Source organism: Botryllus schlosseri, chromosome 3, assembly GCF_051294905.1.
Source record: "Botryllus schlosseri isolate E-star chromosome 3, Bs_hap1, whole genome shotgun sequence".
NCBI lineage: Eukaryota > Metazoa > Chordata > Ascidiacea > Stolidobranchia > Styelidae > Botryllus > Botryllus schlosseri.
The window spans coordinates 5,763,439-5,835,527 of NC_137238.1; the positions used below are offsets into that span (position 1 = coordinate 5,763,439).

Consider the following 72,089-nt stretch of genomic DNA (forward strand, 5'->3'; position numbering starts at 1 on the left):
CGCGCTTCGCACTGGCTCACTAAGTAGTACAACTAATTACGTGGCAAAAGCGAACAACGCGATGGGGGTAGGTTTGTCACCCTATGGGAGCCCAAGACCCAAGTTTTTTTGGGTGGCCTAACGAAGTGCTGCTTCGTCCCTGCAAACGAGTATACGCCCGAATGTGTTTAATTTTTATTGAGGGGTCCTACCTATTCTAACACAACTCACTCAGCTCAATCTATAAATCTGATTACGTGAGCCGAGAGAGGATAAAAATAGATGGCAATATGTATGCAATTCCTGATCATATTGACCGATTCAATCATGAATCATAGAATTTTTTCGCGACTAGCGCGTGCAGACAAGGAATGCTGATTCAGCTCACGGCCCCAATGTAGATGATAAGTACCGATAAACAATGTATAATCTGATGGAGGTCTGGGGAGCGACGCCGCTCCGAAGTTTCGTTTATCATCATATGGAAGGCCCAAGCCCAACGTTGTGGGGGGGGGCTGACGAAGTGCTGCTACGGCCCTGCATACAATAAACAATCAAATCAAGATCGATCCCGTACACCTGTTAGTTTTTTGCATTAATCACCGATGCATTCTCTCTATACCATCCTTTATTCGCTGACTATCTATATGTATAGTGTAATTCGTCATTGCTGTTGTGCGATTGCTGGAAAGCTCACAGCAGACAGTCACTAAATATTTACAAATGTAAAACGAATCATTTCGCGCCATGCTGACAGTGGTATGAAATTGAAATGCAAAGAATTGCAGAAAAGATGTAATGATGACGTGCAAAGTGCTATATATAAAGATATGTTCATAGTGCAGAACCTATCAAGGTTCGTTTGCCACCTCAAACCTCCGAAATTTTGAGTTACACACACCGAACGCGAACGTGTGGCTCACGTTCACACCATCCCTACAAACTATCATACCCTAATTGTTTACCACATCTTTTAACATTACATCTTCCTAGTGAAAATTATTGCAATTACATTTATGATCGGTGCATGTTTGTACGACACATATCGTTTCAGTCTATACAATTACCATCTTGGGATTGAGATCGACCTAAGACATGACGCATTCGCGAGCATGGCGTTCGCGGATACAGATGATGTCCTCATTAACTATTCGTGTGCTGCCAATCTTCAATAGTAATTCAGAACATAAGCTTAAAGACAAAACTCGGGCAATATTTTTGTAATAAACGTTGATGAATTATTCTCCGACGGCTCAAATTGGCGGGTTAAAAGATTTGATAAGCCTTCATTACAAACAGAGGGCTGTATGCGGAAGTAACTGATCCGCGGTATAATAATACTAAAACATACCATTGCCAATTCACTGGAATCCAAAACCAAAATTTACCTGACAGTATATTGCAATTGCGATTATAGAAGTGATGAAAACTTACTATATCCAGTGTTTTTCTGCTTTGAATACCGCGTCAGGTCAAAATAAAAATATTGTCGCAAATGTTTACCCAGAAATATTGCAATTGAATAGTATATTCATATTAAAATGAACCCGAGTATTTTCGGCTGACACTCGTCAGGGATAATCGTCAGCAACTATAGTACAGATTTGAAAAGCACATTGTGTATGTGGAAATATTGCAATACAAAACATCAAAGTGCGTGCTTACCTTTAGCGAAGATAAACAATACGGCGAATATATAAATCATGGTTGTTGTCGTGGCCACCATCTCAGTCTGTCTAGTCAAAATTATGCTAATGCAAAGTTTGAGTCGCAGACTACTAATTTACTGTTCCGTGTATAAACGGAATAATGTATAAAACGAATGCTACGTATCCTTTCAATGCCAAAGCCCTAAATAGACTGCCACAAATTACGTTACTGGCCTGGATCGTACCGTAACGTGAGTCATGTCACCACGGCGCGTTTCCTCGGTTGTTACCTACAGTCCAAATATTCGTCAACGATACATAAATGACAGGATTTCAGATGATTGCGTTGGTCGGGTGACTCTCACGCGGTGCGCGACAAGCGTAGGTTCTAATGTTCGTTTTATGCCAGAAAAAGAATTGTGACTGCATATAGCGAATCTACATTGACACGGTTCCCGCGCATTTAATTGTTCTGATCAAATACGTTGGATGTGTCAAACTCGTGGCCCGTGAAGCTATTTTATCTATCCCGCGACAGTGATTTAAAATTAAAATAATCGAAAACTTGTGTCACTAAAAAATACATTTGCACCATAGAGTCCTATATGCGCCTCGAAATATCAAATCTTGAAATCGGAAACGCGCAGTATGGGCCTGAGCAGTTAGCTTTAGCACAGGGGTTCTCAACCTGGGGGGCGCGCCCCCCTTGGGGGGCGCGGGAGGCTCTCAGGGGGGGCGCGAGAAATTGACGAAGTCACTATAGGGGGGCGCGAGAAATTGACAAAGTCAGTATAAATTGTACGTGTCCAAACATGTGTTTCACACCCATTATGAGAAGACGATTAATGAAGATGAAATTTATTACATATTCAAGAAAGCTTGCAAAATACAAACTCTAGCAACCGCGCTCAGCGGAGTATAGTCTGATTTCAACTTGATTTGAGCAAATTTTTGAAATTCTTTGGAGATATAGAGAGCAATTCCCATGTGTAAGTCATTCATTGCTTGATAGCTTTGACAGTAGCCTAGAGCTTGGCGCGCTGGGCAGCTCTTGTTAGTAGCTTGCGAACTGCACTGCCTAAGACAGACTTAGATGCAACATAGGTTGCCCGGTTTCGCCCTCAATTAGGCTATAAATCAACACAATTTAATTAATTTCCAAAACTGATCAAATTTGGCTTGGCAGGACAGAACGACGCCTTGCTCTCTGTACTCACGACCAGCATCAGGATTAGTCTCAGGGTGACCTACCTTGAAATTAATTAATGGATGTCTGTTCAATGTTTTTTGTTATTTTCAAACAAGTTTGGAGAAATTTGTCATGTAAAAGACTCAACAACTGGAATGCCGATTCAAAATTGGCGTAAGATATACCTTATATATACTATTAGATCAGGGGTGGGCAGCCTGCGGCCGTAGAAGGGAATTTGAGCGGCGGTCGACGCCTAATTCAATTAGTAGGCTATATGTTGGCGGCCGTAGACATGCAAATTGCAATTACGAATTCACTCCCGCATTTTCGAGAGATTTTAATTCATCTTGAAATTTTCTTCGCCCTCCGCGCAATTCAACAAGACTTCATTTTTCGATTTTAATGCAGTAGCGCCCGTCTTAATCTGAGCCGGAATGGGAATTGGCAAGAAATAACAATTCGTTCGCAGCCCTGAAAAATTTTCGCGCTCCGCGCGACAATATGCACCTCCCGGCAACTATTCATAACATTGCCACTCGTGATTTCGTTGCGTACAATAGGCCATTGTGAAAAGTAGAATAGTCCGGAGTTCACCGGGAATGGATATGGACAGTTTACCATAGGAATTTTGTGTCCAGATCGTTCATTGCGGCTATGCCCTGGAATGCGGGCTTACGCTACCCCGTACATAAGTAATCGAAATGCGGCCATGATTATCAAAAACGTTGCCCACCTCTGTATTAGATGATGTGCTCTTTTCGACATGACGATAAATGCAAGGAGGGTCAGGGGGGCGCGATTTTTTTGACCATCTCTAAGGGGGGCGCGAGTCAAAAAAGGTTGAGAACCACTGCTTTAGCACATGGTTTTCGGGTTCGATTCAAACCGAGCTCGATCCGCGCCCACATTTCCTCCCGAAGTGTTGGAGGCTTATCTACATCGGCTCCCCTCGTCCGTCCGTGTAAGTGGTGTCTTCAAAAGACTAGATGTGAGTCGTGCTATATGATAATCAAAATCAGCCGGCTGTGAATGACTATTGTAGTGAAGAAAAAAAAACAGTAAAAACCACAAAAAACAGCGCATAAACAATGATAATAATCGAGCATATTAGAAGAGCAATAAACGTTTCAAATCCACGCGTGCAATCAACTTAGCATTATTAGGAAACATGACAATTGGCAGATTAATAAATAGTGTCATTTTCGCCCCAGTTGAAGCATACCTCGATGCTACAGAATGTTATCATTGTCAGAGATTTGACTACATAAACTGATACCGTCGAAGATACTACCTCCGTAGCATATATATTATGTGAATTCCATCTGGGATCACCATTTCATATTTAGATTTGTTACTCTATGTTCTGACTTTGTGGTGAAAATAAATATATGTTGTTCATTTATTTATTTAACACATACAACCAGAGATGGTCAGTAACGGAGTACTGCTACTTTTTGAAGTACTTGAAGTAGATTATTCCTACTCACACTACTTTTTAAGTAGTTATGATTCTACACTACATCTACTTCTACTTGACAGTTTTCAGTTTTGTGGCTAAAAATGAGCGTAGAATACTTACTTACATGCTTACTTGTGAACCAACACTCCTACTTCTACTTGAGTAGAAATTCCGGCGTTACTTCTACTTCCACTTGAGTAGCGACGGTGACTACTTTGACCACCTCTGCATGCAACAGCGGTGTTTATCGCCTATTACGGTAATGTACACCACGACAATGATATTTGTAAGATTAAGGATTTTTGCTTCCGTATTCTTTCTGAACTACTTCCACACTCGCGCGCTCCCAACTTCAGTCTCTCTCTTTTCCATGAATCCGGATTTGTTCTTTGCTGCCGACTTCGTCCTGGCGCGGCTCACCATCATACTGGGCTTTTTGAGACACTCCTATAGCAGTGAGGTTGGCGATGAGGAGCCAAGATAAACCTCCGACACATAGAATTTGATTCGAACCGGGACTCGTACCACATAAATCTATGTTACTGACCGACTCACCGAAGTTAAGCTTTAATGCCCTACCATGGTTTCTCATTATCGAAAAGACACGTGTAATCATTCGTGGATGGATAGAAATCGTGTCGCCACCATGATGTCTACATAAAAGCGTTTCTAAGCACACCGTGTATTGTTTTGATGAGCTTTAAATCATCAATAGACCTCGACTATAGAGCTGACACAAATAAGGGAAATACCAGCGATGCGTGAATGCAACGGCAGCGTTGCTGATGTTGTTTTGGTATGCATGATTATCGACTACTTGGATCACTTGACACGTGGCCGATGTTCTTTATTATGAATCAGATCTGTTCCATAGTAACTGGGTCAACATTCGTTCTATAGGATATTGTATAAATCTGCTTACGTTTAATTCAGATGTCGCGGAGGAGCCGAGATGGACCTCTGATACTTTTGGTAGGAGGTTCTTATCATCAGCAGCAACGTTCGCTATATAGATACGCGGAAGTTGATTACGCGAGAAATAATTGCAGTCGCTATCACCACACGCCGCGTACTTCCCGAAACGATTTCACATAGATCAAAACGTCCCGCCGTAGTTCCAATATAACCAAACAGCGCACCAAAATGTTATTAGGTTACTATCGTGCAGCTTCCACGGCTCTGGCACCAGGCAGTTGTTTCCGTATACCGCACATTAAATCCCGTAAATGTTGGTCGAAATCATTCATTGTATCGTGTCCATAACGCAATTGAGACCAGATTGAAATTGGGTATGATCGTAAGTGTGTCGAAGCTCGAGGAGGCGGCTCAGCGGTTCGGGATTGAGCCCTGGGGTTATGCTAAGAATTACTAAAGACACCTGACCTGCCTATCCTGGGTTTTTTGCTTTGTAAAAGTGAGCGGAATCACTTATTTAAGATAGTTACAATTCATTATTATAATCATATTGAACGGAATCCGAATATATCCGGTTAGCACCCCTCAGGGGTAATAGTCAGCAACTATAGTGAAGAATTGGAAAGAACATTGCATATCAACAATCGTATGAAAAATATAACGTCACCAGCATGAAATTCCGAATAGCAGAGCTTTCAATCTACTTCTTGTAAATGGTACACGAACTCCTTTTGTTGGCACAGGTTTGGCTAGTGAATTTTCATAAAAGTCGACTCCAAAGTACACAAATGAAAGTGTAAACGGTCCCTCCAAACGACGTGAAATCTGTCGTTTCGATAAATTTTCGCGCAGCGGGACTATCCAACAGATGTGTGCCAATGGCAGAATTTATGACCTTGTCATTGCTCAGCATCATGGTTGAGCGGATGAGTCAAGGGAGGGCTTTTCAATGACGGTGATGCGAGTGGTCTAATCTCTAATGAATCTAGGGACAGTGGGATACACTGTTTTAGTTGTTCCTGCAAACGCTTTGACGCTCTTCCCACGTACTAGGGCTTGGCAAAATCGAGTAACTGAGTGATTTGATTTTGAATCACGCAATATGCTTCGAGTCGAGTCGAGTAATCGAGTATTACTCATTATGACGTCAACACAGAATGTAATACGTCAAAGCTCAGATATGTACCGTTTATGCCACCACAAAGAATACAATGCCTGTTATCGATCTCATAAAAGCTCCTTGGGTATTTTATCGACCACACCGATTTCATTCCACTTGGTGACAATTTTGTGGGATAATCATGACTTCGGGAATGTGCTACGTCCAGTAACCTTGGTAGCTTTGTACTATATGTTTCGCTATGCTACGATACCGCTAATCAAGGTTTCAAGGCTTCAACGGTGAAAATTAGTATCGAAACTATAATCCTAGTTGATAAATTGACTTTCAGTGGTTAGAAGCGTATAATTTGAGTACTCGAAAAAATCGTCTTTTAGTACTCGACTCAATCGAATCATTAAAATTAATACTCGATTTAATCGAGTACTCGAATCATTGTGACCAGCCGTAGTAGCCACAATCGCGGTGGCACTTATGTTCTTCCTGCACTTAAATAATGTAATGTAGCGTACCAACAGCGAGTGCATAAAGCAGACAACAATTTGATCCAGAGAAGAAGAACGTGAATTTGCTCGTCTGGTGGAGAGAGGAGATGTTGTTGTTTGTAGTATTTCATGGTTTTTGACTGTTTATCGACTGCTATGGTTATTTAAACCTGGCCAATTTTCTTCATATTTATTTTTCAGTGTATTTGGTTTATTGGCTGGTACCCAATTAAGGGAACATTGATCACGATCACATTTATTTTGCTTCCTTAAAATTGAGTTTCTAACGCATATTCAAAGTCAATAAAATAATTGCAATGAAACCACCTAATTATTCAGTACACTCCACTAGTATACGAATCATCGACAAGCATAAAGTCAATCATTCAAATTCAAAGCCGCAAATGCGTTCAATTAAAATAAGCAAAAATTCTAATCACGTTGAAAAGCAATGAATTAGAGTGTTTACATATAAGGACGGAGTTGTTGGTATGAAATGGATAGTGACACCTGATCTTTGCACCCCAGCGACTATCTTATTGAACAGGATTGTCAATATAAGTCACCAGGTTCGGAGTCATAAGTCAATATTACTTTTATAGTTTTTAACCAAGTTTAATACAGTGAAGTCCTAGTACAAGTCAGGGAACAAATGGTGGAGTCATAGTCATAGTGTTTAATGTTCATCGTCGAGCTTAAGTCGGATTCCACTTGCTTTTTCGAAACTCTTGAATCATATATCTAGCGATCAACACGGCAACGGCTGCGAGGATAATGAATATAATTGGTTCTGTCACGTGAATGTGAGTCCCAGCGTTTTATAAGAGCTACTGAAAACTGTTCGGCGGAAGTTCTTTAAAGATCACAGTATGCATGTTCGAATTACTTCGAAGAATGAGGAGATCTCGTCAACGTTTTGATCCTCGCATGTAGTCACTCACTGCTTCGCAGGATTTTGAATCAATCATCTCTCCTAGCCACAATCAGACGCATTCAGTATATTCTCTTAAAATTCATCTACGCGACCATTGAATTGAACATTGAATTTCAAGTAGGCGTAGGCATATTACATTAACAAAGACGGCCGACGTGGTCATTCTGAGATGACTTAAAATCCACGGGATAACATACATATTCCATAGATTTTGGTCAAGTCTACATATGTAGAGTGAGTAGCTATCAAATTAGAAATTCGATGGCCCGGTTGGTGTTGGGAACAAATCGATGAAATTGGCAGCAAATTCCTTGTCGGGAAATGCGCGCACGCCAAGTCGCAGTCTTGTGGAAGATGGGACCTGATGTAGATATTCACGGAAGCGACAACGCCAACACGAAAACATCATTGCAGGTTGCATCGACAATATAACGGCGCACAAAGAAACCGTGGTCGCACTGCCGTTTAATTTCTGACTCAGAAGACCCCATGCCTCCAGTAAACCCGATTTACGATTTAATTAAAACGACGCAAATCCCAACGACCTGGTTTACAGTAAGATCTATTGCATTCCTCACAAATCGTACGCACGGCTAACGCCACCTTGCGACTAATACAAAGAGGGAGCATACAAATATGCCAATTGGTACCGTCGTTAGAGCCACTGTTTTAGCGGATTAAAATGTAGGGCAGACCGAGGAAGATTGTCACACCATAGTGTCCTATATGGTGTCGACACAAGCAAATCTCACGGCTCAGTGAAATTGTAACACGTCACAATTTCCATTTGGCTACAGGCAATTTGACGGTCATTTTTGCGTTACTGCAAGAAAGAAAATTGTTCGCTCGTGTCAAGGCTGCTGCTCGAGAACGCATGGGTATAAATCAGGGACGGGCAACTTCTCCAGTCGGCGGGCCAGATCTGTGAAAATTAAGTACTTGGCAGGCCGGATTGCTGAATCGATACATTAAACGACGATTTATTCACATATACAACGAATAAATCGTATTTAATGAATACAAGCAATAAATCGTATTTAATGAATGCATTTTAACGACAGAAATGTCACGTCAAAGACATTTCTCGCCGATAATGGCGAAGACAATGTGGATTTGAGAACAGCCATTGTCATACAGTTTCCAAGCGTTCGATAAGCCCGGTAGGCTACCCCATATGCACCAAGATGTCAATTGATCGGGGTTGAGTATACATCGTAAATGCCGATAATGCAAGTCTTCTCGCTTCGAAGAACTTAGCGTAAGCTCCACTCTCGCATGCTGCGCACACATGTAGGCCTATATAACCACATACTGTCACTAATATTCAGAGGTGGTCAGTAAGAAGTACTTCTACTTTTTGAAGTACTTGAAGTAGATTTTGCCTACTCACACTACTTTTCAAGTAGTTATGATTTTAGACTACTTCTACTTCTACTTGACAGTTTTCAGTTTTGTAGGCAAACATAGGCGTAGAATACCTACTTACTTACTTACTTGTGAACCACCACTCCTACTTCTACTTGAGTAGAAATTCCGGCGTTACTTCTACTTCTACTTGAGTAGCGACGGTGACTACCTTGACCACCTCTGCTAATATTTGACGTTTAACCAAGTAAGTGGGAGATGTCAGCAGACTGGGCCGCAAACCACATTATCATGGACGATGGGAAACTGTCCGCGGGCCGTATGTTGCCCGCCCCTGGTATAAATGCAACATCAGCCCCATCGGAAAGAGTTTTCAGCCATGCAGGAGAATAGTTTAGTTCGAAACGAAACGAAACAAGCTGAGTTTACAGACGTTACCATTCTCATTATTTTGAGAGTGAACCATGATATGATACGAACCGAACTTGAATTCTCTCTAATTCGGTTTTTCCGAATTCAGTAATTCTAATTATAATCCAATTTGGAATAAATTGTGCAGCTCTAATTCTCCATGTAGTTTTTACTTAAAATTATCTAGTTGGCCAAGTCTGTCCTCAACTAATATGTTACAAAATAAAGAATTATGATTCGATCGGCTATTTCATCGACGGTGTATATGGTGTTTAAAAGTCAATCATTTCGTGGAATGTTTGTATCTTTTTGTAAGCAATACGTTTCAGGCTATCGACGGATGTTTTTTCACTGAGTTAATAATAATCCTCTTACACGCGATTAAAGTCAAATAACGTCGGAAGATTGAGACATAATAAATGAGGATAAAAATGATCGAGCTCACACGTAATTATACGTCATGAATGAAAATAGAGGATTGCATAGTAGAACTTGACATGTATTTATTCAATTATGTATTTTACCTTGACATATTCCAGTAGAGAAATTTAACATAGAACTTATGATTCGTGGAGATTCGCTACGACAATTATAATATAGCTGCACCGTCACATGCACATATATTTAGTGATTTCTTAAGATTTAGAATGTTAGACTTTTGTAGCTGAAATAAATGCATATTTCCTAACATTTTAAGTCTCATGAAATTGCCGTAACTCCGGTAGCGAGACGAAAATACTTAGCAGATAGATATATATTTAGTGATTTCGCAAGATTTAGAAAGTCAGACTCTTGTAGCCGAAACAATTGCCTATTTCCAAACAGTCTGAGTCTCTTGAAATTAGCTCCGGTAACCAGCACAACTGCACAGAGAGTACATATGTATGTTCAAAAGTCCCATGTTGTCATGCAGGGGACTATACGTTATGACCGTCAATTACCGTTTGCTTCTATTCATTTGATCGTCATTGGACATGTTACATTCCACTGAGCTGACACATTTCCTTTGATCACCGAATTTCGCTCATCAAAATTTGCAATAGAATCGCCCTCGCAACTGCATCCGCCTGTTTCAAATAAATCATCAATTTCCCGTTCGTCGAGAGCTTTGTTCCAGAGTTGAACTTCTTTCATTTCGCCGACGAATCCACTAATCGGATATCCACTTTTTTCAGGTTCTTGCAAATTCCCTAAAATTAATGCTCCACCTTCTGCAATAGGTTTGCTGTTCTGCCTCGTATATGTAGATGTAGAACTTGACGAGCCCTTGATGAAATACTGCAATGCTTTTTCTGACATAACAATGCATGCATAGGTCCATTGTCTGAGGGTGAGTGAAGCGGAAACAGATACTGAATGGGGTGATCCTTCAGTGATGGAAACGTTTAGGACTATATTCTTGTACTGATCTAGATTTGTGCGAAGAGTTACACAATCCTTTGATTTTCGCGGACAGTAGCTTATAACGGCTCTTATTTCTGATTCGTCCATTTGTTCTGGTCGCAACCACAAGCATAGTGTAAAATTCTGCAACTCCGGTAAGCTACCATTGTATTGAACGTGGCCCTTGTGTTGCTTCATTGGGAAAATGAAGTGCGATGAGTTACATACTGAAATGCAAAAGGAGAAGTCGCTCGGATATGATTTGAAAATCACGAGTAAGGGCACTGTTGAATTACATTTTATAACTACGTGAGTCGGGCGGCTGATCCTATTATGCAATTTTTTTCTGTAGGTTAGCTTGCGCGACCTTGCGGGACTGTTGGTAAATTCGCACGGTTTACTAAGGCACTCCAAATAGTGGTAATAACTAGGGCTGGGCACAATGATTCGAGTACTCGAATCTCAATCAAGTATTAATTTCAATGTTTCGAGTCGAGTAGCAAAAGACGATTTTTCTCCAGTACGCTTCTAACCACTGAAAGTTGATTTATCAACGAGATTTGTGGTTTCAATACTGATTTTCACTCTTGAAGCCTTGAAATCTTGAACAGCAGTATCGTAGCATACGAAATCTATGGTACAAAGCTACGAAGGTTACTGGACGTAACACATTTCCGAAATCATGATTATCCCACAAAATTGTCACCCATTGGAATGAAATCGATATGGTCGAAAAAATACCAAAGTATCTTATATGAGATGGATACCTGGCATTATATTATTTGTGGTGGCAAAAATGGTACATATTTGAACTCTGACGTAATGCATTCTGTTATGACTTCATAATGAGTGATACTCGATTACTCGATTCGACTCGAAGCATACTACGTGATTCAGAATCGATTCACTCAGGTACTCGATTTTGCCCAACCCTAGTAAAAACTTCAGGCACGGAGAGCATTTTGAACTGGTCAAAATACTCAATTCTCAAATTCTTCGGAGGTAGTATATCAAAGCATCGGTAATGTTAATGGCAATGTTCGTAATCTACATTTGTAATTGGGTATGTCATTTGCTAGATGGCGCATATCTAGGCTTACCGTACGTCCTCTTTTAAGAGGATTTGTCCTCTTTTTTGACTTTTTTGAAATTGTCCTCGGAGGACGCCCTTTTCTCCTCTTTTTTGAGATTTTGTCCTCTTTTTTGAAAATATTGGTCAGATTTAGAGGAAATTGCGAGTGATATGCCGCAAATTAGCGCAGAAGTGAAGCTCCGGCGGGTATTTCGGAGGGAAAAGCGGTGATTTTAGCTCTGAGCGAAAAGAAGACTTTTTTTAGTGGAAAACGTTATTTTGAGCTCTGAGCGGAAGTGATGACCTTTTTTATTTATTTTTTTTTAGTCAACCGATCACGAAGTGGGAAAAATTTACCAGATTTTGAGTATTCTTCTCCAGTTTTGCATGTCTGAGATTTCTGAAAAAGTGTCCTCATTTTACATTTCCAAAATATGGTAAGCCTACTTATATCTCGCGGATGAACATGACGACACTGTGGATTCGAAAACTGCGTTGTCGTGCATACGTAGCGCAATATTAGTTCTTCAGTCACCAGTTTTATCAGCGGAATTCAGATCCACCGAATCTGTTAACAACGTTCTGATTTACGCATCTCGCCGATTATATGGAGGCTAGACATTATATTTTATAATGCACTGACTAATTGATCGCTGGTGCGGACTATGAACAACAACCATTCTGGTATAAAATGGATTTTATGCATTTTTTCAATTTATCAGGCGTACCAGCAGTCAAATGTTAATATTAGTCTAGGATTTCAAAATTCTTCCTTGTAGAAAACGAAATTAAAGTATCCTACATCGAATGAGAGCAGGAAATGGTAACATTTCTGCAGTGCGTTATTTTTCATAGTCATTGTAGTGAAGATATATCAATGATTTAGTAAACATGAACATAGAAATTGCAATCATTCACATTCAGATGACAGCATTCAAACAGCTCGACAGTTAGATTGGGAACATAAATTTTTCACCAATAAGCATTTTCATATTTGAATTGAAATCAATAATTATGATTTCAATATCACCTCGTTGCCGATGGAAACGGAGTTGCAACAAACCATAGGTAGGATATTATAAGTCAAAATGGAGTATACAATAACCTGAGTACCAGGTAAAAACAATTACCTCTGGGCTTGGAAGATGTAAGTTCGGCTTTAGTCTCGGTCGTGATAGGTTCCACGTGAGCAGTCGTTTCTAGATTTCAACATTATTGTCAACAAAACGTAATGTGGAATTTTCCGTTAGTCGCATAATTCCCAGTTATGGGCGAGCGTCGTTTCTTAGTTTGAGTAGCCTATATGTTGTCATCTTTGGTCAGAGTGTAAGTTCAAACAAATGGAGTAGCCTAATATTCACCTGAAATCAGATTCTTGTGAATTTACGAATCAACTTACGACTTCCTTGAAGTGGAATATCTGTCGGTATCCTTTCAGTTGTTGTTGTTGTCGTGGTGGTTGGTTTTGTGAAAGTCTGTCCATCTCCCCTATGGACAGTTGTGGTTATTGAGACTATCCTATTGTGTTGGTCCTGGATAAATTTTTCTAAACTCCGTTGACCTTCCTTTTCTGGGAAGGAAAGCAAATTAAAACATTAAAATCGTTCGTTTGAAACTCGTCTATAGAAAAATTGTTGTCGGTACGGCGAATAAGCGATGGACTATGGGTGCAATTAGCCGAAATATGTATAAATTCGTTACATTCAGGCGCTACTTAAATATCTTTATTCCAACTACGACACCATCCAAACGCGGACAGGAATTAAACTACTCATTCTATGGTATTATCATCACACAATTATAATTGTTGTCGATATGTAGCATTATGTTTAGCTTTCTTCACAACACGATCACCACCCAAAACTAGCCGCAAATGCTATCATTTTGGGTCGCAATGGCACCAGAACGGTATTTTAATATACATGTAATATTTATTGAATTTCTTGCAACAATTATTTATTCGCGCAATTCTCTGTAGACGTAGTTTGTACACTGTGTTGGGTATAACCAACAAACCGTAAAATGTCGGTATGAAGATATGGCTTGATCATCACAATGTGCCGTCCTTTATATTTTACAAATTGGATTGAACTCATGATAAGATTTCTCTGGCATTGGAATGTATGGAAAATACAGTCGGATACCGTTGCGATACTTTAGTGTAGGGGTGCACAGCGGACAAGTGCGGGAAGATAGTACACAGGTATTTCGACTCTAATCTATTCCTCGCTGGGACACGCGAAGAAATGAAGTTTTGGCTAACATACGGTCGGGAAAAGTGCGTTGCTAAACAGACCGACATCGATAAATGTTTGGTCAAAATTAACTGTCGCTCGTTAGCAAAAGCCTTAGATATTGAGTTCTCTGGTCGCTGAAATGGCCGACACCTAATTGTCCCGTCCTTGCAATTTGATTGGACACTATAGTACGAATCTGATGCAAATTTGACCCATGGACAAGAATATTGCGCCACAATGCCAAATACCATGCGCCAGATATGTTTCATAAAGCTGCGTTGCGTATAACCATTGTCTGCGCGTTCGGTTTGTCATTCATGCCCGTACAAACGAAGCATGAGGATCAAAATATGTATTCTTTTGGATGTGTGTGGGCTTGAGTCGCGAGATGCCATTTAAACTCAGATTTAGGTCGCAGTATAAAAAGTTTGAGAACCATTGGTTTACAAAAATATCTGTAGTCATCATCTTGTTTGCGTATCGTTATGTTACATTTAACGGTTTGGCTAGGGTTGCATTTAAAACAAACATGATTAAAACAAAGCCTTTGTTTAATACATGTTTTAATTGTATTTTTTAAGCCATGACGCAAGGAATATTCATTTTTGACGCCATAGTCAATTCACATTACCAAATAAAAATTTAGGGTAAATTAGGATCCTTTGATGAAATATCTACGTACTATAGCTGTAAAACAAACTATTTTTAGGGCTCCAACCATCCCATGTCGTATACGTCGGCTATATCGGTTGGCAATCGTCCGTAGGCATATACAAGATGTGTTTGGAACGTATTCACACAATTATGGCATAAATATACAACTTGAAAAAAACAACATTTTTTCAGAAGACCTTTATTCAAAACATTGTTTAAACAACCATTTGTTTTAAATTCAACCCAAGGTTGAGCCACTTTTCTGGCGTCAAATCTATTCCGTCAATACATCATAATAACTATGAAGCAACTTGCTGGCTCCTATAATACGATAACGACACGGTGACGCTGACAGAGATTCTTCACACGATAATATGGTCAGAAGTTAGGTTATCTAACCACTTGGATAAATTTAGATGTAACAGATCATTGCGTTCGATCGGTACAGACTATTGACTAGCGCTCCTATTCTGAACATAGCGCGGGCCGCTGAGACTGCTCGGAATTCTCTTCCCACGTATTAGCAATTGCAATATCCATAGATCTCATGGTATCCGAATCATTGAAAATGTTGGCTCACGTGTGATATCCTGTCGAAAACAAAATCATAAGAATTCATATTACTTTATTGGTGTAGCGATATGCACACAGTGCAGTACACACATCTTTCAGCGAATCTATTAGTGGTGCTCACTGATCATGGTCAATTGAAAGTATTGCGAATTAAATGATATACAGACTATATAGCAGGGGTCACCAACTCAAAAGTGAGTATGGGCCAATTTCCGAGTTTGCTTGAATACGCGGGCCGTAGTATTACGATAGTTTGTACAATCTGTAACAAAGATATGGTGATATTGAACCCTCGTATTGAAAGTAAGACAATCTTCGCCAATTGAAAACTAATGTAGCACCATTTCTAGAATAACCTCGGTCATTGGTTCTCGACCGCCGCTCTGCGCACCAGAGTTGGAGTTGGATATTTTAAGTCAATTACAATTACAATTAAAATTACTTCCTTGCATGTTTCAATTACATTACAAATAGAATTACTCAATGCTAAAAATATCAAATTACAATTAAAGTTACAATTATAATTACAATTACTTTTAAACAGGTAATTGATTCAGTAAAGAGGTGTTCTTTGACAACCGTAGCGACGTAATTAGCAACAATCTCAAGCTATTCATGTTTCATTCCTGACATGTAGAATACCCTTTAATTAAAAAAATTAGAACCTATTCGAACTATTCCTAATCATGAGTACTGAAAACTTCAAGCATAGAAATTTTTTTCGAGCGACTGTTAAGAACCAAAGTTTTGAGCGACTAACAGCGAATAGGCTACAGGACAGTCAATGAAATGTAATCAAACGATTAGGCTACTCAGAGCTGAGTCAGTATAATGAAACGCAATTGGTAAGGCGTCAGCGATAAGGATGATGCTGATAAGGTTCGTAAAATTAAAATAAATGCAAAAGGAACGAACCCCTGATAATTAAGAATTACAATATTTAGGTTCACATTTACATTTTCACTTGCTTGGAAACTGTTAGATTACATTTGATGAACATTATGGTGCGAAAAGTTTCTGGCCTCAGTAAATTTGACCAAGATTGGAGGTAAGATTGCGCTAACATCTCATCTCTACAAATGCATGATCAAGTTTGATGAAGCCTTGGTTGGAAACTTGAATTTTTTTTGCTATTGTTGCAACAACCCTCGGTACTGGTCAGAGATTTAAAAAAAACTTTGACCGTGATGCAGGAAATGGTTCAGCACAGGTTTCAGAAGAGTTTATTTGCTGTTCATCCATTTTTGAAATATTAATATTTAGTTTAGCCCACTGGTTCCCTAACTTTTTTAGACACGCCCCCCTTTATGACAGTGAATATTTCGTGCCCGCCTTATCGTCATAGCACACAATGAAACCAGAAAGTTAGCAATTCTTACAATGTATGGAAGGTTATGACTGTTGATGAGAGAATTCTCCAATACGAAATTCAGACTATATACACCGAGCAACAAGCATAAAACGGAGGTAAATCGGGCCAGGCGCGGAAATGATTTCAGTTCACTGGAGCGTCACGCCCCGTTCATATGCTTTCACGCCATTCAAAGGGGCACGCCCCCAGTTTGAGAACCACTGGCTTAGCCTATATTGTAATTCACAAAATTTTCTGTTGCTACTGAAGTATGGGAAACAGTTTTGCGTGACTGAATTATCTAGTTATAACGCAGCACGCATAGAACACCAATATATGTAGGCTAATTATGACATGTGGTGACTGTTTACTAAGGCCTTAAGGCTCATCATCTTAATCCTGGTTCGTACCGGATTTACACTGGTGCGACGAATAAATGATTGATTTAAATGAATATTTTATGTTGTGATTGTCAGGTTTCCATGAAAATGTAATTGAGATTGTTATTGAGCAAAATTTTGATCAAATTACAATTACAATTACACAAAATAGAAATGCTTCAATTACAATTACAATAACAATTAGATGAAAAAATTTAATTCATTACATTCAGCTCTATTACAAATTACAATTGATCGAGCTATGGTGCGCACCGGTGCCGGTCAATGGCAAGTTGCCTGTTGGTCGGCCAAATACATTAGACTTTTATATGTCAGTTCCAAAATACACGGAGTTGGACTCTGGTTCATTACTTGGAGAAAAAACAACGATTTTTGAATTCCTTTAGAAGTGCGGAGGGGAATGTTTGTATGGTGTCGCAATAGAGATTTCGTAATCTACTTTGACCGTGCGTCACAATGGGGCAAGCATTCTAAGAAACCATTCAAAAGTAGACATCCACTCGTTTCGGTCATGTAGTATGTGGAAACCAGTGGCATACCAGCCACTTAGCGGTCATGGTTCGGCGCCAGGGGCGGAAGGCTGCAAGGGGGCGGCAAAATATGATGTGATGATCTTTTTTAGTCAACACAACAACATTTCCAGTGAATATAATTGAAAAGACTGAAATCATTTCAGAATTTGGGCGGCATGTTTAACGAAAGCCAGGGGCGGCAGAATATGCACCTGCGCCACTGGAGAAAACTACGGAGCACATAAGGTAAACATAAGCACTGATCTGACTGATTTGCCTGTTTTCCAATTGATTTATATTACCTTCATAGTATTGGCAAAGCAATTAAAAAAAGTGGCGTGCGGGAAAATCAATAAAACACGGGATTAGAATAAAGACTTTAGAAATAGTCCAACAATATGTCAGCATTTGAACTGTATATTATGAGTCAGTGTATATGCCGCAAAAAACAACTAGGACAGTGGTTCCCGACCTTTTTCGACTCATCGCCCCCTTTTCAAGCTCAACACCGATCATCTCCCACCAAATTTAAAAATGGGTATACAAACTGTAATCACCGGCGGGTTGACTAAAAAAAGGTCCGACTAGACTCCAATATAGCCGTTTTAACGCTTCATCGCCTCCCTATCGCCCCTTCGCTCTTTTCACCCCCTGTCGCCTCCTTTGTCCATTTTTGCACCTATCGCCCCTTCGTCATTTTCGCCCTCCTAGATCGCCGAATCGCCCCCTGGGGGGCGATATCACCCACGTTGGGAACCACTGATCTAGGACAAAACTAAACTACGTGTTTTCCTTTCCTGAACTATGTTGCGAATTCTTGTGGCGCGCCGCACTAAAAAATTCGTCAAGATGATGACCCCTGCGTTTATAGAGATGCATAGGCTATATAGTCCATATATATACTTACTATTATGTCGCATTCTTCGAATACATCGCCTTTTCCTGTAGTATATGATAAGAATCGAATGTGATTGGCATGAAATATTTGTATAAGTTTAATCGAAACACAAACATCAGTCAGCTGATGTAACAAAACTGAACGAAATGGTTTTTCGGGTAAGGCACTATACAAAACTGGGACATATCTCACACGAATTCATCGCCAGACAAGAAATGGACAGACCCCCTATCACCCCGAAGCATTACAAGATAGTACACGTATTGGACTGTCTAAAACAGTGGTCCTCAAAGTGGGAGCGTGCTTTTTTCATTCACTGACTACCTACATTTAGTGTGTTTCTCTGTCGATTTTGTGTGATTGCGGGCAAAGCTCACAGCAGAGAGTCACTAAATATTTCGAGCTAACTTTTCTATCAAAGCAAATAGTTTTTGAAATTATGGCAAGATGCAAGTTCGCTTAGTACTGAATTTCTTTTCATGTTGTTAGCGCCATGTGGAGAGTGATGCGAAGTTGAAACGCGAATAATTTCAACAAAGATGTCTTATTGACGTGAAAAATGTAATATATATGAACAAAATTCACATTGCAGAACCTACGAGGTTCATTTACGAAGGCGAAGCCCAAAATTTCCGAGTTCTACCCACCGAACGCGAGCGTGAACCTCAAGTTCACACCATCTCTACTAACTGTTACAATAAATAGTGAATTTCATGTACGATCGGTGCATGTTTATATGATATGCCTACGTATTTTGGAATCATGGGACTGAAATCGACCTGAAAAGAATGTGCCTCCGCGAGGATAGCGTTCGAAGAAACGGATGATGTCCTCAATGACTATTCGTGTGCTGGAAATCTTCGATAGTAATTCACATCATAGGCCTAAACCCAAAAATTACGCGACATTTTTATTGTAAACGTTCATCAATTACCTGCCACCCGCTCAAATTTGGCAGGGTTAAAGATTTGATAAGCCTTCATCACGAGAATGACTATGCGGAAGAAACTACTCCGCGACATAGATTAATACGAAAATATACCATTGTTAAATGACTAGAGCGCATAACCAAAGTCTGTTTGAAACTATATTGCAATCGCGATTATAAAATCAATGAAAACTTACTATGACCGGCGTTTTTGTCTGCTTTGCATTACGCATCGCGTCACAGTGAAAGTATTGCCCCAGTTGCTATCTCACAAATATTGCAATACGAAACATGAAAATTGCTTGCTTACCTCTAGCTAAGATAAAAAACGCGGTGAATGTATAAATTATCGAAGTTGTTGTCGTCATCTCAAACTGTCTCCTGTAAATTATAGTAATACCATCAACTTTAAATCGCAAACTACTAATTTAATGATGCATGTATCAACCGAATAATGTATGAAACGACTGCAAAGCATCCTCTCAAAGTCACAGCCTTAATGGACTGCCACAACGTCAGATCGCAACGGTACTGGTATGGATCGCACCATAACGTGAGTCATGTCAGCACTGCGCTTTTACCTGGGTGTCACCTACAGTTCTGATATTCGTCAACGAGATACCCATGACCGGATTTTAGATGACTGCGTTAGTCGATTGACTGTCACGCGGTGTGCGACAAACATAGGTTTCAATTGTCGTCTGATGTCAGCAAAAGGAATACGTTCACATAATAGCAAACCTACATTGACAATGATCCAGCGCATTTCATTGTGCTGATTATATACGTCCGATGTGTCAAACTCGTGGCCCGTGAAGCTATTTTAGGCAGCCCGCAAAAGTGATTCAAAATTGAAATAATCGAAAACGCGCGTGACTAAAAACTACATTTTCCACACTAGATCCTATATACGCCTCGAAATATCAAGTCTTGAAATCGGAAAGGTACAGTATGAGAACATAGGTTCCGGGTTCGAGTCGAACTGAGATCGACTCCACATTCCCTCCCAAATGTTGGAGGTTTATCTATATTGGCTCCTCATTCCCATCTGATTCGCGTAAGCGGGGTCTTAAAAAGCGTATAGACGTGAGTGCCACAACAAGTCGGTAGGTACAGAATCATAATAAGGGTTATCAGCCTGGTGTGAGTGACCATTGTAGCAGACAAACACAATGAATAACACATTGAACAGCGCACCAGCAATGTCAGTCAAGCATGTAAGAAGAGGAATGAACTTTCAAAACCACATTATTGGGAAAGATTACAACTGGCAAATGAATAGGTACTGCGATTTTCGCCCCAATTTACGCATACCCCGCAATGCTGCGGTATTTACCGGCCCTAAATGTTACCACTGTCACAGATTTCACTAGCATACACTTACACCGTCAAATATACTACCTAAGTGGTATTATATATATTCTATAAATTGCATCAGTGATCACCATTTCATTTTATGGTGTAAATAAATCCATGTTAGTGACCCACTCGCCGAAGTTCAGCTTGAATCCCAAACCATGGTTTCTCATCATCGAAACGGTACATGAAATCATTCGTGAATGATTATTGATTGCATATCGTATCGCAACCATGATGTCTACAGACGTGCGTCTCTAGGCGCACCGTGTGTTGTTTTGATTAGCTTCCAATCATAATAGACCAGGACTAGAGCTGACACAAATAACGGAAATTACAGTGATACATGAGTGCAACAGCAGCGTTCGCTATATATACGCGGAAGTATAGATAACGCGAGTATAAAGTGCTATCGAAATCACCACGCACCGCCTATACTTTCCGAAATGTTTTCAAAAAGAAGTTGAAACACCTCGCTGTAGTTCCAAGTTCCAACATAGCCAAACGGCGCACCAAAATGTTTAAAGTCTTCTGTCGTGTAGGGTTGAATTTAACGGTCAACTTTATCGAACAAAACAACTTTGGCTTATTCGACATTGTTTTTCTGTGCTGACTTGACAATAGACAATTTCTGAGATCTAGCAGTTCTAAATGTCAGCTACTGAAAAACGGCGATGAAATCATCAATCTGGACAAGCGATGTATAACGCAGTATCGTTTGTCAAAATTTTAGCCAGCAGCAGGTTGCTCGCTGTACATATTCGTTGTAATATAGGGGTTTCTATTCATTTGTCATGTTTGAATTGCCTATTCAGTCTCTCTTTTATGTTACTAGGTTCATATAATTTGCGATGACAAGCGTAGAAGGAGTAATAAATTATGGAAATTTTATCGCAGTGGACAGCGATGTGTTGCATACTGCTGCTCTTACACTTGATGCTGACCCATTAAAGGCCATTAATTCTGCCATCGTCAAACATCTGTAAGATAATCCGATTTGTGCGAATAATTATCGAGACTACAGATTTCGCGTCGTTAGGAGGGGCCGTTCACACTTACATTTGTGTACATTGGAGTCCACTTTTATCAAAATACACCAACCAAAACTCTGTCAACAAAAGGAGTTCGGGAACCACCTAAAAATAGTACACTGAACGCTCTCTCATTCGAAATTTAATGCTGGTGACGTCATATTTTGTGATTAATATTATTATTATTATGTATAAAAACATTTAGTGGTGCTTTTCGCATCGAAGGCTTTTTGCGCCACGGCGATTTAGGTATTTTGATCAAAATGATAGCATGAAATGTCATGAAAATACAAGATGAATACATAGCTAAATGTGACGCTTTGACTCTCGCACGAAGTCCAGTAGATCGGCAATAATGTTGCTGTCCGTTCAAAGGTTATAGAGCTGGAACGGTACGTTCTTTGTCTGCGCGATACGTTGTAGTTTTTTTCTTATCTCAGTCAGATGTGAGCAGGTCATAATATAGTGTTCGGCCGTTTCTAATTCACCGCAATGCTCGCACAATGGAGATTCCGAGCAGCCAATGTGGTGGAGATGTGCATTGAGTCCGCAGTGACCGGTGCGTAGTCGAAACAACGTAGCTTCGCTGCGTCTTGGTGGGACTGATGGTAATTTCACCTCAAGATTTGGTCGGAAGATATTGTAATGGCTTCCTGTTTCTGAATCGAGATATTCCCGGTTCCAAATAGCTTTGCATTTATGTAAAGCGATTTTCTTTGCATCGTCTATAGCAGTGGTCGGGAACCTTTTTTGTCCGAAGAGCCATATTGGCCCTATTTTTTCCATTTTAACTCCCAAAGAGCCATACATGTGGATCGACTGTTGCGTCACAATTGAAAATTCGTGACGTCATGGTAGCACTAATTTCAACTAACTACATGGGATCCGTCGGGTGCGCCACATTTTCTCTGTTAAAACCCGTTCTAATCATACTGGTTACCTTATTTAAGCATGCAAAACATGAGTTACTAGAACGTAGATTCGTCGTGATTGTCCTTTTAAATGCGAGAACCCATGATCACATGCGTAGGTGGAGCCAAACATGGCCACTACTGCAGTAATATGCCTACCAATCTAAAATTTGTGATACATCAGTGACGTCGGGTCAGGGGAGGCAAGTGATGCAGTACCTCACCTGTCGTCAGGATAAGTGAACGAAAATTTTGAAACCTTCAATTACTTTTGGTATCTTCTATCTATGTTCATGAATGACACGATTTTAAACATTTTTCTCCCGAAATCACACAATTTACATATTTATTGTTCGTAAATAAAGCGCGAAACGTGAGGTAGACACAGACGCAGACCATTGATAACACAATTCATCGTAAATAGCTTACATGATTTAATATAACTGATATTAATCTAGTCTATTTATCCCCGTGATTCCGAAGATCTAAATACTGATCGAATTCTCAATCCTCAAAGTGTTCGGCAGTTACATATAACGTTGCGCCGCACGCCTACGTCTTATTGCCGGTAGTACAGAGCTACTTAGGCCTACCAATCAAAAACATGGATAGCTACTACATTTTTTGTAATTTGAGTATTGTAATTGTGAACGTAACGTCCACGACATTTCATTTCGCGCCGTAGATCAGTAAGATAATATGTATTTGAAAACTGCGTTGTCATATGGGCGTCGCCATGTCTGCTAATCTCTTTGATCAATCAACGTATTGTGCAATCCAAGCTTTCGAGTCGGCTACATCGAATTCGCGAGTGATATTGGTCGCCGGCGCGACAGTAACTTAAATTTGATGATTTTGAAAAGAGGGGGCTCCTGCCCCCAAACCTGAAGACGGCGTTGTATTTACCTCTCAAAGCCATGTGTATATTGCCACGAGAATACTTATTCTGGCCGTGATGAAAATTTTCTAGCAAGTTGCTGCAATATTGATCAATTCAGTACAACAATATATATTTGGCAAAGAAGCATATTTATACTCAAAAGAGCTATATATGGCTCGTAGTGCCTCACCTGTCTACTAGATTTTGAACATTTTTACTACCAAAATCACGTAACTTATTGCCTATTTATTGTCAGACAATAAAGTTCGAAACAGAGGACAATGCATTGTGATAGGGCAATTCATCGTAAATATCACTGAATGTATAATGACTGATATTATTCGGATGTAATTGTCGCACTGATTCCGATTCGGCTTCTTAATTCTCACGTGTTCGGTAGTAACATTTGCGCAACACGCCTACATTTTAACAGCGTCTACATTCTACAAAGCTACGTTATCAATCAAAAACGTGGATAGCTATGGCGTTGTTGGTAATTTAAATTTGTAATTGTGAATGTCACTTCCATCGCAGTTTATTTCTCGCCGCAGATCAGAAAGACAATGCATATTTGAAAACTGCATTGTGATACAGGTGCCGCCATGTCTCCTCGTCTCTTTGATCAATGAATGCATCATGCAATTCAAGATTTCGTACCGGGTACATCGAATTTATTGCGAGTGATATTGGTCGCCGACGCGACAGCAACTTCAATTTGAGGATTTTGAAAAGGGGGTCCGAACTCTTAACCTTGAATAAGTCACTGTAGTAACCTCTCAAATACATTTTATACTGCCACAAGAATAATTATACTGCTCGTGCTGAAGATTTAATAACTCGTTGCTGCAATATTGAAAAATTGGGCACAAAAATAAAAAATTCGCAAACCGAGCCATATCTTATGCCCAAAAGAGCCATATATGGCTCGCGAGCCATAGGTTCCCGACCACTGGTCTGTAGGGATGCCATGAATTGTGATGGCACGGTGTGACGACGTCGCCTCCTTGGCCAGACGATCGGCTACTTCATTGCCGGGAATTCCTGCGTGACCCGGAATCCATATGAGCGTAATTAATTTTCCTTCACTCGTCCACCTGTTGAGAACATTAACGATTTGATTAACGATAAAATGCCCATCTGTTCGGTAGTTAGCTATACAGTCTAGTGCAGTGCTCTTCAACCTTTTTCGACGTGGTACACCCTTTTAAAGTTTGCTCAAAACTCGTACACCCCTGTTCATTAGGGGTCTTCAAAAATGACTTTTTTCTCAAATCGTACTGGCTACTTGACAAAATTGTTAGGTTACCTAACTTAAGCCTACACACCAAATTTGGTCCAATTCCAACCAGTTGCCGCATTGCTACGGGAGAAGAAAGTTTCTGTTTATTATATAAAATAAATAACGAAAAATTTGAAATTTTTCTGTTCACCCATGAAAGTATTAGGTTGTCTATAAAAACGATGTTCTTCAAATTTGGTTCAATTCCAACCAGTAGAAGCGGAGTTATTGCCGTCAAAAAATTTGGATTTGAATAAAATAGTATTTGGTCACAGAGTCTATTCGCAGCCAGTTAAGCCGCCCGCCACGCAAATTGGAATTTATTTCGTGTCAGCCCAAAAACAGCATGACATTACGAACGATAATCAACCTAAATGTAACAGTATTCGGGAAAGAGAGTAGGTAAAGTTACTGCTGCAGAAGCGGTAATTCAGATCAGCGATGATAGCAGGCGCACCAGCCTACTGCGTATCAGGCCTACCCCACACCACACACAGTCGATAGTAGCACTTGGGCTGCAAGAGATGTCAGTAACCTCAGATCGTATGCCGCTATACACAGTCTATTGTCGCTAATTTGCATCACTAATAACAAAATACTAAATTGCAAATGTATGGCAAAATATTGTTCATAAAATCGGCATTTTAAAACAAAAGGGTTTCGATTTCAACATGGAAGCTGTTTCGACCCTGGCTGGCTACGTCACTTCATTTATGTGCATTGCGGTATTTATTAACGTCGGGTAGGAAGTACCGATTCAAGAAGTCTGAGCTATCGCGGCGGTTCCTTCAAAAATCACTAAAAGACAAATGACTAGCTGAACACATGTTTGTTAACTGCATACTTTCCAACACCAAACGGAACCATTGGTCTATTGCCGACGGCTAAATGAATAGGAGAAATATTTGATTATGACATCACAATCAAGCGGTGTACAGTTCTTGAGATAACATCGTACCATATTGCTCATTAACCTGTGTGTCAACCTGTACTGGCCCATAAACCTGCCTTTGTGATAGCTAGCCATCGGCTCATTGTAATTCGGATCTGGTACACCCCTGTACACCCCATCCGAGTGATACACCCTTTGCAAATTCTGGTACACCCTAGGGTGTACGACAACCCCGGTTGAAGAGCACTGGTCTAGTGCACTAAGGCAATCGCTGAGAACAACAGCTCGGGTAACGTTATTCGTTTCGATCCAATGAAGAGCGGATAATATTGCATATGATTCTACTGAGAATGACGACAGAGCTCCTTGGCATTTATGGGATATTGTTACATTCCGATCTTTTACGAATATCGCATAACCAGTGGCATCCGTGATCTTCGATCCGTCTGTGAAAACATGTAAATGGTTAGGGTATGATCCCATTAGTTCAGTATAGGCTACGTCCACAATGTATCGGAATGAGTGACGATTGATAATTCGTGATATTGACAAATCAACCTGTAAATCTGCGATTGTCCAAGGCGCTGCTCGAACGAGTTCCTTGCCGCGAATACACTGGTCGTCGAGTGGGTTTGATCTTGTTAAGAAGTTGAACGTACAATATCTGTTTCGCAACAGGCAGTATGTGTCTTCCCACGTTGTCTGGAGTAATTCAGAGTTTGGGTGGTTCGACTTAGTTAAAGTTTCATATCGGTATTTCAAACAAAGAAACTGGTGTCTTATGTGCATTGGCATCTCATTGCACGACGCTTCTATCGAACATATCGGAGTGCTTTTCATCGCACCACAGCACACCCGTAATGCCTTATTAGTGATTACCGTGATTTTCTTGAGGTACGTCACAGGCGCGAAGAAATACGCCTCCATTCCATAATCGATCACGGATTTTACTAGAGTTCTGTACAAAGTTAGAAGTACATGTTTCGAAGCCCCCCCCCCATTTCGTTCCAGACATCAGTTTCAGGAAATTTATCCGTTTTTCGCACTTTTGAGCTATGTAGTCAATATGATACTTATAGTTTAGTCTTTTGTCAAATATTATTCCAAGGTATTTGTAAGTATCCGTAAAAGTCACCACGTGATCTCCCATACGTAGATTGGGGAGACTTACTTTCCTTTTCCGGGTGAAAAGCATTGCGACAGTTTTTTGACTGGCTATTTCAAATCCCTAATTCCTACACCATTGGTGTACTGATTCTAGAGATATCTATATATCTCAGAAGCGATAGCTTCAATGTTCAGGTCACTTTGCCATAATGCAATGTCGTCGGCGTATAATCGGCAGTGTGAAGTCACAGTGGCGGGGAGGTCGTTTATCATTACCGCGAAGAGTAGAGGACTGAGGACGTTTCCCTGGGCGATTCCGTTTTCCGTAATAAACGATTCTGATAGTGTAGTACCGAGCCGTACTTGAAACGACCTGTCAGTGAGAAACTGGTTCAACCAATTCAAGATCTTACCTCGGACTCCTAATAGAAATAGTTTGTGAATAACTGCTTGTCGCCAAACCGCGTCGTATGCTTTCTTAATGTCGATGAACACTGCAATTGTGGAACGTCCGTTGTGAATTGCTTTGTAGACTTCATCATGCAGAGCGATTACATGATCGAGACACCTCCGACCACGTCGAAATCCACATTGAGAGGTATGAAGTAAATCGTTGGTTTCCAAAAACCAAGATAGACGATGAGCGATCATAGATTCCATGACTTCACTGAAATGACTCGCTAGGGAGATTGGGCGGTATGAATTTGTAAGGGATGGGTCTTTATTTCCCTTCAATATAGGAACTACTGTGGATTGTTTCCAAGTCCAAGGAACTTGTCCAGAGTTCCAAGACTGGTTTATAATGTCTAACATGCTTGTCAAGCCAGAGGTTGGCAAGTGCTTGAACATAGTATAGTTCAGTGGTTCTTAACCTTGCCCCCAGCGCCCCCCAAGGGGCGCTGGCGATTTTGAAGGGGGGCGGAAACGCTCAGGGGGCGATATGGGGGGCGCTGGGATCAGGGGGCGGTATGGGGGGCGCTGGAGAAAATTGGCTTCGCAGTAGATGATGTGGTGATAGGACATATCCTTAATGAGTATTCAGAGCAAATTAACACCGAAAACTTCGTTACATATAACCTTCAAAATACATATAGGTTTAATTGTCCATGGGCGCCTAAATGACTGACACCGAATTTTCCTGTCTTGGCAATCTGAACCCCAGAAGACGAATTCCATCTGGCAGGAAAAAATTATATGTCAGTGAAGAATTACCAATCTGAAATCGTGTGCGTCTTTTAGTTTAGTACGATTGGGCGACAGGGATATTCCTGTTGGGCGATATCCCCGTTGAGCGATTCTATATTTTTTGATATTGCAGACAGGGGTCACGAAATAACATCATGCAACGAAGTCATTCCAACGGGTCCGCCCGCCCGAATATGTTTAATTATTAGTAACGGCCCTACAGTTTCCAAGAAATCTCACAATGTTCGCTTCAAGTTTTGATGAGTCTGCGCACACTCAACAACTCACTGCGCTGACCCTTGGACAACAGTGCGTAACGACTAAAAAAAGGTAATAACTCCGGATTTGTTGTGCGCAACGTAGATTTTCTGTGCGCAGAGACCGTGTCAGCACTGCGCACGTGCGCAGCTTAGAGGGAACATTGCACCTCACTCAGCTCTACCGGTAAATGTGTTTACGTGAGCAGAGAGAGAATAAAAATTGATCTCAATTTACATGCAATTCCCGATGATATTCACCAATTCAATCATTAATTAGTGAAATTTTTCGCACTTCACACGACTAGGCGAGAATAGCTGCCTCAGTAAATGGACACCCAATGTAGATACCTAATAGGCTATCAGCAAATGGCGGACAGCCTAATGGGGGTCTGGGAGTGAAGTTCCCCGAAGTTTGGTTTATCGTTTTTAGGGGGGTTGACGAAGTGCTGTTACGGCCCTCCCTCTCACTCATTGTCTTTATTGCATTCCTTACAATATGAAGTTGGGGGGGCGCTGGAGCACGATAATTTTTGAAAGGGGGCGCTGGAAGAAAAAAGGTTAAGAACCACTGGTATAGTTGATCATGTCATTGCCAGGAGAAGAGCTTTTTTTGGATTTGATGGCTTTAGTTAACTCATTTATCATGAAGGGACTGTCAAATTGGTGGTTGCTATCGTCATTGATTAAATGTCCAATGGTTAACTGTTGTCTCCTAAGTCTGAGTTACTCTGAAAGTTGAGAGTTAGTACTAACGCTTTCGAACGCTTGGGCTATTGCATTTGCTTTTTCCTTCTCTGACTTTACAGTACTTGTACCCACCTGTAGATCAGGGATTGCACCAGTTGTTCGTTTTCCGGATATGGATCGTGCAATATTCCAGACCTGCCGGAGGTTCGCCTTATTGCCGAGTGATTCACAGAACGCTATCCATGATGACTTTTTTGCTTCCAGTATTGCTCTCCGACAGAGTGAGCGAAGACGTTTGAACTCAATAATATGTTTGATGCCGAAAGTACGTTTCATCTTGAGGAAAGCGGCTTTCTTCCTTCTGACGGCCCGATCGCATTCTTCATTCCACCAGGGAACTGGGTTCTTTTTATGATTACGTTTCATTGGTATAGATATACTAGCCGCCTGGAATATTTTCTGTGTGAAGTTATCACAAGTCTCATTAATGTTCGCCGAGTTATACTGTATCGGGTAGGACATTCCAGCGTTTCGCGTGAATGTCTCCCAATCTGCTTTGTTCATATTCCATCTAGTTGGACGTTGTACAGAATTAACGATCCGCATCGCGTAGGATATGTGAATAACGGCGTGGTCACTGTCGATCAGGTCGATCGTAACGCTGACAGTGCACCTGTTCGCGATATCAGTCGAAGCAACCGATAGATCAATCAGTGACCATCTTCGTATTGCGTTTGTTGCGATGTTAATGTGGGTGGGGTTTGTTACGTTCAAGGCAATTAAAGGGTTATTGTCCATAATTTCATGAAGTATGCGCCCTCGTCTGTTAGTGGAGTCAGATCCCCAGGACCAATGGTGAGAATTAAAATCTCCGAATATTAGGGATTTACTGGTGAGCTTCTGCAAAAATTCAAATGGGCTATGACTTACTGTGGAATCCGGATGACAGTACACATTGCAAACAGTGATTCCGTTTATTTCTACACACAGTGTTTCAACTCCTCGTGGGCTCGCAATTCTAACTTGGCGGAATGTCAAGTTGTTGCATATGATAATTGCTAGGCCTCCACTGCGAACAGTGTTGTCGCACCGTACTACATTATATCCATTGAGCCTTGGTTCGTAGTCAGCTATCAAATGTGTCTCCTGTAAAAGCATTACGTGTGGTCGCTCTGATAACTGGGATAGGTATCTTTTGAATTCGTGTAGCTTAGGGTTACCATATTTTTGTGACCCAAATTCCGGACGCTCTTTAGCGCCCACTAGCGGATTTTAAATGAGTAATGAGCACATTTCGATTAATATGACGTCACACCAGCAAAGCTTTGTCTATCGTCTAGAGGTGGTCACGATCCGGTTCAGGCTGTGTGTTGTAAGTTGTAACCACGGCCGAAGCCACATTTTTTCACCTCACTCCCGCACAAATAAACACTGATCGGGCCGCCGTACGGTAATCGATGCAACTTCTGGGGGCTTATTATATGCATCTGGTCGTAAATGATTTGAATGAATTATAGAAGAGTGCGGAGAACTAATCCTCTTCGATAATCGATAATCAATATCGATAATGATAATAATTTATCGTTGGGATATTTTTTTATCTGAACAAGACACACAAGGTAGCCTACAATGCGATAAGACACAATGTGTTGTAATGAACAGATAGGCCTATAGTGCCCGACGTCACAGTTCTCTTCGATGTTGACATTTTATCAAGCTGCGGCCCTCTATAGTTCTTTCTATTCCGTGTGAGTGCTTTCTGTCGTCGGATCTTTTTCTGGACTTTTTACGGCGAGGAAAGAGGAGACCAGATAAGCCTCCGGCGGGAAACGTACCTGTTCCGCCCGGTTAGTGGGCCCTTATCGTCACCACTACGCTATCTCCCTCGCGTTTTGTGGAATTAAGTCAATAATATTGGTTCTTCCATATATTATTATATAATTTTGATCCTCTCTCCGCCCACATGATCAGAGTTAGCGGTCGAGCTGGTGGAGGATGATGACTTCGAAAATGCAAGTAGCGTAATTGTACGTCATGATCATGTCACACCGACAGGATCATTTATCAGCCTGCACCACTGACCTACATAAACACCGCACATACGGTGGTTTCCAACCTTTCATGGTCGCGACTCCATTTCCAACTTGGCGTTGCCCAGCTGATTACTAATTAATGGTCGGCAAATGTGCCCAGATTTGTACTTACAGCCTATTTTGGAAGCTGATTTCGTTCAACCTCTTCGCAAACCCCATAATAAAGGGAAACTATCTTTGAATAAAGCATCCAAACGGCCTCAGCCGACTCTATGAATATACCGTTACCTTGTAATTGCGATTACAATTAGACTTATTTCTGTAGATAATTGCTATTTTATATTTTTTATCGCAGTTTTTGAGAGGGTGGTAGTCCCGATATCCAAACGAAGATATGAGATACTAAATCGCGCGCAGCGCGAAGAAAAATTTCATAAATCTTCCCAAAATCGATCTCGTCTATGTTCATTTATGAAAAAATTATGAGCTTTTTTCAAGCCTTCAAAATTCCGGACATTTGGGCATATTTTGGAAATTCCTCCCGGACGCATTAAAAACAGTGAAATTCCGGACATGTCCGGGAAATTCCGGACGTATGGCAACCCTAGTGTAGCTTGCTATAAATGCCTCGGCCGTTCCACTGTATAATTTTGAGTCCGTTTTCATTGAATGCGCTGATTTTTGTACGATGAAATGAGTCCTTTCACCGCCTCGCTATCAAGGAGAAGGCTAAGCCATTTTTGTGTTGCAAGTGAGACAAGGTTAGATACGTCTACCTCTTCGTTGGCGCGGCATGCTGCTATGGTCAGTGCCATTATTTCAGTCAGATACACTGTTAGAAAAATTTTAGTAAATTTACTCGTAATTGCGAGGCAGCAGTTTTACTTACCCTGGTAACGTTAAATACTAAAAATTAGTAATTTTTTTACTATAATTTTAGTAAATTTTCTTACTCAGGATAAGCAGCATTTCTACTCACTCTTGTAACCTTGATGCTAAAAATTAGTAACATTTTTACTCTTTCTAGTAAATTACTAGTAAAGCTAGCACTGAATTCACAGCCCTGTCTAGTGTCAATCAATGTATTGATTGACTTAATGCTATATGCATGGCGGTTTTCTAACACTTCGCGCCCTGGTAATACGCACAACTCCATGGAAATTGAATCAAATGTTGCAGCATGAAAGCATTTATTTTCATGTTCTATTCCGTTTCCCGCAGGAGGTTGGTGAGTTTCATCGCCTTTTGATGAACTCTAAGTGTCTTTCTCTTTCTTGAACACTTCGCGCCTACGTTGGAAATCTCGGCGAAGACTCTGTAATATATGAAATATATCTTATAACATAACTGGGGGCTGGCCATCAACAAGAGCGAATTTGCTTCAGACAAAACTATATTGCTGTATTAACAAAGTTCTGTAGCCTATTCACTATGGGCTACCAGTACCCCATATGTTAACATTTTCGTGTTAAATTGTGATTGTTATAAGCAAGCAGAGCACCACAATAGTTAATTGTTATTGTCAATGTGTTGCAGAGCTCTGATTGTTTAAAATAATGCAGATGTCAGATTTTTCAGGGCGATTTCAAGGCATTTTTAGTGCCCATACGGCATTTTAATTTCTATTTTAGAAATCACCGTTACACTAGCTTTTCATTAGGACCGGATTCATTAATATTTTGCGCCCTAGTTGCCAGCTGTGAGATCACCAATAGAGGTGCCTTTGCACTGCTCAGCAGTGAACGCAAGCAGCTGAGCCGAGCGAAGAAACATAATCAGTCATTGCCATTACAGGTTGACATTTGATAGTCTAACTCTCACTCAGCTTACCTTTACATAAACTCCAACGTGGCTGTCAGTTCGCTCGGGTATTCCAGGTTGAAAACATAGAATGTGACAAACAGATACGCCAAAGCAACGTAGAAGGAGTCCGTGGTGAATATCATTGATCTTTCGGCAGTTACCACTAACTCCTTCAGATTGTAGTTCGATGAGCCTGAAAATAAACAAAAGTTGTAAAGTAGTCAGCGCTGCTATTCAACTAGATGTAGGGCTATACTGTCATAAATTTATACTCGATTACGAGTAGAAGAAGCGTAAAAATCCAACCACTCGAGTGTAGTGCTAGTAGGCACTTCAGAAGAGCAAGGCATCAATATAAGGTTAATTATCTTCTCAGGATCCATGACTAACACAAAAATGCATTGTTAGTATGCAGCACATTTAACGCCATTGGCTAGGTTATGAAATAGAGACTGCGCAGACAACCAGAGGCGCTGGTCAGTTATCAAGTATATCTATATCTATTATTTTGGCATACTCAAGTAGGTTTGCCAATGTTGCCTACTTGAGCTACTTATATTTTAGTGGTTGTGGCATTTGACTACTTCCACTTGTACGAAACAGTGATGGGCAGAACTACTGACTTTGAAGTGTTCAGATTTTGTAAAGTAGTTATGGGAAGTTTTTCATTTTCAAAACTACGGCATAACTATTGACAAGATAGTGAGTACCTGTGACTGTCTTATCAGTGGTACCAACTTGCTCGCACTCCCTATCTCTACACCACGCTCACCAAGCACACCCGCGGAGGTAACAAATTTCCAGAGAAACCAAAAATCAGACGATTTTTACATTCATATCAAACCGACTTGTGCAATACAAAACCGGACATTTTTATAATCGAGACTTATGCCGCTATTCTGTGCATGTCACTTACTGACAATAGCAGGAGTGGGCAATCATTTTTACACTACAAACTGGTTTCAACATGAAATGATTTAATTTAATTTGAGGCTCAAATCATTATGCCCGACTTAAGTCCATGAGATTCGCACGATGACTTTATACTTGCAATAAATTCAGTAACAGTCAGTTAGTCATCAGTGTGAACGTGACCCATACTTTATGTACATAAATACTTACCGATTGTAATCAAGAATGGGTGGTTCGGCGCATCTGCCATAAAATCTTGAGCAATGTCCTGAAAACAGATATGCATGTGTGAGCAATGATTCCAATATCATTTTTGAGTAGTGAGAATCTTTGCCGGAGGACAGGCAACAACAAGATTATTAAACAAAGTTATTACCAACAATAGAACAGAACTACATTGGAAACATTCACAAAATCGGTTTTGGGGCTAATATAATACTAACCATTCTTTTGAACAATTGAGAGGCTGGTTCGTCAAAGGACGCACAGATCAGCTCGAGGATGCCAAGAGAGGAAGCATATGATTCTGATTTCGTTATCTCCGATATAGTTGAAAGTCTTGACACTGTTTTCTGTACTTTCTGCGTCGCCATATTTTTTAATGTCCTGTGAAGAGTACAATTAGCATTTATTTAAAATGAGAGCAAAGATAACAGGTATCGTGTTGATATAATTGTCTTTGAAATATGCTAGTATATAGTGTGTATAGGAGCGAAGTTATTACAGTAGAAAAATTTGAATTTGAATAAAATAGTATGTACGGTGACTAATTCTTTAATTATTTGTTATAAAATCATGGAATTAGAAATTTTTCTACTGCAGTAACTTCGCTTCTAGTGGTTGGAATTGAACCAAATTTAGTATGCATCATCTCTACTGACAGCCTAACAATTTTATGGGGTGGACAGAAAAATTTTGAAATTTTTATTTTTTAATGATAATTTCAAAACTTTCTACCACACGAATCACGCTTCTACCGGTTAGAATTGAGCCAAAAATGGTGTGAAGCATTTTTTTAACCAACCCAACAATTTTATCAAGTAGCCAGTGAAATCTGAAGGAAATTAATTTTTTGAACAGCCCTAGTGTGTAGCCTATTTATGAGATTACAAAAAAATCTTGCTTACTTTTGAATGCGAGGCCAGTTATTGTCCATCTTGCGAATCAAGAATTGCTTGGAATTTCCTGTACCAGTGAGAATACCATAATGTTGAAACATGAACTCAACTTCAAAGAGAAAGGGCCACATTTCTCCTATTGTTGATACTGCAGCAGGTTCATTGATTGTCTTTCTTTGGAATGGATACGGTATGTAGTTTACATTAGCATTCCCACTTTCTCTCTGTCTGGAACTGCCTTTCTGCTTTCTTCGATAAGACATTTCTGGTCAGCGCTCAGTATGAGATGTACTGGTAAGTTCAGTATTTTCTTGCTCCATTATTGAGGCTTTAACCTGTTTTACAATCTCGTTACAATGGGAAGCTAACAGCTTACGCAGCTCAGCCATGATGTCTTGCACCGTAGTTGAAGGAATGAGGTTTTTGCACTCCATCCTCATTGCAAACATAATGCTCGGGTTATCATTCCTAAATTTCTCTTCCTGAGCGTTGTCGCTCGTTACATCGGCAGCAGGCAACAGATCCTGGGCGATTGAACTCTGGCTTGTACTAGCAGAATTATGGTTAGTTGGCTGAATCACATTGTTCTGATCCGAAACGGTATGATATCGGCTAACATGACTGGAAAATGACGATGTCACGTCATACCTCTTGGAACAGTGCACTTGACGAATAATCCGCTTCCAATATGGCTTTTCAGGTGACAAAAGATATCTGATGTTGAAGAAAGTTCCATACCTCAGATGACCACCGGTCATTTCAAATTTACTGCCATTTCTTTATAGTTAGACACCAACACAGCTTCCTCCTAAATAAATCCGAGATTTCGCCTGACACGCGACCGCAGCACCTACAATCTACATCCTAGCACGTGAATCAGTAATTTGTCACGACCTGGTGAACACAAATTCTTGGATTGTTACGTAACTTTAACGCAGAGCGAATGTTTGTAGTTGTATAATTGTATATCTGACTCCAAGATGTATTATTGACTTCAGAAGGTTGCGTTTGCGCTGAATTTCATTCCTGGGTGATTTGGCGCGATTCTGAGTTCTGATGCTTTGACGATATAATTCGGTTTTCAAATTCGTCGTGACAATAGCATTCGCATAATACAAATTATTATAAATTCTGAGCCGTTGATGATGAATTACGGTATCATCACAGGTGAGGCTTGGCCTATATGTATACATCAGATCTCCTTTTACGCTTTATTTTTGAAGAATAAATACGCAAATTTCGTGGTTCGCAAATCTCATGGTCTGAAAATGTTCAATATTTAGTCATTCAGGAGCATTGACACACAGTACCAATAATCCGTATCATAGTAATAATTGACGGGTTTACTAAAAACGATAGTAAATTATGTTACTACAGCAATTCGTATTTGGTTTACTAATTAATAGGTGTAAATTTACTAATTTTTCTAACAGTGTACGCAAAGAATATTAGTGGATGGGTGGATGAGATCAAGGACAAGATGGAGGATGCTCCATTGTCTTCGGGCTGTGGGCCGTAGGGCGGGACGGAGCTTGTGTCTTGTGGTTGGATGTTAGTCGTCAGGAACTGGGTATGTTGGTGGCTTGTGGCGGTGGGTGAGTGTGGGTATGGATGGCGACTTCTCTCTGTTTGCAGGAGTCTCGGCACTTTCGGGGTATATCCTTATTGGATTAGTTGCCTGGATGTTTTCAGGGAGGGACAACACTTGGCTGTACGTTGGTCGTCTGGGAGTAGGTACGTTCGGCGGAGGAGCTGTTACCTTCGCTTTTGCGGTAGGGTAGTCTAGATTCTGTTGCTCCCGAATTTTTGGGATCTCAAACTCTCTTTTAAATATGGGACATCCTGTATATGCAGAGCTATCGTTACCACCACAATTGATACATTTCTTATCGCAGTTACAGTCTTTATAATCGTGGTCACGACTTCCGCATCTCGAACAGGTTGTTTTGCCTCCACAGTACCTTTTTGTATGACCAAATCGATTACAGTTATGGCATCGCAACGGTGGTGGGTTGAAGAGTTTCGTTCTAAAGCGCAGGTAGCCAATGATTACGAAACTAGGCGGGTCTGGTAGACTAAAGCAAATTAGCACGCTCATGATATCTTCGAGTCCTTTATCAGTTCTTCTCTTCAAACGTTTCGCGAATGTTACTCCATAGCTGCTCAAAAACTCTACTATTTCATATTCGGAGAGGTCAGAGGGTACTCCGTTAATAACTGCCCTGGATGCGTGCTTCCTATTCTTATAACGTGACGTTGTTACTGGTATCAGGGACTTGGGTGGAGTTAACACGTCTATATCAAGCAATTTTTTCACCTGTTTTTCATTGAAGCAGTTGATCAGCAAATCCCCCGACGGAAGAGGCCGAATCCCTTCGTCATTTCCAATTGCAGAGTATATAGCTTCATGCACTATAGTTGGGTGCCAGTGAGACATCTTCCTTTTCGAGCAATTCAGGATAACTTTCAAGTCGCGTTGTTCGTCTGCGGATGTTTGGGAATTAGCTGTAGACCGTAGACTGGATCCACCGTCTTCTTCAATAAGTCTCGTCTTCGCCAGTGGTGACTTAGTTCCTGATTCATCGTCTTTAGTCGATGCTTTACGTTTCGCTGTGTTAGCAATCGCTTCCATGCGTTCGACATCCTCACTTTCCTCCATTACGCGTGATGCTGTGGTTGATTACAACTAATGATCGCGGAAGATTGCTAGATACGTCCGCACTCCACGGCGGTCAGAGCGAAGTGTGCATATTTTGTGATAAATTTGTTGATATACAATGTTCTTTCCATTTCTCTACTAGTTTCTGACGGTTACCCCTGACAAGTGTCAGCCGAAAATATTCGTGTTCATTTCAATATGAATATACTATTCAATAGTAAATGGAAGCTCTGTACCTCCAAGAACGTCTTTAATTATGGCATTATTACACAACTTGAAAACTGTTTAAAACATACTTCAAACAATGTGTTTTAAGCAATCATTTGTTTTAAATGCAACTCTAATATCGTGTACCTTCCTCGGTATGGCACCAGGCAGTTGTTTTCGGATACCACACATCAAATCCTATGAAGGTTGATCGAAATCGTGCATCGCATCGTGTCCATAATGCAACCCTCAGTGCCCATAAATCAAGTCTTGCGTTCATCGAAGTAAGACAACATATAAATGGTAAAGTCTCCTTGAAAGTGCCATCAAGATACGGATTGCCGAAGTGTTGCAAATGAGACCGGACTTAAATTGGGGAAGAGCCGATGTGTGTCGCAATATAACGGCTCGGGATTGACGTCGGGGATTATGCTACGCCAGTTGTCACAACCAGAAACACTTATACGCAGTTTTTTAATTACTAAACACGCCTTGATTGCCTATTCAAAGCCAGGGATATCTAGAACTAGTTTCTAGATAACCCTGTTCGAAGCACTTATTAAAAAGTGTAACAACATAAATTTAAAGTCTGTAATTTGGTATTTCAATAAATTACATAACTTGATAGGATGCAATATTTAACGGTTACCATATCTTTGTGACTCAAGCTCCGGACACTCTTCAGCGCCTTCTAGCGGGTTTTACAATGAGGTACATGTATTAACAGTAAACATATTGTCAGTCACTATGACGTCACACAGCAAAGCTTTGCTTATTGATTTTATACAGGAGTGGATTGGAACATAGCTTCTTAATTGGGCTATCTCGAGTGTGAGCTCTGGTGATTGCTTGGATCTGCAACAGATTTCTTCATGGGCCGGATGAATTCGACTGGCGGACCGTACCCGGTCCACCGGTCATGTGTTGACAGCCCTGCTATACTGCTGTAACGGTGCGATTATCTGATTTTGTGTTGTAACCGGTTTTGAAACAATGTTTTTCCAGCCTCCTTACGTTCAAAAAAGCACTGATCTTGGGCCCGCCATAAGGTAATCGATGCAACTTCTTAGGGGCTTGTTACTATATTCATATGGTTGTTGAATTTTGAGAATGAATTCTTTCAAAAATATTTTTTTTACATACATTACTATTAAAGGCAACAACAGGCGGTGTTGGGATCAAGTCACTACCTTAGAGTCACGAGTTTGTTTGTTGTTTTGGGTATTCATGGTGACTACAATGGTCATTTACACCAGGCCGATATTATTTTTATTTTCCGTAACTGCCGACTTATAGCACGGCCCACCTCTAGGCTTTTGTAAGACACCGTTGACCCGGATGAGGTGGCGAGGAGGAGCCTAGGTAAACCTGCAACACTTAGGTGTCGGAATTCGGAAGTCGACCTCGGTCGGACTCGAACCCGCACCCATTGGTGTTGCAGCCGCGGATTATACCACTGCGCTATCTTGCCACTAAAGTCACGAGTAATTTCGAGTCAGTGCAAATTTTGACTCGAGTCAAGTCAAGTCAATCGATTTTCCAAGGTGACTCGAGTCAAGTCAAGTCAATCGAGTTTAGGAGGTGACTCGAGTCAAGTCGAGTCAAGGCAAGTCAAGTCACAATTCAATTCAAGTAGCCATTTTGAAGTATGAAGCATGATTACATCATTGCATTTTGCTAGCTGTTTAAAGTACAGGTTGACTTGTCAGTGCATTTTGAACCGATCAACGAATATAGAGTAGCCTACATATATACGAAGGAAACAGTTGCATCGCTCATATATACGTAGAACTGTCAAACTACTTAACTGCATATCCTCAGTTTATAGTTACGAAGTAACCTGCCAAAAAAGACAATAGAAAAACGAATTGACAAAACGCAATACATGATTTACCTACTTCATGCGATACCATTCGAGTCAGCGCCAATAGCTGACGAGTGTATAATATAGATTCGAATTCAATTTGAATAAAAAATAAAAAATAAAAAATATGTTTTGCTTTTAAATCACTTTACTACCATACACACAACGTAAGCTGTAAGCTCCGATCACTTCGTTTGTGGTCAATTTATTTTTGCGAGAACAACTGAGGCATGAGTGGTCGCTCTCGCGGGTTACAACAGAGTTTCGTGAACAATCCGAAAATATGCAAAATACAGTGATTTCTATCAATAACGATTATTTAATGACTTGAAATCGGCTTGTGAATTTCGCTCAGAGTCATGAGTCAATCCAAATTTCTAATGCGCCTAGTAAAGTAAAGTCAAATCATTTTTGCAAAGTGACTCGAGTCAAGTCATGTCATACGAGAAAGGTGACTCGAGTCGTTTGAAATAAAAATTTCCGAAGTATTTCCCTAATTTTTCCCGATGCAGGGATTGAAACCTCGCCATGAAATCCATCTTATTCTGTACATAACCACTATTTGAACAGCTTCTTGGAGATACAGAACTTCAATATACAATTGAATTAAACCCGAATATTTTCGGCTGATATTCGTCATAAATCGGATAATGATATACCAGTTCTTAAAGCTCGGTTATCAGATTTGGGGCATTCTTGTTGCGGATGCCCTATCGACAAGGCTGTTTTTTTATGAACAAGGAGTGTTTCGTTGCTATCAAAACATCACGCTCCAACCCTGAAATTCATATCACCAGTTATATTGGTATGTTAATGTTCAGTTGTTCATGGTCGAAAATGTTTGCTCGTAAATATATACGTAAACCCGAACAGAACAGGTCTTTTCATGACAGTCTTTCTCAGGTTGGAAAACTGGGATCCGTTCTTTGGCGCATAACATTTCTCAATACTTTTAGATTAGGATTTCACTCTGACGGTAGAAATTCTCTGCGGACCGATCAAAATGCCGTCGCGGGCCGATATTTGTTTGCAATCCACGAATCCCTGCCATTCGTATCATAAGCCCAAAACTCGTTGTAATGTTGAAAAGTATTTTTCGTTATACTAACCAAGCTTTCCTGTTTCACCATTTGAAAATTTCATTATGGATTACATCGGTCTTGCAAACATATTTTTCAGGTTTTTTCCAGACTTTTATTACTTCTGGATCACTTAATTGGAATATGAACTAAGATATGCTCAATCACGTCAAGTTTTATGAGAAAAATCGACTCCTTTGATGTGGCAATTAGACATAATGGTTTGTTATGTCTACCGCAGTGGATCTCAAACTTTTTCAAACACCCCCCCTTTATGATAGTGAAAAATTTCGCGCCCTCCCTTATCGTCATATCATAAATTGCAACCAGAATGCTGGCAATCCCAACAGATAATTTGATGGAATGGAAGGTTATGACAGTTGATGAAATAATTGTCAAAAACGAAATCCGGACTATAGATACAGCAAGAACCATGAAATGGGGGAAATCACTCAAAGCGTGGAAGAAATTTTCGGCTGACCGCAGCTTCCCGCCCCCTTAGGATGCTCTCACCCCTCCAAGTGTGAGAACCACTGGTGCATTAAAGTACTCTATATGTTTGTCATGTTATTTTGGAAAAGACATAAAACGGCACTAACACCAGAAAGGTTGCGAGTAGGGATGGTGTGAACGTGAGGTTCACGTTCGCGTTCTGTGTGTGAACCTCGGAAATTTAGAGGTTCGCGTTCACAACAGAACCTTGGTAGGTTCTGCACTGTGAACCTTTTGGTAAATTGTAATCTTCGCTCCATTATAAGATCTTTGGCTCAAATTTATTGCATTTCAACTGCGGGCCACTCCATGCATGGTGCTGGCAGCATAAAAAATCAACGCTAAACGAGCATGCAGCATGCACCTCGACAACCTTAAAAGTTTTACTTGCTTTGTTGCAAAAATTTTCTCGGAAAAACCGGCTTTCCGTTTGTGAATATTTAGTGACTCTCTGCTGTGAGCTTGACCCGCAATCACACAACATCACGAGCGATATATACGTAGTCAGCGAATGATGCTTATTCAACCAATCAATGACATTGATATCGTCTTCTGATGTAAAAAATCGAACGGGCGTACGGAGTCAATCTTGACTTCATATCTTTACTGTATCATTAAAACCAAATCCGTGCGATTAAGGTGCTTGCTACTGCTGCATAACTTGTTGTTGTTTGTGGTATCGGTAGCGAATATAGAGACCCGTTGTACACTCTGCTCAATATAAATGTAGCAATACTCAGACTCCGACCACATTGTCCGGTCTGGCTAAGACCGTTAAGGCGTAAGCTTGTATTCCTTGGTAAGTTCTCGTCGAAATTGTTGGCAAAGCGACGGAATGTATTGATTTTATGCAATTATTATATCCTTTGATTACCGCGGTCGATACATTTAGCGACGTTTAAAACGCCAATAGGTACTTCAGCATTGTGGCATTATGTGGACCGAGTATTCGCTAGGTATCGTGTACAACTGTACATTAATATAGGCTATCACTTCATTGGAAGATAGGGTTGGAATTAGCAATATGACGTCACGTGACGTCACGAGGTTCACGTTCGTGTTCACACAGAAGCTTTCAAAAAGGTTCGCGTTCACACGAACCTGAACCTTTCAGAGGTTCACACCATCCCTAGTTGCGAGCCACGGCTTTAATCATACCATCATTTACAAACACACACTCTATTTTCGGAGGAAATCAAGTCCGGCAATACTCGATTCAAGAACGAGATGGAATAGGTAACGGCGTACGCTGGAGTTATCCATTTAGTTCTATCGGCTTACCATGTAAGCGGGTACTATTCGCGCCAATCGCTAGCATTTCTGAGTCATGGGATGAATTTATGGTAAATAATATTGCGACTTGTACTTACATATTCCAATATCATTGTTTCATCCTCCCTCGGCCCACGATCAGATCTACAAGCGGAAAATTTAGGGCAGAAAAATAGCAAAATAATAAAATATATACACTTGTACATCTTAATCGAAGTTGACATTCGTTTCTTGCGGGTTAGATGCGAGAGGGCCAATGCTATTTATGACTCTGTATATTTGGCGATCTCCAGTAAAGATTTTCCATTTTCCATCACACGTGCGAGACGAAATTAAATATAAACTCCTTTCGAGCCCAGTATTGAAATGTGATATGGTGACCATATGTCCCGAATTTCACTGTAAACAATGCGTCCGGAAGGAAATTCTAAAATATGCCTTAATGTCCGGAATTTTGAAGGCTTGAAGTAGGTTCGATTTTATTTCCGTAAATTACCATAAACAATAATATTTTTAAGCAGATATATGCTATTCGAAAGTTTTCTTCGCACTGCGCGCTATTTAGTGCCCCGAATATTCGTGGAATATTCATGGACACCTTGCACCGCCCTCGCAAAAAAATGCAATAAAAATGAATAAAAAATAACCATGATTTACTGAGATAAGTCTAAGTGTAATCACAATCATAAGATAACGGTATATTCCTAGAGTTGGTTAAGCTCGTTTGCGTGCTTTAGTCAAAAACAGTTGTTCTAAACGTGGTAGTCGTTTGCCTTTATTCTGGTGATCGCGTAGATGTTCGACGATATCAGCTTCCAAAATAGGCCGTGAGTAAGTCTGGGCAATTTGACCTATTTAAGTAATCAGACCAACAAATTTTCGAGCTGGGCCAGGGAACATTTTCAAATCGGAAATGACGTCGCAACCATCAAAGGTTGTAGAATAACGGATGTGCAACCTGTTAGCAGTGTTGGGATGACTCGAGTCAAAAATCGAGAATGATTTCGCAAACATTACGAAGTCACCCTGATTGACGTTACTATCTCCATATTTTTATTTTTTTCACTAACCCAACAAAACGTCTCTATAAACAGCAATATGTTTGTATCAGCAGGTTATTGGAAAATTCTCAATGAACATGAATTTCCACACTACGATAGTTCATGTCAGACGACTATTATGATGATATGAGTCATGAGGTTTTAGCAGTTGCGAAACTGCCTCATGCTTTCTCAAATTAAAAAATAAAATAAAAATTAGGTTATCAACCAAAATTTAGAAGTCTCGCGGAAGTAGTGAGGGGAAGCAATTTTGATGCAGGCCCTGACGCTATTTATGTTCATCGCTCACCACTAGACTATCGCGATGTATATTAGCACTATGTGTTGTAATGTGCTTCCGAGAAATAAATAACATTCATTATACGTTAGATGATACTTTCCTCAGATCTATGTATGATTTTGTGTGTATTTCAGACTATGTATGTTCGCGAAGATTGAGTATCGCATGGATAAATGCATCATCACTAATTAATTACTTGGATGCGACTTGATAATATTAATCCCTAGTAACGTAGTCAGATGAATAACATAATTTACTCAACTATCCACGATTTTGTATGTATTTAGGATTAAAACGTCGGCAGGAACGCATAAGCCAACATCTCCCCAGATTTATCAGAACACGTGCATCACGCTCAGTGAAAAGCACACCCTTAACTCATCCGCTTAAGATTGATGCTGATCGATCAAAGGCCATTAATTTTGCCATCGGCAAACATCTGTTAGATCAGAGGTCTCAAACTCAAATGTGCTCGCGGGTCAGTTTCCTAGTTTTGATGACACCGCGGGCCGCAGCATCAATAATAGCGATATTCAACGTATAATTTCCAAGTAGGCATTATTTGACGGGACCTTGTAGACAGGCATTCCACAAACATCGTGGCAATGTAATTTACTAACGTACTATAGTATATATATATTCACGCTTGACACGGAGAAAAATCACATATTGTCAAATATTTGAATAAAATTGTTTTAGTGCCGGGCATATTTTTTTTAATTAATGAGCCTGTGCAAAAAATTATCGAGGCGACAGATTTCGCATACTCGGAACGGGCCGTTCACTCTTTCATTTGTGTGCCTTGGAGTCGACTTTTATCAAAATACACCAGCCAAGGCTGTGTTCAAAATAGACCAGCCAAGACTGTGTTAACAAAACGAGTATGTGTATCATCTAAAAATAGTACATTGAACGCTCTCGTGTTCGAGATTTCATGCGGGTGACGTCATATTTTGTGCGACGATTGTTGATATACGATGTTCGTTTGAATTCTCTATTAGTTGCTGACGATTACCCCTGACGAGTGTCAGCCGAAAATATTAGGGTTCATTTCAATATGAATATGCTATTCAATTGGAAAATATCAATATAAAGATATCTACAATATAATCATTATTGCGCCATAGTAATAGCATTGATTTTTAAACTTTTTAGCGATCGTACCCCTTGTGCTTCCACTAACATTTCTCGTAGCCACTGTCCATTTTCAACACAATTTCTGATGGTACCTATATAAAAATCAGAAAGCCCATTCACACAAAATCGCGCGTTTTGCAGTTGAATGAATTGGTCGATAAAATATTTCACAGCATATTGACCTGATTCCACAATGCATCTCGTACACCCTGATGCGGTGCTTTGTACCCCGATGGGGTCTACGGACCCTTAATAAGAATATCTGGAATAGAAATGTCCAATCGGCGAATAATTCATTGGTGTTACAGCTGTAGAGCGTACTACTACTGATTATGACATGGATAAAAGAGAACAAACAAAACCCAGCATGTAACCATCTATACGTCACGGGGGTCACAGAATAGCAATGGTTGCCATACTGATCTGATTAGATATAACTATTTACCTACTCACAACGCAAGCTACGACCTTTTGATATATTACTGTTCCCCATGACAATTTCATAGATTGTTGAGTCCGTAGGATTACTAAAGTCACCGCTCCGAGTCGCAGGTCATTCTCTGATTTTAACGTTTGAATGGACTTATCTCGAGTCATTTTTATTTATTCACCCAGTCAATCCGAAATCGAGTCATTTTACGAGAAGGACGCACCAAACCAAATCACAATTTTCAGTCACGAATCATCAACTGGTCATGTTTTATCGGCATGAATGTAACGTAATAGCTGATCTTTTACCGAATGGTAGCTTTTAAAAGTGATGTGATTGTAAAGTTTGTTGAGATTTCAGTGTTTTTTTTAGTAGTTTTAGCATGAACTTCAAATTCGTATATCTAAAAAAAGATATTTGGCACTTGAATATATTGTTGAATACTTCAAATTACAAAATGCCGTCGCGGGCCGCACAAAATGCTTTCGAGGGCCGCATGCGGCCCGCGCGACGCGTGTTTGAGACCTCTGTGTTAGATAATCCGATTTGTGCGAATAATTATCGAGACGACCGATTTCAAATCGTTGGGCGGGGCCGTTCACAATTCCATTTGTGCGCCTTGGAGCCGACTTTTATCAAAATACACCAACCAAAACTCTGTCAACAAAAGGAGTTCATGTACCACCTAAAAATAGTACATTGAACGCTCTCTCTCTCTTTCATGCTGCTGGCGTCATATTTTGTGATACGATTGTTGATATGCAATGTTCGTTCCAATTTTCTACTAGTTTCTGACGATTACCCCTGACGAGTTTCAGCCGAAAATATTCGGGTTCATTTCAATATGAATATACTATCCAATTGTATATTAGGATTAATACTAACACCCGCAAATTTTTTTGCATCTCTAGAATACGGGTAATTAAATCGTTAGGATGTCTATGCAAGACTATATTCGTCAAATATTTTATTATTATGTGTATCTAGGACTTTATATTTTCGCGGATAATATGAGCTCTCAGATAACACTCATCAACGTTGAAGTAGGTGCGGTTTTTATGATGATATATTAGAATTTTACGCACATTTCGCACGATCAACTACGCAAGGACGTTGGTAACATTCAGATTGTGCGTATGTTTCGCGTGATGAACATAATTTTTTTGTGTATTTCAGACTATGAATGTTCACGAAGACTGCGATATCGCATGGATAAATGCATCATCACTAATTATTTACTTCAATGCGACTTGATAATAATAATCCCTAGTAACGTAGTCAAAATCATAATAGAATTTACGCGAAATCGGAATTGCTCTGCGATAATTTTGATCACTATGTATTGATAATAACTTGCTTCCGAGAAATAATACTTCTATTAAACTCTTACACTTGCACTAAACTTCTATTTTACACCACGGATTTTGTAGAGTAGATAGAGCACTAACCTTTAAAATGTATAATAAATGCTAATGATCTCGTTCCATATCGATTTGACGAAAACGAACTAGCCGCAGGCATGCGATTCTTGGGGCTAAAATTATACAAACACTTACGCTGCATGTACACCAAGGGTCGGCAACCTACGGCCCGCGGGCCGGATCCGGCCCGCCAAGCGAAATCGTCCGGCCCGCGACATCATAATTAGTTATCACAAGAATACGGCCCGTCGTTTCATAATGAGTTTCAATTTGCAGTGCAGCACTGCTTGGAAAGAATGAGGCATTGCTATCCTACATGGTATTAGTCTATTGTTACGCCATAAAACGAAGGTGGTTGAAGTAGGAGATGAGATTGTCTGTAGAGTAGACTACATCAGTAGGCTACTTATGAATCGGGTGTGAAAATAAAGGTGTCCTTCCTCTGCTTGCTGGAATCAATCAATCGTTGAGTTATATTTTTCATCTGAACAAGTGATACACAATGTGCAATGCGATAAGACACAATGCTATGTCATGATCAGATATGAGGATGTCGAACGACACGCAGTTGTGATCCTATCATTTTAACATCCACCTCGGCCACAGTTCTTTTCGATGTTGATCTTTTTGAAGCCGCGAACCTTTCTACTAGTTCTTTCCATTCTTAGTGAGTGCTTTCTTTCCTCTCTCGGGTCTTTTTCTGGGCTTTTCTGTCGCCGTAAGAGCGGCGACGGCGGGGGAAGAGGAGCCCAGATAAACCTTCGACGGGAATCGAGTCGGGCCGCCAGATTAGTAGGCGCTTATCGTCACCACTATACGCTATATGCCCCTCGCCAAAAACGCTTGGAACATCTCAGACGCAATGACAAAATCTCAAACTCACACTGTTTAATTATAGATAACTAGCCTCCGTAGGTTAGTTATTTATAGTTAAATTCACTAGAAGGCATTGTGCGCCAAGACAACAAACCTGAATAGTGTTTTGGCCACAATGACGAAAACTCTTTATATGATTTGGTCTCACAAACTGAATCACCAACATTTACGCCAGACAATATTAGAAGCAGAGAATTAATATGGCGATGTCCTGTATATCTGCTATGTTGGCGCACGTCGAGCAGCTATACTTGCACGAGTGTACGAACTGAGAAATGAAACAGCAACTCTCTTCGAAAATATAAATATCGCCGACTCATAACCTTGTAATCGAAAATGGTTATCTAATCTTGCTTTCCTTGTACATTTAACGTCACATCTGAACAAATTGAATTTGCAACTTCAAGGGGAAACAGCTGAATACATGAGATGTTGAGGCGCATTCGAAACAAATTTGCGACCCAAGGAATGTCAACAATACAAAGAAATTATGCTCACGTTCCTATACTGTAGGAGAGAAAACCTAGTCCCAGCACTACATTTGTAACTGTGATGCGAAATTTAATTACTGAATATTCACCCGCTTTCCCTAAATTCCTTTTCTACAAAACAAATTCTGACTATTCAGTACTCCGTTTAATGTGGACGCCAATAACATTGCCTAGAAATTTTAAATGCGCCGTTTTGAAATGCGATGCAGTTGAATTGAATGACAAATTTCATACAAAGAGCATAACGCAGCATGACTTTACAACGAGTATGTTCTTGAAATTGGTCTTTATCCCAGCTTGACCAACAATGCAAAAGAAATTGCATCGATTTTTGGTAGCACGTACGCATATCGACAATAGTTTTCAACAATGACATTCACGAAGAGCAAGCTAAGTTCACTATTTCGGACATCCATTTAAAATATGGTCAGATTCTTGCTTCATCTGACTTGTTACCAGAAGTTGAAAACCTTTCACAAAGCAAGCTGCGTCAATTGTCACATTTATTCTGCGTTGTTGAAGTGTAAATAAATGGGCTTTGTTATAGGTATGATCCAGATTGCAGCAATGTAGGATAATATACCGAAGTGAGCATAAAATGTAGTATTGTGAAAAGTTCCGGCCCGCGAAAAAGTTGTACACTCGAAATTTGGCCCGTGACTAGCAAAAGGTTGCCGACCCCTCATGTACACAATCCCCAGCGTTATAACGATAGGGACAAATTAGTCACATGTACGCGAAACTAATGGATATAACGACGTAGACAAATTAGTTTCATGTATGCGGTGTCCGAGGTTACCAATAGAAATAGACACTTTGAGCGTTTTGTTTTAGGTTTCGTGATGTCATCATACAGGACTCAGGCCACTATCTTGCAGTAGGTTACGGGATCTATTCTCAGTCTCATGGTACTTTCCTCAGATATTCTATTATGTGTATTTAGGGCTAACGCGACTTGACAATATTAACGCGTTGATGCTGTTCCATACCAATTTGTCACTTAATTTCGTAAAGTAGGTACATAACTTCTTCTATTAATCTCTTACACTTCTACTAAACTTCAACACTTAATCTTGTGAAGTATAATGAAAAGTGGAAGTAATCGAAAGATTCACGAAGTTCCGATACACTATATTTGAGTTTTTAAAAGTTATTAATCCCTCACTCCGACTTCAATTTCTTTGTCATGAAAACATTTACTTTCAAAGGATTTTCAATAGGATTTTTATGTACCAACAATCACTGTTATTCATAAAGACAGATCAGATGAGGTGCGGCCAACCCGTGGTCAACAGGCCAAATGCGACCCGCGAGAAGGTTTTGTGTGGCCTGCTAGGTAACACTTGAAATTATTTGTGACAACCAAAATTTGATTAGCCTGACCGCGAAATTAAATGATGACTAAAACACCAGTTCTGGCGCATTAGCGTAACCAAGGACCAGCCACATTTATCGCAGATCTTCGTATGCGCATAAAGTAGAAGTAGTATGAGTAATGTGCACGACGTGCGCATGCAAGGATTATAATAAACAAACAAAGATTATCAATATAATAAGTAATTAAAGAATTAGCTCATTCTCAATTTTGCAGCAATACTTTCATGACCCTGTGTGCGGCAATCAAAAAGGGGGAATAATTAACGATAGAGAGAAAACGAACAAAGAATCTTGATTGACCTTTGTACTCAGACATGAGACTTGAGTCATTCTACTTGTACTTTTCCACTCGCCTCCTGATTCTACCTGCCTTTATTCTGGAGTTTGCGAATATGTTGAACGTAATCAGCTTCCAAAATATCGATTGACCTCTTGTACTCTGGCCAGAAGTGAAACTTATTGATTAGTAATTCTACTTGTACTTTTCCACTCATGATTTAATCTGCCTCGCTTGACCTCTGGACAAGGACACGAAACTACAGCTGACTTCGGTCGTACGCGACTGGGCTTGGTAATAGTTGCCTGCCGACAAATCGCCCTGACCTATCGTTTTGTGGTTCAATTTCGTGACGGGGCTTTGGGAATAATTGCCTGTCAAACCACCCTGGTTGACTTGTCGTTTCGCGATTGACTCGATTTCGTGCACGGTGGAGCATAGGAATAATTGCCGGTCGTGACGTCAATAAAGTTTTCTCCTGATCGGTGAGATCCTGGTGCGTGTTTTAGGTGTCTATACGTTCGGCTGTGCATAGTGACGCTTGTAGTCTGTTCCATACTGTCGTACTTGCTCTTGCTTTGTTGTCGACTTAAATAGTAAGGAGAAATGATCTGTTCTGGTTATAAATGTGTGTGTCATTTTGATTCATATCGAGAACCAGAAAGAATGTCGTGTATTAAAAATAGGTATTAGGCGCCCCCGACATAGATTAACTTAAATACAGTAACATTAAGAATATAATAAGTAATTAAAGAAATAGCTGATTCTCAATTTTGCTCGCACCAACGTGTTAACTTGCGGTAGTACGTATCTAGTGATTGGTGTAAGCAACAACTGCTGTTCCACACTTTACCGCGTTCTAGCGTCTTCATATAGGACAGACAATCCCAACCAAACAATGTATCTGTTATTATTATAAATATGTGTGTCATTTCGAGTCATACCGAGAATCAGAACGAATGTCGTAGTAGAAATTTGTATTAGGCGACCCGACATAGATTAGCTTAAATAACGTAACATTATGAATATAATAAGTAATTAAACAAATAGATGATTCTCAATTTTGCTCACATCAACGTGTTAACCCCCCGGTAAAACGCACCTAGTATTCGGTGCAAGCAACAAATGTGGCTGTTCCATACCTATACCGCGTTCTAGCGTCTTCATAAGGACAGACAGTCCCATCCGAACAATGTATTTATGATGGGGGTGTTTTTACTGCTTCACGTCTGGTCAAGCGTAATCATACCAGTGCCTATAAATGATATGTAATTTACCGAGGGATATTAATTTTGTATGCTGTACAGTGTACATGATGGACAACTAGAATCGATCTGTTGTCGTACTGATGCTTTGCCTGTCTGTACGATAGATATGGATCACGAATTCACCGCGCACTTGTCATTCGAGGGCGACTCATTTCGCTGTAGACAATCAGTTGTGTTCGCGTGTGCCGTAACATATCCTCAACACTTGTTATGTCAACACCTCCAAACATATTTACAATGTCATGCTAAGGGTATATTGCTTCGGCGGGGTGTTACCGTCAGAGAATCGCTGTGTCATCCCTTTCGAGCCTCGTATTTCCCGTTTGAACTCGGTAACTGCGAGTACGATGTCAGATTCAATTGTACAGTGACGAATCGGGGTAGCTCGCTTCATCGGGGATCAGTGGACTGACCTTATTTGGCTGAAACGCGCTCGGTTTCGGTGGTGCAATAATGGGAATGAATTGTGACAGATCATACGTGATGCGATCTATAGCCTGCTTTCGGTGAGGTGTAATGAGTGGGAGATTTCGAAATCAGAATCCACTGCGACTATAAGGTTGCAAAAGCAAAGTCCAAAAAATCCGACTGGCACGTAAAGTCCTGGTATTTCCATGTATTAGGCTGGTAAAATGTAGCATAAATCCGACTCTCAAAGACACTTGGCCGCATCCAGTCCGGGTTTAACCAAAACTGATGAAATCTGCGCCGGGTCCGGAAACGAATCGTGACCACCCCCGTCCAGACAAAACAGTTCTGCTGTAAGGGGAGTGTCGCTGTACATTAATTTGCGTACATCGAGACTTTGTATCGACTCATTGGCGGACTTCTGTTTGTCTGTACAGGTGTTATTAGTGTAATTAGATTTGCCACCACAAGGAGCATATTGGCAAAATCACACAACGATAACAACTTTACCCGTCAACAACTCTCATGACTTGTCGTTGGTACGCTTCCAATTTCGATGTGGTGCGATATACGCGAATCAGCTGTGATCAATCGAGCGTGACACAATCGATGTCAGTCATCAACCCGCCTGTTGACAAAACTCGCGTCTTCGGGTTGACAGCAATACAATGCGATCCATTTGATGTCCCGTCGACCCTCCTATTTAATGGGGTTACCATACGGCCTCATTCAAGGGAGCATATGTCCTCCTTTTCCCAGATATGTCACCCCTTCGCCCGAATGTACTCTCTTTCTGTCAATTTGTCCTCCTTGTTAGCTTAACATATCCAAAAAAACACCACGAGTAACGCAAAATGTGGGCCTAGATTACAAAAGTCGGGTATGTAGCCAAATCGGAAAAATGACGCTATGATGGTATTGTGCAGGCTATTACATGTATACGGGGGCCTGTGTAAACATGTGAATAGTAAAAGCGACCCAAACTACCGTTACATGAAAAAGATCGAGCGCACTCGACCATGTCGGGGTATACCCACCATAGTACAGCCAAATGATCCCATGTCGTACCGAGAATAGCCGGGGTGGTGATACATCATTCTCACAAGATGTACTTTGGAATGCGTGTGAAATCGTCATCGTCCGCTACTCGACTAAAGCAGAATATAGCTTTGAAGTACTCAAGTAGAAGTAGCTTTAAAAGAAATGTCGGTATCGTGAAATGGCTTTCTATCCTAATTATAAAGAGTAGGTCCCCATAAAACTGTCGAGTCAAAATACAGTTTCGAAGCGACCCGGTAATTTGTAAATCTTATTTATGGGTTGCACGGTGTGTTAATTCATTAGAGAGAAGCAGACACGGCGGTGCCTGTATAACGAGGCTGTTCTCAAATCCACATTGTCTTCGCTATTATCGGGGAGATATGGCTTTGCAGTGACATGGAGGTCGTTAAAATATATTGGTTAAATACGATTTATTCCTCATATATGGGAATCAATGCGTGAATAATGTATCGATTCAGCAATTCGCTCCGCCAAGAACTTAATTTTCTTATATCCGGCCCGCCGACCGAAGGAGTTGCCCGCTCCCTTGTATAACACATATGTAAATGATACAATAGCGACAGCTAACGGTTGTCAATCATCCATAAAAAATACAGCTGACCAGTAATTTATACAGCTCTCAAGGATAAACTAGGAATATATGTGTGAGTAACCTCGATTGACCCATGAGGCAAGTTTAGACACGAAAAGCTTTTTGAGGTGTGATATAATCCCAATAATTGTACAGTATTTTTCCACGGACACATAGCGCAATCGAAAACGGAGTTCGTCTGTCTCATTCCCTGCGGCTGACTCGAGCAAAAGTATAGGGTATAAGTGACCATGAGTCCATGCCAAGCCTGTCCACCGCTTTTGAGTAGGTATTTGGAAAGACCGGGTCGTGATAACCTCCATACAAGGCCTAATAGTTCTGCGTACAGCGAAACTTTGTAGCGACCTATTTGCGGGCTGTGCATGTGTTGTTAGTGCAATCGTGTTTAGCCCCACAAGAACGTAATCATTTGAGGATGAATAAAATCTTACCCCACAACGATACCAAATTTACCCCCTCAACAACTCCAACGGTATGTATTTATGTAGATTTCATATTTTTATGAAAAAGCTAATCGACCACAAGATACTGTTACGTACCATCTCTTTCGGTAGGGTTTGTTAGTATTGTAACATGATGATCGGGGGCTATGGTCTTTTACACTAGGTCTAAAAGGGTAGGGGTATTCGTTAGTGATACACCCGTCTGACGGTGGGGTATTCGACAAAATCACTCTGTTTTTACTACGGAAACCATGATCACACTTACGAGCTCTCATCACTTGTCGTACGAATGCTTGTAATATCGGTGTGATGTACTCAAAACAGCTGTGATCACTCGAGTGTGACGCGATCGAAGTCAGTCCTATCAGCTGTCTGAGGAAACTCGTATACTCAGTAAGAGAGAGAGAGAGAGTCTTTATTTTCATCCAACCAAAATACATAACACACGGCAGTGATGGTGGTACAGAAAATCTCGCACAGTATTCGGTATTAGATAGGAATGATCGATAAGACCGTGAAGGTCATCTAGTCTGATCACACCAGCATCAAACAGGTACACTTGACTCTAAACAGTCTGGCTGCAAAGGTTGACGGCAATGCGATATATTTGATGTCCCCATCGATCCTCATACTAATGGGGTTGGCGTACGTCCTCCTTCTCCAGGAAAATATCCTCGCATAAATGTACTCCTTTTTGTGAATTTATCTTCCGTTTTAGCTTAAAATACCCAAAAAGACCGTGAATAACGCGAAATAGGGACCTACGAGAAGCGGGTAGGGTCTATCTTGCTGTTTTCGCATAATTCTGTTATTCAAATGTAGGATTTTGGTGTAGGTCTGATTTATAACTTTGTAAAAGTGAGGTAAACTCATTACAAAATTACTTTCTGCTTTTAAAGTCAAACGTGCAAAGAGTAAGTAATTTCACCTGAAACGGTTGAGGAGTAAGTTACAACGACTTGGATATATAGCACTAGTACCGAGTACTCGAATCAGTAGCGTCTTTTTACACCATTACTCAACCCAAGTCCACAACATACCTAAAAACGTGGTATCGTTTTGTGTATTTCAGTGAAGCAAATTCAATTTAAATCTCAAACCACTTTATCCTGTGCCCGACCTCATTAAAAATCGATCAAAACCTGATCACCACCTGCGTAATCAATCCGCTGTGTGTAAAATGGTATACCATGTTCGTGTCGATCGTATATTAATTTTGCGTGCGATTTGCGTCGATCTGCTGTCGAACAGATATACTTTTGCCTACTCCTGAAGTATACAGTATTACCATGTTGTCTATATTACGGCTCTGTGGTTAGACAATACAGATTAGAGACGCCCCGGACTGATCAATATAGTCGGATACTCCCAATCTGCTCAGTCGTGGTTCTTGACCCTCCAAGACCTCTGTTAGCATCAGTCTATCTCACTGTTTGTATTGCCAATTTCAAACTCCGTAATAGTGATCACTCGCTCATGTGTAGAATATAGAAATTGACGCCTGGACTATTTGCACGAGCTCATGGTTTATGGTAAACTTACTAAAGCGGAAAGTCACTGCCAAGTTGAACATTGACTGATCGTTTTCTTGTTATCGTCGATATTCGCTCGTACGTTCTTTCATGCCTTAGAATTTTTGTTATCATCGAGTGTGGTCATAAATAGACAGGGGGGACAAATTCGATGCGTTCAACACAATACGCGTTTGCCACATCTCAGTCCGGACCGTAACCGATCGTTTACCGCACCTACGATAAATGTCGCTTTTTACTCATAGGTAAGCCGATGATCTGTGAAAACACAGGCGCTAACGTGCGATTTCGTTATTTATTCCTTCAACGTCACATGACCGCCTATGAGGGCTTTTTGGGTGCCCACCAATACAGTGTTGAAACGTGATACATAGGGCCCCCACTGCGTGCTATACGCCTAAATAAATATGTTTACTCGAGTTTACACCTGGTGTGGAGCAGTGAAGTGGATGCAGAAAGTAAATAAGACGAAACAAACCAGTTGACTACATCGATTAATATACGGGAGTTGATAAATTTCGTCAAGTGACTTTTGAATGGATGTTATTTGTCTGTTGTTTGATGGATAAGATTGTATTCAATCATAAACTACTAATATACTTCTTGTGGTGCTAAACCTGATTATACAAATGAATCAAACAAACAGTATTCCGCCAATTGGGAGTAGTTGCCCGTCGTCGTGATTGATCTCCTAGTTCGCGGTGGTAACGAAGAATGTATAACAGAAAGTGTAAATAGCGACAACTAACTGTTGTCAGTCGTCCACAACAATGCAGCTAACCAGTAATCTATAGAGATTTCAAGAATCGATAATCAAATGTGTGGTGACCTTTCGTGGAAAGCGTAGGTCGACGAAGACGAAACTGCTTGACAGCTTTCTAGGTTTTTATTAACTGAAATTCGGCTACAATAAACTTTAAAAAACTAGGACATACGCACTGGACAACACAGATATAAGCAACTGAGGTACGAAAGGAATGAACAGAGCGAAGTAAACTAATCACAGTAATCAGCACTTATACAATCACAACAATCACCACATTCAACCCCACCAAGAAAAATAGGGACTAGCTTTTACGAGGTCCCTTCCCCGTAACGTTCGGGAGCGCGCCTTAAGTGCGTGGATCGGCGCAGTGGAGGTTCTGCGACCTCTAAGCTGCTACTGGGCTGCACTACTTCGTCGCGATGCGGAGAAAATGTTTTACAAGCAATGCCATCTTTTTCGCTGCTGGACGACGTGGTAAGTTCGTCGGAAGATGGCTCCGTTGTGTCGCAGACAGAGGAAAACTCTTTTTTCTTTCCCTCAAGCGCCTCAGAAGACTTTGTAGAAACAGGGTAGGGTGCGAGATCTTTAACGGAAACCGTTGATTCTATGCCGTATCTGTAACGTATCAAAGCGTATTTAGGATTGGCATCCAATAGTTCTACACTTCTACTTCATTAACGAGGGGGTCGCATTTGTTCCGCACAAAATTTCGTAGGAGTACGGTGCCGCCATGAAGAAGCCAGTCGGGAATGGAGTCGCCCACCATGGATCTCCTTTCAAACTTGAAGAACCTGTCATGGGGGGAACAATTAGTTGCCGTGCACAAGAGCGACCGGATGGAATGCAGAGCATCCGGCAAAACCGATTCCCAATGGTTCTCCGACAATCTCCGACTTTCCAAAAGCAACTTGACGGATTTCCGCGAAGTCTGATTAAGCCTCTCGCATTGCGAATTGCCTGTGGGGTGATAAGGAGTCGACTTGCTGGTGGCAATACGCTTGCATGTCAGGAAATCGGTGATTTCCTTAGAAAGAAATGAGGCACCCCTGTCACTGTGTACATATTCCGGTACACCGACAACCGAAAACAAGGATGAGAGACAATTGACGACCGTTGACGACGTCATGTCGCGACAAGGATAAGCAAATGGGAAGCGACTGTATTCGTCAATAATAACAAGTACGAACTTTCTGGGTCCATCAACGGGACCTTTGAAATCGATGCTAAAACGTTCCCGTGGTAGAGTAGCTTTTATCAACTTGTTCGTTTCATTAGACATGAAGAACCGAGGTTTCAATTTAGCACATATTTGACAATTAGCACAAGTTCTTTTAACGTCCTCCATGGAAAGAGGTAGATTCTTGGATCGTACAAAGTGATCAAGTTGTCGAATCCCAGGGTGACTCAGCGCTTCATGGATCTCTTGAAGGCTCATGTTTGGCTGGCCTGGGGACGAACAGCAAACACGAGACAGAGTATCAGGCCCGATATTCTCGGATCCAGGGCGGTGAATTATTTGATACTTTAGCGGACTTAACTCCAGTTTCCACAGAGTGAGCTTTGCATTTTTAATCTTACTCGGATGATCTTTTCTATATATGAAGGATAATGCCTTTTGGTCCGTTATCAATTTAAATTCGTTTCGGTTCAAGAGATAATCCCATTTTCGAAGAGACTCGACAATGGGCAAAGCTTCCTTTTTTACAGCGGAGTATTTCATTTCACATTCAGATAGCGCTCGAGACATGAACGCAACAGGCCTGCCCTTTGGCTTAAAATAGAGGCGATCGCAACTTCGGAAGCACCGCATTCAACTTGAAACGGTTCGTCATCATAGATGCAGCTCAAACAGGCGCGAAGTAGATTCTGTTTTAACAGTTCAAACGCGTTTCTCTGTTTTTCAAGCAATGGGAACACGACATTTTCACAGAGGGGCTTCACTTTGTCGGAAAAGGACAGAATCCATTTTGAATAGTACGAAAACATGCCCAAACAGCGCTTCAGACTACGAGTATCGCTTGGAGCCGGCATTTACATTAAGGGTCGCAAATGATACGGATCGGGTCGAATATCATTGTGGGATATCAGATGGCCGGGCAGTGAGAGCTTCGAAACCCCAAACGCAAATTTATTTTTATTTAGAGTCAGACCTGTTGAATCAGCGGCGGACATGAACGAAGAGAGCCTCTCATTGTGCTCTTTCTGATTCCTTCCGTATATAGTTTTACATTATCCAAGTAAGCTATTGTGCCTTTCAAGTGGTTGTCTGCTATGAATTTATCAATGAACCGCTGAAATGCAGCGACCCCATTGGTGATGCCGAAGGGTAGGCGACGAAATTGATACAGACAACCATCAGCTTCAAAAGCTGTGAAAGGTCGGTCGGCCGCAGAGAGAGACACCTGGTGATATGCAGACTTGAGATGGATCGTGCTATAAACATCTTTTGCAACTTAATTGACAATATCATCAATTTTGGATAGCGGATAGGCATCCAAAGGGGTGTATCGATTTATCGTTCCCGAGTAATCAATCACTAACCTTTTCTTATGTCGAGGTCCCTTTGGTTACCGAAATTGGGGTCGCCAGGGAGATACCGACTTCTCTACAACGCGTTCATCCAGGAGCTTCGACACCTCGCTTTGTACGAAAGATCGATCCACTAAGCTGTACTTTCTCGACTTCACGGCTACAGGCTTTACAGCTGGATCGACAAACTTGAATATTTCAGGCGGATCACTCACTCCACGGCTACAGGCTTTACATCTCGATCGACAAACTTGAATATTTCGGACGGATCACTCACTTTAGCGGCAGCTACGGCGCAATGGTTGCGTCCTAATAGGAGATCTCCCTTCGGTCCACCGAATTCAAATATAACTCTCGTTAGCTGTTTGAGGAATTCCAAGCCGATAATTACGTCGGCGCACAATTCATCAACGATGCAAAATTGATTTGCACCGTAATATTCATCTTCAATACAAAGTGTCGCGTATGCGTGACCAATAACTCGAGCAGAAGATGACTTTAATGCAAGGGTAATAGTGTAATCCCGAGGAGTAAGAACGAGATTGAGAATTTTGGCGAACGATGAGCTAATGCAGCATTCGTATGCTCCCGAATCTACAAGTACTTTGACCAACCTCTCAGCAACAAAAACTTGCAGCGTCGAACGCCTCAAGGAACCGGGTACACCGGCAGGCGAAGCCAAATTGAATTTGCAAACTTTGTCAAAGTGACCCCGTCGGCCACATCTCGAGCATTCGCTGTTTCGGGCTGGACAAAACTTGCGAAGCATCGTATGGAAACAGCCACACAATACGAACTTCTTTTTTTCAGGAGACTTCTGTAATACGGCCAATTCAGATCCACAAGGCCGCACCAGCGATTGGTCAGGCGTATGTGAAGTCTTCTGCATTTCCTGATTTCCCGGGACCATGTTAGCGGTAGGAGGCGATATTTCATAGAACGAGGAAAACGCTTGCGCCCGTTCAAGAGAGCCTGCTATATGCATGGCTTTTTCGAGTGTTCACTCATCATGTTCGAGAAGACGCAATCTAATGCCCGAGGACTGCAAGCCAGTAATTAGGGCATCTCGCACGGCCTCCATTTTATGCACTTCTGCATTAACAGCTTCAAAATTGCAATCACGCGATAGAGCGATCAACTTTTGTGAGAAATCAGCGACGGTCTCACCAGAGTCTTGCTTAGCAGTTGCGAGTAAATGTCGAGCATATATGACGTTCTTTTTCTTTCGATATAACTTGGTTAAGTGTGCCATGGTAGATTCGAACGTGCCATGATCTTCGATCAAAGCGTACACGCTTGGCGATATATAACCAATCAAAATAGCCAACTTATCGAGAACTACTTCGGGGCGGCCACTGCTAGATTCTTGTCCAGTGTCCGTGCTGCTGGTCGATGGTAAAGAAGACTCTGCAGCCGATATGAAGCTCGACAACATTTTGTCCCAGTGGTTGAATACTTTCGAAGAGTCTCGAGAGCTCGGTAATAAATCTAGGATCGGCACGCGGATATACTTCTCTTGAGAGAAAGCCATTCCAGAGTCGATTGTGTCAAAAGCAGATAATAAAATTGTGGTGACCTTTCGAGGAAAGCGTAGGTAGATGAAGACGAAACTGCTTGACAGCTTTCTAGGTTTTTATTAACTGAAATTCGGCTACAATCAACTTCACAAAACTAGAACATACGCACTCGACAACACAGATATAAGCAACTGATGTACGAAAGAAATAGACAGAGCGAAGTAAACTAATTACAGTAATCAGCACTTATACAATCACAACAATCACCACAAAATGTTCATTGCACGGTCATGAGTATGAATATGTGCACTGTGCAGTGCGTAGCAAAGTTATTGAAATACAGTCAACAGTTAAAAATTTTGTTCCGCTCACTTTAGTCCAGATGAATCGTAAATTAAATGTTCATTGCACGGTCATGAGTAGGATGAGTATGTGCAGACAACTCAATAAAATATATATTATTGCGTAATAAATGAATTGCAGATGTACTACTTCATCAACATTTTTTCTATTATTACTTTTTCAAATCAATACACGACACGATTGCGATGTAATGAAAAGATAGGAGGGTACCGAAACGACTTGGAGTTGTGTTTTAATCAGACACCCCCCTTGGCCCTAGCCTACTCTACACTGAAGTACATGAAACGGATCGCATAAAACGCACATCGGTTTTACTTTAGGTTTAGCTGTAATGTACAGTATTTCGATACCTAACGATTCAACAAATACTGTACTGTGTTTCTGTGCAACACACACATATGCAGTGCAAAGAATTAAATCAGCTCATGGATATTGCTCTGTCTATTGCCCAAATTTTGTATTTTCGAATTCTCCCATCAACAATCATTACCTTCTATTCCCTCTATTCCCCCAACTATATCCGTTGGTATTGTTATTGCATTCTGATTGCTCTCTTTGTTATGTTGTGATGTCGCGATAAGGGGCTCGCGAGATTTTTCACTGTCATAAATGGGAGGGTGTCCACAAAAGTCTGAGAACCATTACTCTAAATCAGTGGTCCTTGACCTTTTTTTCTCCAGCGCCCCCTTTCAAAAATTTTCTGGGTCTGGCGCCCCCCTATTTTAAGGACTGCAGTAAAAACAATGGGTAAGTGGTCGAAATCCGGTTTGGGGTTTGGACTTCACTATTAGACCACTCGACTAATTAACGGTATAATTGTATGTGCTATTTTCGGGATCAAATTCAGGTTGTTATACCAACCATCGGTAAGGCCTACGCCCTACGGGCTCATAGAGGAGATAGATCAACGCATCCCGAATTCTCCTCTGCGATTGGCAATATGGGAAGTTAAATGCATTGGGTTTTGTTTTATTGCTTCGTGTGACTACTAAATCAACTGAAAATGTGGTGGAGATTTGTGCTTCATAAATTTAGTACTGCACCAAGTTCTTAACTTCAACATGAATGGGGGTAACAACACCAAATAGTATCATCCTTTATGATACGATTAACAAATAATCTGATGATTTAATTTTGTAGCTCCCAAATACAAGTATATTTGGTAGAGACAAGGTTAAGAACCAATGCTCTAAATTGAAACATTTGATTGAGACACCATATTATTGGCTAAACTATTTCTTCTCAGACTTTCCATAATGTGGGCTTGGACATCATCAGAAAAGGTAGTCCAATATGAATTTCAGCTCTCATAATATCATCTGTAGCCTGTTGAAGTCACTATGGAAGTGTCTGCAGCAGTGGTTCCCAAACTTTTTCGGCTTGTGGCACACTACAAAACTTATAAAACTCTTGCGGCACACTTGGACCGAGAAAAGATGCTTAAAAATATCGACGTTATTTTATTACATGAACAGAACATATACAATAGAAAGGAGGTTGAATTGTTCACAAACTTACCCGCATTTTGTAATGCCCATCTTTAGATATTGAAAGGATTTTTGGATATGGCGAACAAAACCACTTGCGTTGTAATGGCCAAACAAACATAATCAACAACAACAACCCGCATTTTTTCATCAATTCCAAGCAGTGACTCTCGTTTACAGCTTTTAATTTAACTCAAGAAAGATAAGTCCTGTCCACCTAGCCATGAAGATGCAAATTTTTGACACAATATTGATTGCATTTACATTGATTATGGAATAGGATTTGCTAGCAGACAGCTAAAAATCACACAATTTCTGTTGAAGAAGTATCTTCAAATTTTCGTAAATCAAATAGCTGCTCTTCTGCGGAAATATTGCTTGATTTATTAGGATGCCAAAACTCATTTCATTGTCACTTATGCTTATTTATCAGCTTTTGAAGAAGTTAAAGTGTCTGTAAGTCGCGTATACTAGGCTTCAGGCCTTTTTCAATATATTTATACAGTTCTTTTCCAAAACTCCGAAAATGTTCGCGGCATACAGTTTAGGAATCACTGGTAGGGCTGGGCACAATGATTCGAGTACTCGAATCTGAATCGAGTATTAATTTTAATGATTCGAGTCGAATAGTAAAATATGACTTTTTCGAGTACTGAAATTTACCCTCCTTGCAACTGAAAGGTAATTTACTAACGGGAATTATAGCTTTAATACTATTTTACACTGAGGAAGCCTGAAACCTTGATTGGCCGTGTCGCAACCTACGAGACATAAAAGCTGCGAACGTTACTGGAAATAACACATTTCCGAAGTCGTGTTCGTCTCAGAACATTGTCAAGAAGTACAATGAAATCGGTATGGTCGAAAAAATATCAAAGTATCTGAAATGTGCTGGATAACAGGCATTTTATGCTGTTTGTGGTGGCATAAAAACTAAATATTTGAATTTTGACACAGTACATTCTGTTGTGACATCATAATAAATTCGAATACTCGACTCGAAGCGTAATACGTGATTCAGAACGAATTTCTCAGGTACTCGATTTTGCCCAGCCCTAATCACTGGTCTACAGAATCACTTGAGTAGTCCCGAGTCATATATGCAGCCAGCAGTGCGCGTGAGATCGGAAGTTCGGGAGGAATTTTCGGGGCGACGCCAGTCACGCTGAGCCAGTGTTGGAATCAAGTCACTACCTTCGAGTCACGAGTCATTTCGAGTCAATGCACATTTTGACTCGAGTCAAGTCAAGTCGATCGATTTTCGAAGGTGACTCGAGTCAAGTCAAGTCACTCGATTTTTGGAGGTGACTCGAGTCAAGTCGAGTCAAGTCAAGTCAAGTCACGAGTCAAGTCACAATTCGAGTCAAGTTGCCGTTTGAAAGTATGGGGCATTCTTACGTCATTGCATTTTGCTAGCTGTCTGAAATATGGACTGATTGGTCATTGATTGTGAACCGATGAACGAAAATAGAGTTAAATATACGCAAGAAGGCGCTGTATCGCTCATATATTCGTAGAAATGCTAAGCTACGTAAGTGATTACATAGCATCAGCTCATAGTTACCAGCTAAAATAGAGTTTAGAGAAACGAATTGATGAGATGCAATACATTACCCATTTACAAATTGATATGATACAATTCGAGCCTACGCTAATTGTTCATGACTATATAAACTATATTCGAATTCAATATCACAAAAACAAGAGGTTTGGTTGAGGTATGAACACAGAACTGAAATAGAAATTTTACTGTTAAATTACATTACTATACTAGTTTACGACAGCGTAGGCTGTAAGCGTCGATCACTTCGTTTGCGGTCAATATATTTGTGAGAGAACAATGGAGGCTTAGTAAAACGCACGATAATTGAATTATTGGTCGCTATCACAGTCTACACCAGCGTTTCGCGAACAATTCGACCATAAGCAAGATACGGCGATTTTTATCGACAGCGATTGCTTGATGACTTGAAATTGACTCGAAAAATTTTGCTCCGAGTCGCGAGTCAATCCACATTTCGGATACGCCGAGTCAAGTCAATTCATTTTAGCAGAGTGACTCGAGTCAACTCAAGTCATACGAAAAAGGTGACTCGAGTCTTTGTGAACGCTAGTGACCTGTGTTTTCAGATTGTGTATATTGCTCGATAAACCTTGTACAGCATACGTTCTACTCTTTTCGAGCGTTCGGGAGTCGTTGTCGTCATAAAGATCATACTCGCTACTATCCAGGGAGCAAAAAGAGGTAAACTACGACAGTATGACGCAGACCAGAATCGTCACCTTGCATCGTTTCGTCTGGCCGAACGCGTTGACAATCCGTCTAAAACACGAACCGGGATCTCACATACGGATCCGAAGGAACAAATATTATACTGACGTCATGTTTGACGGGCAAGCGACACTTGAGCATGCGACACTTGAGCATGCGACACTTGAGCATGCGACACTTGAGCATGCGACACTACAGCATGCGACACTAGAGCATGAGACACTTGAGCATGCGACACTTGAGCATGCGACACTTGGGCATACGACACTTGAGCATGCGACACTTGAGCATGCGACACTTGAGCATGCGACACTTGAGCATTTGTCATTTCTTAGTGTGTAGTTAACTAGCGTCAAAATCATGGATTTATACCAGTCCGAAAATGATATATCTCACCTCCTCCAACCCTAATATCCCCCCTCCCAACTTTGATACCCATCACCTCAACCCTATTCTTGGGATACCGTAACCCTAACGCAAAGCCTAATCCTAACCCTAACTCTAACCCTAATCTTGGGATACCTTAACACCTTAACCCTAACCCTAACCAACCCTAATATCCCCCTCCCAACCCTAATACTCAACACTCATCACCCCCAACCCTAATGTTGGGATACCTTAACCCTAACCCTAACCCAGACCAACCCTAATATCCCCCCTCCCAACCCTAATACTCATCACCCTCAACCCTAATCTTGGGATACCTTGACTCTAACCCTAACCAACCCTAATATCCATCCCCCCAACCCTAATCTTGGGAAACCTTAATTCCAACATGGACCCTAATAACCCTAACCTAACCTAATCCTAACCCTAAGCTAACCCTAATCCTAACCCTAACCTAACCCTAACCGAAGTCAGCTGTAGTTTCGTGTCCTTGTCCAGAGGTCAAGCGAGGCAGATTAAATCATGAGTGGAAAAGTACAAGTAGAATTACTAATCAATAAGTTTCACTTCTGGCCAGAGTACAAGAGGTCAATCGATATTTGGAAGCTGATTACGTTCAACATATTCGCAAACTCCAGAATAAAGGCAGGTAGAATCAGGAGGCGAGTGGAAAAGTACAAGTAGAATGACTCAAGTCTCATGTCTGAGTACAAAGGTCAATCAAGATTCTTTGTTCGTTTTCTCTCTATCGTTAATTATTCCCCCTTTTTGATTGCCGCACACAGGGTCATGAAAGTATTGCTGCAAAATTTAGAATGAGCTAATTCTTTAATTACTTATTATATTGATAATCTTTGTTTGTTTATTATAATCCTTGCATGCGCACGTCGTGCACATTACTCATACTACTAGTAGAATATTTCGTAGCAGATTTACTTGACTTGAAATTTTTTTCAGCAATTCGCATGATTTATTGTCACTAGATTTCTTGTATTTAGTATTGGATCCCCCTCCTGAAAATTATATGTACGCGTTATTTACGGAATTATGTCAAACTATATTCGCAATTCGGAGATAACGTGTCGTCCAACATGCCACTTCGCTTGTGCGCTCGCAGCGAGATCGTCGACGACGAAACATTTGCACAAAATGATAGAGGCTATGTCTAAACGCCGAATAATCCTGTCCTTGCCAAATGAGCCCAGTGGTATACAGATGCGACCCCCAATATATGTAAATACCATATTTATTGATAGAACTCATTAATTACCTTTAAGAAATTACGCCCTTAGCGCAACCAGGGCGTGACTGCACACTATGCACAGTTGCATGATATAATTGTTATCAATTTTAAAGCATAGGAATATAAGTCTTGTTTGCAATGTTACCTAATTCGGTTCGCTCCTATCTGACGACTAAAAAAAAGTTTTCAACATTCCAGTTGCCCGCGCAATGGTTCGTAAATCTAATGTGTCCCTTTGGTCGAAAAGGTAGGCCAACCCTGGAGTAAATGCATCGGCTGCTTTTGTAAAATTGTAAAATCGATGTAAATATAACCAAACGATGCTTCCCATTTGACAAAATTAAAAGTATTTGTAGTGTAGCTTAGCTGCTGGAATCGAACAAATGATGAAGAAAGACTGCAAGTCGTAGTCCTTGAATACTCGATTAAGTACATATAGATTAGACCAGGGGTCACCAACACGCGGCCAGCCATGTCATATTCTGCGGCCCGCGACCTGATTTGAGATTTCGGATAAAAGCTAAGAAAACCATTTTGAAGTGCTGAAATTGACTACAGTTTCAACATGTTGTTGTTGCTTTTTCCAAATAAGCTATTCTCCTGTGCCCAACATCACTATTCGTCACTAGCAAATCGGATGTGGCGATGGCAACAGCATTCCATCGAGGGAAAATCAGCTGATATGAATGGGCATATTGCCTTAACTTTCAATGGCCCAAACACTGCCAAGACCGAGACGCTTAGACAACCGCTGGGGTCAGTGGTTCCCAAACTGGGGGGCGCAAAAGCATCTGAAGGGAAGGCGGAGCTGCACTCAACTGAAAAAATGTTCGCGCCCCGCGCGATTTACTTTTGTGTCATAGGTATTGCTCTGTGTATAGTCCGGAATTCATCTTACACAATTCTCTCGTCAACAATCATAACCTTTAGTGATGAGCATCGGAACGAAGTCGGAGTGGATTCGGAGCGGAGTTTTGCCGATTTTGTGACAGTCGGAGCGGAGTCGGAGTTTACTACGGATATTTTTTCGGAGAATTTCGGAGTATTGTAACTTTTTTCTCCGATATCTTTGGATAGTCATCTGCAATGCAATTGGGGACTGGAGAGTAGATAATACTATGAGGTCAACCCTATTATCACATTAATTTAGTAAAACACATTACCAAGTGTACCATGCTTGCTATAACGCAGAGCGAATGTTTGTAGTTGTTTAATTGACTCCAGAAGGTTGCGTTTACAATTCGCTGCGTGTTCCCTTGCGTTCGACGACCGGCGTAACCACGCCGTACGGCCTTGTTGGCTGACGTACCACGAAGCCTGTCTATTGCACACGTATTCGATGGATCACACTGACGAATATATTTTGTTTCTGTCTCCACGACTTGTAACTTTATTGAATCAATGTACGACGACGTAGCAGTACTTCCGAATTTGTCAATCGAAAAGAATGAATGAATATATTTACGTGGTATTACCTACGCATATCTCTCATAGCCACGAGAGAGAGTAGGCTACATGCCCAAAACATCGTACGATTTCATATTTTGTTATCTACGTTCACACGACAAAATATACGACTCACAAAGGTCTTATCAGGTCTCAGTTTAGGGAATTACGTAAGGCTTACCAACTCCTTATTAAATATTATTAAAATGGCGTTATACCAATATACTTCGTTAAACTTGCCACTGTTTCGCATACTTGGCGAGATTCATCGCAGTATCTCGGAGTCTGGGATTGAACTCTTCGGAGTCGGAGGGAGTTTTCCTCAGACACTAAAGTTGTCGGAGGGATTCGGAGTCCCGAAAAGCACTATCCGCTCATCACTGATAACCTTCCATGCCACCAAATGTACCGTTGGGATTGCTAGCATGCTGGTTTCATATTGTGATGTGACGGTTTTTGAGTATCACAAATGGGGGCGTGTCTAACAAAGTTTTGAACCACTGCCTCAGGGCTTCCCCTCAAGATCAAGCTTTACGTGAAGATGGTCTTTCAGCTAGTTACGTATCTCGATAGTCCGAATATCGATTCATTAGTCGCTGAAAACCGTTTCCGGGTATCGTGCACAGCTCAGAGTTCAAAATAAAATTGATGATAATCTTTTTTGTTGTATTTGTATTCCTTTATTTAAATATGATTTCTTTTGAGGTTAATATGACCATCGCCTATGTTAGGTACCTCACCGTTGTACAAAGTAGAGTTTTAGAACGTGGTTGCCTATTTTACATCGATATCGAATTCATGCGGCCCGCGGCCTCTACGAAATTTTAAAAGTGGCCCGCGACCCGTTTTGAGTTGGCGACCCCTGGACTAGGCATAGGATATGATATTTGACCAATGTCTATTAGTACTAAGAGTGTGTGTGCTTGTAATCAGTATAGTGTGTAATGAGAAAATTATTAGGGTAAATCTCTCTATTAGTTGCTGACTCATACACACGATCTACATTTTGATTATACAGGATTGTATATATGTCATGCTTGAATGATTCATACATATTAGGATATTAGAGAGTCCATGTTATAAAAACTTATAAAATATGAAAAAGGAAGGATATTTAGAAAGGCTTTCTTTCATGTTAATTGTATAGTGAATAATTCGATCTGTACCACAATTAAACAATTTGGCATGCCACCGTTAATTGTATGTTTGCATTTGTTTAATGGTTATATGATAGTCATTTAACCATCACTGTGGCATATGATTTTCGAAGTAAATTGGTAACACCGTTGCAGTCGGAGTTGGAGTCGGAATCGGAGCCGGTACGTTTAAACTTTAAAGACTCGTGAGTCGGAGTCGGAGCCGGCGTCGGTGGTAAAATTTACTGACTCCACAGCCCTGCTCAGATGAACGTGAATATTATTGTCTACGTTATACTAGTCACTGCACCTAGTTCAATTTCCCATTTCGCGAAAGATGACCACACTACAAATCGTTGACCGGACAGGATTGTATGTAATCATAATCAGTCAATGTCATCCTGTTCTGAGATTGCCGACATCGTATACATCACAATCTTGCAGAGATGGCCATCGATTAGGATTTGAGATTTTTACTGAAGGAATTAGGATTTGGATTGGATTTACCGATTCTCTGTGAGATTGATATGTCGTGCAGCGAATGGCGAAAACTTTATCCAGATCGTTTATTAAAGTACTTAGGGTACATGGTACACTACACTAGGTTACACTCGGTTCCAATGAACATGAGAGGTGCAGCCCTATGCTAAGTTATCTTAAATCTAAAGAATTGTTGGTTGTGAAAGAAAAATATTCAATTCCTCCCTTGAATAAATTAGTATTTTTCTGAATTGCAAAGTTGGAGTCGGATTAGGATTGGACATGGACTTGAATATGTAAAAGTTCGGGATTAGGATTTGGATTTGATGCTTGGGATTTGGATTGTATTAGGACAGGGGTGGCCACCCTTTTCAGCCAAAGGGCCACATTTGATTGATTGATTGACGAATTAATGCGCATGCCCTTAGCCGCGCAAGGCGCGAAAATTTTTCGAATTCATCGGCCAATAATATTGTCACTTGACTATATTGCGGGCCTGCTGTATATGGCAGGGCTCAGTTTGCAAGGAATAGACTATTCGGCGCCTGGACATATCGATATCGAAAGCTTCGACCAACATGCGTCCATCATTTTGAGCCTATGTTTCATAGTCGACGGTCTTTCTACGAGCGCAAACGCAAGGTCTCATATGTTGAACGACACTTTGTCTTGTAATCGTGAATGTAGTTAGACTCAATCTGATACATTGGGCGTTCTTTCATTTTCACAAAGGGGTAATAATATTAAAAGCAAGAAATCGAGTGACAACATGTTGCGCGAAGCGTGGAGAAAATTTTTACTTTTGATAAATATAGCGCAAATTATTTTGCTTTAGTGTAGTGTACGAAGATCTACCAAAATGTCACTGGCTCATGGATCTACCAATGCGTCAGAACCGATATTTTAGTCATCACATCTCAAGTGTTGCGGACAGGCTAATCAAATTTTTGGTTGGCCTTGCAAGTTCAAAATCTGTGCAATCCATTTTTGATAATATTACCAATTTCGGAAATTACCTAGCGGGCCACTCACAACTTTCTCGTGGGCCACGGGTTGGCCGGCCCTGGATCAGGATATAGAAATTCCAAATCCCCTCATGTCTGCAATCTTTCACACAGAGATTGCCCGTCATTGTGTGTACATTGTGTAGAAGAACAGCGAAATATAAACCATTGACACATAGGGACGATCATTTTGATTTGCTTTCGCGGGGAAAAATACACAAGTATCCAAGCCACATCACCCGTAATATCGATACCAATCACACTCATCGAAAATCGTAAAATGTGCATAAATTGAAACATCGCAGTTTTAGGCTGTGAATTGGGGTCGATATTAAGTCAATATAGACATTCAGAACGAGTTTATAAAGCGAACAACAGAAATGTTGTCAGAAACGAAGGAGCGACCGTATCCAATGTACAGTTAAAGTCTCATATCCACTTCCTGACAATTGTGTTAGCAAAAGAGATATACACCGGTCATGTGACATGATCCACTCTTTCGTCGTGAGTACGCTGCGTAGAATTCAGTCATTCTACAGTTGGTATATAGGCCTATTGCATAATATTGGCCCATAGTATGTTTCAGGCTATATACATATATATAGGGATATGATTGTTTCCTTCGTGCGTACGTATAAATATTACCGTTGCACGTGACGAAATCCGAATAATGTTCGAAATTACGACGTATTTCGCGCCAATCACTCATCCCACTCGAAAATAGGGATATAGTATTATAATCGTGTTTTCCATCTCTGTTTCCATCCTTCACACATTCCAGTATAGACATTGCATCATCGTAGAAATTGAAATCAACGGACATCTGATACGCAAGCTATATAATTTAACTCCTATATGACATGCTGTTACATCATGGGCTGGCAATATACGGCCCATGGGCCGAATCCGGCCCGCGATGGGATTTTTAGCGGCCCGCAGAGAGTTTCTACCATGAAAGTGAAATTCTAATATGGAAGTATTGACAAATTTTATTCGTCACATAATGGATCCACGTTAGCCAACATGAGGAAGATGGCGACGAAACTACTTGTGCTGTTTGGGTCTCGAGCAAACGTTTGCGACCCGGAACCCGAAACATTAATTAGACGAGGCTGCGTTCCAATATATATCTGATTTTCACGTAGTCTTTACTAAGTGTTTCTATATCCGACATGCAGCCATGGTTTTAAGAACTTGTGGACAACTTTGATCAGCAACGGATATCAGACTTAAACAGCTATTGAATAGCATTTGGTTAGTAAATTCAATAAATATTTTTTGGCCTCTATGCTTCAAACTTAAAGTTTACAATAAATACGATATTTTCCTGTTATAGGTGGATAACATGATTAATGTATCGTTCTGTTATTCGGACCTCCAACTAGTTAATTTTACCATATCAGCCCGGCCAACCAGAGAAGTTTTCCAGCCCTGTGTTACATGCATATGGTTCTAGTGAATTGGTATAACATGGAAAATAATATCGCTCTTGTAACTGCAACAACTGTGCATTTACCAAAGCTGGATTTAAAAATATTCCGTGACACTTGAAATTTTCATCATAATGGTAGCATGCAAAACCAGTTAACCCAACGGAAAATATAGTATAAAAAGGACCACGGAAAGAATTTCTTCGTAAATATAGTGTGCGCCTCGATTCATGTCACGGGCATGGGGTGTTCCAAAAAGGTGTCACATTTCCTATAATCACTGAATTGCGTTCATTAAAATTCACGACTGAATCGCCGTCGCAACTGCATCCGTCGGATTTAAATGTATATTCGATATCGTTTTCCGTGAGTTGTTTGTTCCAGAGTTGAAATCCTTTCATTTCACCGAAGAATCCGTGAGCTCCATCCATTGGTTCTCCGGGAGAACGTTCGTTTATTTTATTGCCTTGAGCGTTACCTATAATCAATACTCCACCTTCTGGAATATCTTTGCTGATCACCTTCGTAGTGACAGAATATAACGAGCCGTTGATGTAGTACTGTGATACAATCCCGGACATCACAATGCATACGTGAGTCCATTGTCTGACTTTGGTTGTAGAATCAAACTTATATCTCTCCTCGATGAAGGTAACCGTTGTTCTGGAATTACTAAGAAGGATGAGTACAGTTTCGCAACGCTTTGATCCTTTCGTGCAGTAGCTCATAACACCGTATGTATCAGTTGCACCTTTCTCTTCCGGTCGCAACCACACGCATGCTGTGAATGGCTTCAACTGTGGCACAGTACCATTATAGTGAACGTAAT

The 72,089-nt window shown here is 40.7% G+C and overlaps 2 protein-coding genes and 1 long non-coding RNA gene across 3 annotated transcripts; all 3 read right to left on the reverse strand.

The window, feature by feature from the left end:
- Positions 1–9,992: 9,992 nt before the first annotated feature.
- LOC145435667 (C-reactive protein 1.4-like) lies at positions 9,993–13,645 on the reverse strand. Its single transcript, XM_080312958.1, has 4 exons — positions 13,364–13,645; positions 13,095–13,163; positions 12,322–12,364; positions 9,993–11,119 (listed from the first exon to the last, which is right to left on the reverse strand). Exons 1-4 carry the CDS (start codon positions 13,445–13,447, stop codon positions 10,464–10,466), a joined length of 852 nt encoding a protein of 283 aa, XP_080169084.1. The 5' UTR covers positions 13,448–13,645; the 3' UTR covers positions 9,993–10,463.
- A 13-nt stretch (positions 13,646–13,658) lies between these two features.
- On the reverse strand, positions 13,659–38,428 carry LOC145435668 (uncharacterized). Its single transcript, XR_013913943.1, has 4 exons — positions 37,986–38,428; positions 19,829–19,899; positions 18,600–18,634; positions 13,659–15,445 (listed from the first exon to the last, which is right to left on the reverse strand). It is a non-coding gene; the product is annotated as an uncharacterized LOC145435668 (long non-coding RNA).
- On the reverse strand, positions 32,313–36,416 carry LOC145435666 (uncharacterized). The gene is made up of 5 exons (XM_080312957.1): positions 34,982–36,416; positions 34,298–34,460; positions 34,065–34,122; positions 32,970–33,135; positions 32,313–32,454 (listed from the first exon to the last, which is right to left on the reverse strand). Exons 1-4 carry the CDS (start codon positions 35,233–35,235, stop codon positions 32,972–32,974), a joined length of 639 nt encoding a protein of 212 aa, XP_080169083.1. The 5' UTR covers positions 35,236–36,416; the 3' UTR covers positions 32,313–32,454; positions 32,970–32,971.
- Positions 38,429–72,089: the final 33,661 nt, after the last annotated feature.

Coding starts and splice junctions, on each gene's coding strand:
- LOC145435667 (XM_080312958.1), bottom strand. CDS start 13,447: ATGGACAGACTTTCACAAAACCAACCACCACGACAACAACAACAACTG. Junction 13,164..13,363: donor TATTCCACTTCAAGGAAGTC/GTAAGTTGATTC, acceptor GTTGAAATCTAG/AAACGACTGCTCACGTGGAA. Junction 11,120..12,321: donor AGAAGAATACTCAAAATCTG/GTAAATTTTTCC, acceptor TTTGCATTTCAG/TATGTAACTCATCGCACTTC.
- LOC145435666 (XM_080312957.1), bottom strand. CDS start 35,235: ATGTCTTATCGAAGAAAGCAGAAAGGCAGTTCCAGACAGAGAGAAAGT. Junction 34,461..34,981: donor AACTGGCCTCGCATTCAAAA/GTAAGCAAGATT, acceptor TACTCTTCACAG/GACATTAAAAAATATGGCGA. Junction 34,123..34,297: donor CTCAATTGTTCAAAAGAATG/GTTAGTATTATA, acceptor ATCTGTTTTCAG/GACATTGCTCAAGATTTTAT.